Consider the following 71,604-nt stretch of genomic DNA (forward strand, 5'->3'; position numbering starts at 1 on the left):
TACGTGGGAGAAAACCCGAATAACCAAAGATCCACATGTATGTATGTATGTATGTATGTATGTATGGTATTCAGCTTTGTTCGGGTATTTTCCCACGTAATTATAGTTGTGCTTTTAAAGTTGTAGCAACGTTTCGGCAGAATCTCATCTGCCATCATCAGGCTTCTGTATTGTGTTCGTCTGTGAGTCAGACTTTCACAGCCGTTTCAGTTTGATATATTTCATATATATATATAGTCAGAAATGGCCACCTCAAAGAAGAATCCGACTGGATAAGATTGTGCAAAGAGGAAAGCAGGACAGACCGGGCTAATCAACAGAGAACATCTAAGCAAGGTACCCTGAATCTAAAAGTACCTAAAGGGATACTTCTGAAAGAAGTATCTTTAAGCGGCGAAGGAGAGAGAAAAGGAGGTTAAAATCCCTTTTTTAACCTTTATATTGACAATTACCAATGGTATGGAAAGAAATTTATATTAATCTATTTTGACACTAATAGGCAACCTTAAGCTAAAATCTAAGTGTCAAAAGGAGAATAAATATTTTTTCTTGGTCATTTTAAAGCCCTAAAAAGGAGAAGAGTGGAGGCAAAAGGGTGGGACTTGGAATAATGGAAAAATGGAGTGCCACCTGGAAAAATAAAGAGGATTAACAGTGAAATATTGAAAAGACTCCCAAGGATACATTGTAACTGAAATCTTATTAAAAGATACAGTAACCCACAGAAAGGAAAAGTAAAGGAAAGAAACAATCTGGGATCATTTGGTGATTTTAAAAAAAGTTTTTGGCATTGGTTTTTTCTTTCTATTTTTACTTAAAGTCAATCGGGTGGTTGTTCAAAAGTGTTTAAAATGCCACCACTCCTGGAGGAATTAAAGATGAGTCTTAAAAAAATAGAAAGAAGATGCAGAAAGGGGAGGAAGATCCTTTGGCTTTGTATTTGAATTTTTTGAAATGGAGATCCTGAACTATGAAAAGCAAAAGGAAAAGCTTCAAGACAAGAAGAAGGGTGGGACAAAGAAGAAGCCATTTTCAATGATCAAATATTGAAAAATGTGGTAACAAGGGGAAAAAGGGGGAAAGGAGTTAAAAGTTTGAGATCAAAGGGAACAGCCAAAAAGAAAAATAGTCTGAAAAAGAAGTATAACAGCAAGAAGCAGAAAAGAAAACTACAGAAATTAGAGAGAGAAGGGTATTAAAGAAGGGATGAGAAAAAAGGGGGAAAAGATAGAAAGCGAAAGAACTTATGAGGGACAAAAACAGGAAATAAAGAAAAAGGGGAAACATACTAGGATTAAAGGTATTTGCTCAGCTAGAAAACACAGAGACAATGGTTAAATTAAGTTAAAAGTGAGGATTCTGCAAAGGTACAAAAGATAGTGTTGTGACAGTAGAATGCTGTAATGAGTCAGAAATGAAATAAGTAAATAATCTATGAGATAAAACTGTATTGTTATGTAATGGTATGTTTATTTATAATTAATGCAATAATAAAGATGAGAGGGAAACATTGCAATTTTTTCTAAAGATTGATAAAATATTGAAAATAAATGTGAAAGATTTATAAGGAAATTTATACCAGTTATTAGAATGAATCTGAATAATTATTTTTCTTATTAATAGTAAATAATTTATAAATCTGTATGACTATCCAATGGTATGCTTATTAATAATTAAGTAATAAGAAGGGAGGGAAACATTTCAATTGTTCTCAAAGATTGATGGATATTGAAAAGAAATGTGAAAGATTTACAAGGTTCATACCAGTACTAGAATGATTTTGAATAACTATTTTGTTTACTAATGTTTATATATATAGATAGATAGATATAGATATACGTATCTATATCTATCTATCTATCTATCTATCTATCTATCTATCTATCTATCTATCTATCTATCTTTTCTTAAGTTTTCGCAGGTACTTACATGTATGGCATTCAGCTTCGTTCGGGTATTTTCCCACGTCATTGTAGTTGTGCTTTTAAAGTTGTAGCAACGTTTCGGCAGAATCTCATCTGCCATCATCAGGCTTCTGTATAGTGTTCATCTGTGAGTCCGGCTTTTATAGTGGTTTCAGATTTAAATTTGGGGCAGCCTATTGCTGTGCCAGAATGGTTTTTTCTTCACCCTGATTGGTTGGGAGTCTTGGTCTGTGTTTATTGGTCTTGGAGTTTGCTGTGTTCTGCTTGATTGGTGTTTCTAATATCTCCTGCCTGTTTTTTGGCTCTTTTTGTCTCTTGATTGGCTGGCAACATTGTGTTACTTTATTGGAGGCCTTTAGTGCATCTTGACTCCAGGTAAATGGACGGCTATCCTTAGTTAGGAAGCTAGATTTCATCTGGGTGCCTGGTTGGGGTGTGTTTGAGCTATTGTTTTTGCTATGTTTTTAGAATTTTTCTTTTTACATTTTCAAGGGGAAGTACCAAGCAGAGTCTGAATGATGAGATTTACATGATATAAAATAGATATTAGAAATTTGAATGTTATAATTTTAGAATGCACAAATTCAATGTTTAATTTCATATGATAGTAACAATAAGATTTAAAGGTGTTGCACTTCGATTGGCAATCACAGGGGGAATTTTTCTTCTTAAGAATGTTGGAAGAGAACCTATGAAATTGTAAAGAAGACAGACGAAAGTATAAGTATAATGAATAAAAAGATGTAGAAATTTAGGTAAAAGAAATACAGTTGAATAAGAAGAAAATGACATAACCATAAAAGAAAATTAAGAGAAGTAAAGCGAGAAATAGTAAGAAGTTGGAAAAAGAGTAATAAGATATGAAGTTGAATACATAAGATGAATATGCATATGAAATGTGATAACCCGGAACCATGCTGTACTCAAATAAGATGTTTTATTTGTTTTGTTAAAACTCAATAAAACTTTATTTAAAAAAAAACACACATTTTGAAGAGCTGTTAAGCTTTGCCCTCTATTCCTTATCAATATCCAATAGCATATTAATGAAGATTGACAGCCAAGAAGCATCAAATCAATCCTACAACATATGTAATATTTGTTGTATCTGGATTTATGACAAACTTTTCAGTGTTGCTCATTTGATGGCTCATTCTATTTTTCTATAGAATTAATACTATCAAGAGATTCAAATTGGTGAGACTCACAATCCTACATCAACCTATCAATAAACATTTCTGCTCCTAGAAAGATTATGAACACTTCAATTGCCATTATCTTAATTTATTGAGGTCTTTACCCAGAATGAATTAAAGTGAATCCATTGGCTGATTCGTATACTCCTTGGTAAAAGATGAAAGTTCGATTTAATATATAGGGAGTCTAACAGAAGCAGCAGTAACTGCATTATAAAGCAGATAGCCTTAACTGGAATGTTTTAATCCTAGCTTTATCGCAACTGTTGAAAGATTTACAACACAATACGATAAAGTGGCAAGTGATAAAAATGTAGCATCCTCCAATGACCTTATAACCACACAGCATTTTGGGGACTTAAATAACCAAACTTCTTTTAAAAAATTCTGGAGAAGTTGATGTGCTCTTGCTACAATCTGTTCAACCTTAGCTATTGCCTTGCAGTTGTTGCTCAGGGTCTGGGAGGCAATACAAATAAAGCCTTTATAGTTCAATGAAGTTCATTCGTTAAATGAAGTTGTGATTTTTTTCCCTAATGTTTCTGAATAAATGTGATGACAAGCTTATAGACAAATATGGCTGTCTCTATTATTGGTATCTGAAATGCACTAGGTGTTTTAATGTCCTGTGACAATTTCTTTAAGTAAGCAGAAAATCCTGAAAATATGTGTTACTTGCTATATGCTATACATAACACACTTGCCAGGATTAATTTAACTAGTTTGCTCAGTAATGTCAAGCTTCTAACACAATGATACATAACTAACCAGACTAAATGAATTCACTTAAAATGATAGATTAACTACTTCGTGGCCCACATAGCAAAGTACTGTCCATTCTAATCAAACAAGTACCAGATTTCACATCTCAAAGAAGTATGCATGCTCCCTATTTGAGGTTGTATTCTAAACATTCCATTTTAATGAATGTACTGCTTTCAGAATGTGCCTATAAATTGAATACTATCTTTAAGGAGCTCATCATCAAAATTGCTGACCTGTGATACCTTCTGATGCATAAACATTCGTAAGACATACAGCCAAATCGTAGGCTGAAAAATATAGTTCAAAATTCAAATGCCTGAAATGTAAGATACCACCCAAAAACATACTGTTATAGTTGAACAGTTTTTTTTAATGAAACTAGAGAGCAGCATACAAAAATCTGCACATCTCCCCCTCCCTTTCTTCATCCTCATCTCTGCCACTATCCCTACTAGAGAGTCAGCAGTGGATCGGTTCTGACTAAGTATTCTTACAGTTACAAATTTATATGAGAAACAAACACAGAGAGGAAAACAAATATATTTAAAACTGAGAGCAATTTTCCATGCTACAGAAAACTGACATCAACAGCTATAATGTACCCGATGTTCCATCAGTCCAACACCCCATGTTTACCCCATAGTTTTTCATTACAGCAAGGAATAGATCCAGCGGCTTTGCATCCTAGAAACAAGTTACAGGCTGTAGAATTTCAGGCTTCTGTCCATGCCTGTGGAAGCGAGGAACTTAGCATGGTGCCCGAAGGCTACTCCTGTTGTCAGCCCACTGTGCTCTGCAGAAAAAAGAAAGGGCAGTCAGACAAGGTATTTTTCATTCTATGATTATCATTCGAAGAAACAGAAGGCAGCAGAAAGAACCAAAGTACTGATGCTAGCCATCAATTCAAATGACAATATTGTACGGCACCTGTGGAGAGTGATACAAAGGCCAACAATCACATACCTGTGAAATGAAGAACTTCTGTCCATTGTTTACAGATGAATACTTGGACATCAGTACCACCCAGGGCCAGATAAGTACCACTCTGATCAAAGATGAGGGACTTCACCTAAAAAAGGGAAAGGCACAGAAAATAGGTTTCTAGAAGCAAAGCATGATTATATTCATATGATCTAGATTCCAGGACATTTCCGAGACAATTTACGTTGATTAAATCTACCCAGCCAATTCAAACAAGTAAAGAGAACGTGCCATAAATTGCCACTTTAGAGGATAAGGGATCCTTGAAATAACTGTCTCTGTTATAAATCCTACATTCTGAAATAGTTTGCCTTCCCAATGTCAGGAATGGTGCGCCTTCCCTATTGATGTTCAGGAAATACTGCTCTTCTGCAGATCCTTCCTGGAATAAATGTTAGTCTATGTCATGACTAAACTAGCCAGTGATAATTTGGGAACTAATGATTTTTTGTTACTGTTTTGATTGTTTTTGTATTGTATTACAATGTAAGCCACCTAGAAGTTGTAGTTTCAGGATGAACACATTTCAGAAGAAACCAAGCTTTCACATAGAGGCAACAGGTTTGTCCCATTCCAAGGAAGGGATTCCACAGCTTTAAAAGGAGCTAGCTGGAATCTGTCGGAAGTGGTATATTAAAATAAAGAGGATTCTAAAATACTGAACTGACAAACAAAATACAAGCAGGCAAACCTCAAAGTTATTATCCAACTGCAGCGTCTTGAAATTCTTCAGCTTGCGGAGATCCCAGAGTTTGACTGAGGAATCATCAGCAGCAGTGGCCAAGTAGTAGCCATTCTCAGAGAAGGCAATGCTAGTAATGGGACCAGAGTGTCCAGGGAAGTTTGCGACATTAGTCCGTTCCTGAGGAAAGCAAGTAATTAGTGGATATTAGAGTGATGTTGTATCCTCCAAAGAAATGCAACTCATGTCTCTTCTCTGCCTTCACCATGAACAGAGACGTGTTCATTCTCCATTCCATAATATTCTTGTATAATGTTTTGAGCTCAAGTTAACATTGACAGCAAAACCTAGGAGGATAGATATTTCAGACAGAACAGATTTCACGAGACTAAAAACTGTTTGAAGGAGAATGAAATGAGCCTTTAGATTTCATTATAGTTACTAATGTTTTCCTAGAATACTTTACATACCCATTTAGATACCTTAAAAAACCAATAAATATATAAACATAATTGTTGCACATATCTTTCAATTATTTGACACTTTAAGTCTTCTCCTCCAACAAAGAAGAGGCCAAGGAGAGTTCCATGCTCTTCAAGATTAGCATAATAACCTTCCCAATACTGGTATATAACAACAACCATATCTACTTATTCACAAAAGCATTAACCAACTAACTAAATCAGTAACGATCTAGCTCTAGTTAAGATACTGATGTACTAAATATTCCATTTCTCGTGCAAAACCTCTAAAAAGATAAGAATACTTTAGAATATGCACGGTCAATGTCAGCAAATCCTTAATAATCAGCCTTGCAAAGTAAAACATTCCAATACTGTCACATTAGAAGCTAATTCTCACCTTTAAGTCCCAGATTTTAATCTGGGAGTCCATTGTTCCTGTCCCAAAAATAAGCCCATCAGGATGGAACTGAGCACAGGTGAGAGCTGCAGGAAAGAATTTTGGATCACCGCCTAAGTGAGGAAGCTCCAACCAGCTTCTCCCCTCCCCCACGTCCAATACATTGAGACCACACTCATTCAAACCTGTCTCACAGCATACTCAATTTAGATTCTAAATGCAAAATCCATACCACAGCCAGAAGTTTCGTCTGTGACCTTGGTGAGAACACGGCCAGTCTGGATGTCAGAGAAAGCCCAATACTATAAAAAGTAAATATTGAGGTTGCATATAAATAGTTGGCTTCAGAAGATCATAACTTTATTATATTGAATTCTTGTTTTTCTTTTAAATCTAGCCTAAAAGATCCTCTGGATTCACTCTCACCTGGTCATCAGAAGAGCTCAAAAGATAATCGCCAGTTGCATGAAGACTCAGCCCTGTGACAGCACTTTCATGGGCTCGTACAACCTGCACACAGGAAGTGCCAGACACTGACCAAATCCGGATAGTAGCATCTGGAGATGCTGAGAACACCAGTTCCTGGAGGGCAAAAAGAAGTCCGACTCCTTAAATACCAATTCTGTAAGACTACATGTAAACCTGGTAAGCCTGATTCCTTCAACAAATGTATGAGAAAACCTCATAAGAGATTCTCTCACAGAAAGACTGCAGAAAATCAAGAACTTTTACCTGAGATGGATGGAACACTACGCTGGTGACCTTCTTTGTGTGACCTTTCAGGGTGGCCAGGATCTGTTCTGAACTCTTGTCAAAGACAACAACATTTTTATCAGCCCCACCTGCAAACAAGACAAAGATCAGAAACCAGAGCAGCTCAACAACAGAATTTACTAACAGAAAGCATTCTTCAGTGGTTCACTTAAAGTATGTATTAATGGCGTAATATTACAATAACATTATGACTGCAGCTTCATGGAAACTAATTTCAGCAATGTGAAATGTGGAATGTAAGCTACTGTCCTTTCCAAAATACACTTAGACCAAAAAATAGAATTTTGGGGAAAAAAGAAAACAGATATCTAAACATACCTGTGAGGATCTTGTTGCTGTCAGAAGGACACAGATCAAGAGCAAGGATGCCAGGAATACTGGCACTGTGCAATCCCTGTTTAAAAACACAAAGTATTGCAATTAGCATTACAAGCCTTCTCATTTTATTCAATGACCACCAAGCGACATGAGGAAACTTTTACAAAAGGTGGGTGTCTCTGTATATATGTGAGGTGTGGGGGTATGTTGGTGTGTGCGTAGTCCATATTTTGTTTGTTGTTGGATATTTGGTGGATAAAAATGTACTGGTAAACTGGAGATACAAAGGAAGCATGCACATACAAGAAATTCTGTATTTTCGAAAGACCCAAGAGTATATAATCTCTCAGACATTCCAGAGTACAGCAATATTTAAAATGTAAAAAACTATCATTAACTAAATGTGCTCCCATCAGGCAGCAATGAGGAAATTCAGCAGCATTGTTAAAGAAGTTTAAGAATCTTCAGAACTCTTAAGATAACTTTCTCAATTGACCATATATTTACCACATGTGAAGCCACCTGCCGGTATCTATTAAGTTCTTCTGGTTTCACCAGTTCCTCTGGCACAGTCTTCCCCCTCTGCAAAAAAGAAAACAAAATTCATCCACTAAGAACACAAACTACCTAAGACAAGCAATCAGATCTCTTGGTTCTGCTGCTAAGAGAATTGTTATGCACATCCCAGAATCACCCAATTCCACACCCATTTAATAAAAAGGGGCACTTGCCTTTTTGCGCTCTGTGGTCAGCACTGTGGCTTTGTCTTGAAGCTGCAAGGCAGAAAAACATTAGAAAAACTAGAAAAAACTATGCCATGATAGTGCCTGAAATTATATTACATACTCAAAGTGGTTCAAAGCACATGTTTTTGCACATCCCTACTACAGAAATGTCACAGTGATTTCTATATTTAACAGCTCAGGCCAATCTATTATAACTGTTTATCTGTAGTTCTGAACCCAAAACATTTCTTACTTTCTGGATAATTTCTGGGGTCATTCCTGCCAACTCTCCTAGATCCATTGGTTCACCAGCACCCTGGAAAAGGAACAAACAAATCGTTTTAGTTGAGAGAAAGATACAGCGTGAAGAAAATAATGTAATTATGTGAAACATACCATAGGATTTGGTTGTGAAGAGGGTATAGCTTGGGGAATAATGAGGCCAGCCTGGGGTTTCAGAGTTGCCAAAGCTGTGAAGAAGGAGATGATTTGGCATGTTTAACACACTTGGCATAATGGGGTCTCTTCTTGCACACCATTAAAATATATATATATATAAATTCTGTGCTGTACCTTCTCTTGCAGCAGTCACCTCTTTGGTGAGACGAGCAATGACACGGCACGCAGCATCATGTTGGTATAGTGCATGAGAAAGTTCCTGGCGTGTAGTCTGGAGCTGCTGGCGCAAAGTGAAACTGTGTAGCATGACAGCATCCTGAAGGAAGTAATTCAGTACATTAATATTGTATGTGAAGATACCTGGACATGCTGGCTTAGTGAATATCTCTGAACACATAGCATGACATCATATGCAGTCCATTAATTTCTGCCTTGCTTTTCCCACTCTCGTCAATAGGAAAAATAAAATGAAAATGGATAGCTTTCATGGCATCTGAAATCAGCGTACTGATTTTTCCGACTCCCTTGTTCTAAGAGCACAAAATCTGATTGTTGATGTTACATGAGTGGCAGAACTTACTCACAATAAAATAAGAATTCTGGATTACTGTATTAATATGTATATATATATATGTATATGTATATTTATATACCCATTCATCTTGTAGTGCCTTCAGGATAGCTGGAATACTGGTAGCAGAAGGAGGCTTAGGCCGAATTGGGTGGGCAACTGTGAATGAAACATATACAAGCATTAATTCTAGCCAACCCCCAATAGTTACCCTCACAAGTTTTTAAACCAGGAGTGTCAAACTCATGTCATCACAGTGGTGTCACGTGATGTATTACAACTTTTTTCCTTCGTTAAACCGGGTGTGGGCATGGCCACTGCGTGACTCATCTGGCCAACAGGCCGCAAGTTTGACAGCCCTGCTTTAAACCATGGCTAGGACAGTTTTGTCAGTTTTAATTTTACTGTATTGTTTAATTTTGCCTATTTTTGCGGGTGGGTTTTCAGTGTGATCCAGCTGAAGGTAGAATTGAAGACTATGGATAGCACTAGAAAAACAAAGAGGCTGCATGCATGCCTTGCGATTTTGAAACCCAAGAAGCTGGAAAAAGTTGTAGAAGGGACATGTTTTATAAAAAATCTGACCACACACATTGATATAATTGAAGTTGGAGACAAACGTTCAAACAAATCAGACAGAAAAAGCAACATGGAAACAATGGACAAAGTAAAAACTGAGAAAATGCAAACAGAAAGATAGGTGGGATTTCTGATTGAAATGCTGGATATAGTCAAGACTTTAGTTAGGGGATGGGCAGCATATAATTTAATAAATATGATTTATATATGTAGCACTTTTTTGAAATTGTTCTAAATGGATATGTTCAACAATCCTTTCCTTATACTTGGCCTTGATATTTTGGAATAATTTTATATCTCACTATAAATTAACAAATATTTTCAAGACTTCCCTACAAGATTGATTTCCAGTCAGGTTAGGTATTCCGTATTCAACAAACTAATTCTCCTGATCATCCTTACCTTTGATATCTAGCAGCTGTTCCTCAGACAGTGGCTGGTTATTCACTGGATCCGTCCCATTCTCTGCAATATATTTTTCAATTAGTCTTCGTTCATAAACATGGTTTGAGACTGGAGACAGACAAGGATGTTCTGGTACCTCATTAGAAACTGCAAGAAAAAAGGTGTAGAAAAAAGATCATTAAAACAAACATCTTCTGTAAACCAAGTTAAACTGTCTTTAAAGATAAATAGGAATAACAGCAGGACCCCCCACAATATGGACCTTCACAAAATGGTTACAAACAAGTAATATTCAATTAGAATATGAAGTCCCAAAAGAAGATGAACAAAATGTTGATTTAATAATATCTTTAAAAAATCAGTAGTCAGCAATGTTATTTATGCAAATCAGATTCACAGGCATTTCTCAAGGCCCATATTGTAATTTGCATTTTATACAATTATAAGTGTAATCCAACAAACTAAGAACATAACTGGAAGGAAAATTTAGAAATGTTCTATTAACAAGATAGAGAAAAAAAATAAAAATAAAATAGATGAAATGTGATAGCGACAAATGTAAATGTCTTCATTGGGGAAAAACAGTTATAGAATGTGGGATATCTAGTTGACAGCAGTATTTGTGAAAAAGATCTGTTAATCATAAGCTAAATACAGGTATGAGCAAGGAAAAATCATGTAGTTGTCAAAAACTGAATGCAAGTCTGTTTTGATGGTAATTTCAAATTAGGTCATTACATTGATTCAGGTAGCTCTAAAATATTGTGTTTGTAGACCCAAAAAAACAAAAAATTCAAAGTAAATGACATGGATAGAGAGAAGGACAAGAAGGATATCAGAGAAGCAGAAATGCTTAGGAGACACTAAAGGAACTGGATATATTTACATTTGGTGGGGGGGATGAATGAGTGGAATAAGATATTTTTCAAGTATTTGAAATGGTTTAATACAAGTCAAGAACTGATGCCTATCATTCCAAAATGCAGGACAAAGAAGCGGCAGAAAGGCAGATCCTAGCTGAGCAGATGAACACCTGAACTAATTACTTAAGAGAGGCACTGGCTCCTCTTTACTGGATGTATACTAACTAGAGCTCGGCGGGATTGAAATTTTCTGTGTGGGAGATGAATGGTTCAAAAAATGTGATGAATATAAAATTCCTGCACTGAGCAGATGGCTGGCCTTGACAGCTTCTTCCACTTCTATATGGATTAGGCAGTTGCACAGTTCATTATAACCAAACTCAGTTTCTGCTTCTAGCACATCCCGTTATTTATAAAAAAAATCTGATCAACTAAAAAAAGCTCCCCAAGATGTACAATCGAGCCGTATAAACTATCTTCCTCTAATAACTGTTCAGTGACCAGGTACCAAATTGTGAAGAAGGGTCCCCCCTCTAACGTTTTAACGGACTGTTGAATCCATTCTTTGGTGTCCTGCCTTCTGGAGAAGGAAAAGAGAGAGAAGGGCTTTTTTCCTCCTCTGACCACCTCTAGCCCCTACCGAGCTGCCTGCAGTTGGCTGGAAACATTACAACCCCTCAGACCTCTCAATATTGGAAACTGGCACAGTTAACCGCCAAACAGCTGCGGCTGTTAAAAGGGGAGCCCCTCTTCTCGAGCCTTCCCCCTCCATGTGAGGCCGCAGCTGTGCGGGAAGAACGAGAGCCGAGGAGAAAGCGGGTCACTCACTGGAGCATATGAGGGACATGGCGCGCAGGATAAGCCCCCTAGGGCTACTGTAATGGTGTAATCCCTCGGTTTAATCCTTGAGGCGGCTTCGGGGCCACGAAGGCCGAGGAGGAGAAGGAAGGTTCGGCTATCTGTAGTCCGCTTCAGCCTTCTTCTTTTTTTAAAAAAAAAAAAAAACGCCACCACGCCACAGGCCACGAAACGCGCGCAAACCTCCAGCAAGAGGCCGGAAACGGAATCTCTCCACTTGCTCACGCCCCGCTAGCGGCACAACCCCCGCAGCGTCACCTAACCGTCCGGAGAACACTATCTATTTCCGGATCCGGAGGACCCTGGGAAAAAAAAAACTACCATTCCCGTCATGCACTTGCTGGGCATAAGGCGAGTCTCGAAATATACTGTAGTAATTAAAAAGTAGATTTATTCAGCGAGTTGCCAACTTCCGGGAATAGGAAAGAATGGAATACAAAAACCGAAGTCCACCTATGTAATGTATCTAGTCAGCCTTGGAAAACAGCAGCATCCAAATTACTTTTCGTATTGAATTTAGATGACTTGATCCCCAGAAACTGCTGGAGAAGTCCCTGTAGTTTTCGTGGGAAAATTTCTTCCATATTCGACATGATTTTGAACAGCTTATTTAGTTTTAAAGTACTGCATTATAATTAGTATCTAATGGATGGAAAGCAAGTTACAAATTCCTACAACTTTCAAGTTGTAATATAAGCCATTTTCCAAATGTCAAGTCCAAATTGGACTTTGTAGGTGTAGGGAGTTGTATTTTCATCACCTGCCTCTTTGGTTAGAGTGCAATACTGCAGGCTACTTCTGCTGCCTGCCAACTGCCTGCAATCTAGCAGTTCAAATGTCACCAGGCTCCAGGTTGACTCAGCCTTCCATCCTTCCAAGGTGGGTAAAATGAGGACCCCGATTGTTGGGGGCAATCTGCTGACTCTGTAAACCACTTAGAGAGGGCTGTAAAAGCACTGTGAAGCTGTATATAAGTCTTAAGGGCTGTTGCTATTGTTGTGTTGTGAATCTTTCACCAATTGGGATAAGACAAGGATTAAAAGAGATCTAGTAAGACTGTCTACTTTATAATGCAGTTACTGCTTCTTCTGTTGGGCTGGATTCCCTAAACATAGCTTGGAACACAGAAGCTTACCATACACTTCCATTAAATTCAACATTTAGCTTTTGTACATGAAGTGATAACTACTACATGGACAAAGGGAAACCACTCCATTTTGCTGCCTTAATGTAGTTTGCACAGGCAGGAAAACTAAGATGTTTGTCCCTGGGTTTGTGGCATCCTCACATTTGCCATTTTGGTGCACGCAGAAAGATTTGCGAGCATAGTGAAAATGACATTACTTTTGTCCCTGCAGTCGGTCATCAGGGTGAATGACCACGGGGGCACTGCAGCAGCCATAACTTTGAAATGGGTTTATAAGTAGCTTGGAGAGGGAGCAGAGGTCTGTAGTAACTTTGAACAGCCATTAAGTGACCAGCTATATCTAAAGGAAAACCAGTAGGGATACAGTTTAGGCAGAGATTTAATATTGCAATCCTTCCTTTCCTTACTTGGAAGACAATCCCACAAAATTTGAAAGGGGAACTAAAGTGAGAATAGGACTGTGCCCCCTGATACTATTACACTGAGACATGCTTAACCTCTTCTGCTTACTTGCACCAGGAATATAAGAGGCAAGCTAACTAACAACTTCTGAGAGTTGTGAAAACTTTTTTAGGGAGTCTTCCAGTTCAGAACTGAAAATATGATATAGGTAAAAGTGAAACCCTTGCAGTTCCATGTTTTCAATGAAGAAGTTGTAAAAAAATTTCTAGCTAGTTTTTCTGAATAAATGTAATGACAAACTTACAGACAAATATGGCTATCTCTGATATTGATATCTAAAATGTACTAGATGTTTTAATGTTCTGTGACAGTTCCTATATGCAAGTTCCCAGGACATTTTTGAATTTTTGCTTGAAGAAAACAAGAGTGCTGGGATTGTGGTAATATAACACACTTCCCAAGATTAATTTGACCAGTTTGCTGAGTTATTTCAATCTTCTGGCCTAACACAAAGATCCATAAATTAATCACAGAGAATGGATTCATCTTAAATGTTAGATTAAAAAAATGATTAACTCCTTTATGGCCCTTGTTTTAACCCAATATAACCAAGTGATGCTTAAAACAATGTTTATACAGAATAAAATGTACACATTTATATATTTAGGAAAAATCAAATGAAACCAAATGAAAATGAAATGAAGGTTATTTGGAAATAAGAGGTCCAGAGAAAAAGGCTAATCAAAACCACACTGGTATCTAGACACAGAAAGGTGCTTTGTGCAAATCAGATCCTGGCCTACATAGCATACTACTGTCTATTCTAATCAAACAAGTACCAGATTTCACATCTCAAAGAAGTATGCATGCTCCCTATTTGAGGTTGTATTCTAAACATTCCATTTTAATGAATATACTGCCTTCAGAATGTGCCTATAAATTGAATACTATCTTTAAGGAACTCATCATCAAAATTGCTGAACTGTGATACCTTCTGATGCATAAACATTTGTAAGACATACAGCCAAATCGTAGGCTGAAAAATACACATTTTGAAGAGCTGTTAAGCTTTGCCCTCTATTCCTTATCAATATCCAATAGCATATTAATGAAGATTGACAGCCAAGAAGCATCAAATCAATCCTACAACATATGTAATATTTGTTGTATCTGGATTTATGACAAACTTTTCAGTGTTGCTCATTTGATGGCTCATTCTATTTTTCTATAGAATTAATACTATCAAGAGATTCAAATTGGTGAGACTCACAATCCTACATCAACCTATCAATAAACATTTCTGCTCCTAGAAAGATTATGAACACTTCAATTGCCATTATCTTAATTTATTGAGGTCTTTACCCAGAATGAATTAAAGTGAATCCATTGGCTGATTCGTATACTCCTTGGTAAAAGATGAAAGTTCGATTTAATATATAGGAGTCTAACAGAAGCAGCAGTAACTGCATTATAAAGCAGATAGCCTTAACTGGAATGTTTTAATCCTAGCTTTATCGCAACTGTTGAAAGATTTACAACACAATACGATAAAGTGGCAAGTGATAAAAATGTAGCATCCTCCAATGACCTTATAACCACACAGCATTTTGGGGACTTAAATAACCAAACTTCTTTTAAAAAATTCTGGAGAAGTTGATGTGCTCTTGCTACAATCTGTTCAACCTTAGCTATTGCCTTGCAGTTGTTGCTCAGGGTCTGGGAGGCAATACAAATAAAGCCTTTATAGTTCAATGAAGTTCATTCGTTAAATGAAGTTGTGATTTTTTTTCCCTAATGTTTCTGAATAAATGTGATGACAAGCTTATAGACAAATATGGCTGTCTCTATTATTGGTATCTGAAATGCACTAGGTGTTTTAATGTCCTGTGACAATTTCTTTAAGTAAGCAGAAAATCCTGAAAATATGTGTTACTTGCTATATGCTATACATAACACACTTGCCAGGATTAATTTAACTAGTTTGCTCAGTAATGTCAAGCTTCTAACACAATGATACATAACTAACCAGACTAAATGAATTCACTTAAAATGATAGATTAACTACTTCGTGGCCCACATAGCAAAGTACTGTCCATTCTAATCAAACAAGTACCAGATTTCACATCTCAAAGAAGTATGCATGCTCCCTATTTGAGGTTGTATTCTAAACATTCCATTTTAATGAATGTACTGCTTTCAGAATGTGCCTATAAATTGAATACTATCTTTAAGGAGCTCATCATCAAAATTGCTGACCTGTGATACCTTCTGATGCATAAACATTCGTAAGACATACAGCCAAATCGTAAGCTGAAAAATATAGTTCAAAATTCAAATGCCTGAAATGTAAGATACCACCCAAAAACATACTGTTATAGTTGAACAGTTTTTTTTAATGAAACTAGAGAGCAGCATACAAAAATCTGCACATCTCCCCCTCCCTTTCTTCATCCTCATCTCTGCCACTATCCCTACTAGAGAGTCAGCAGTGGATCGGTTCTGACTAAGTATTCTTACAGTTACAAATTTATATGAGAAACAAACACAGAGAGGAAAACAAATATATTTAAAACTGAGAGCAATTTTCCATGCTACAGAAAACTGACATCAACAGCTATAATGTACCCGATGTTCCATCAGTCCAACACCCCATGTTTACCCCATAGTTTTTCATTACAGCAAGGAATAGATCCAGCGGCTTTGCATCCTAGAAACAAGTTACAGGCTGTAGAATTTCAGGCTTCTGTCCATGCCTGTGGAAGCGAGGAACTTAGCATGGTGCCCGAAGGCTACTCCTGTTGTCAGCCCACTGTGCTCTGCAGAAAAAAGAAAGGGCAGTCAGACAAGGTATTTTTCATTCTATGATTATCATTCAAGAAACAGAAGGCAGCAGAAAGAACCAAAGTACTGATGCTAGCCATCAATTCAAATGACAATATTGTACGGCACCTGTGGAGAGTGATACAAAGGCCAACAATCACATACCTGTGAAATGAAGAACTTCTGTCCATTGTTTACAGATGAATACTTGGACATCAGTACCACCCAGGGCCAGATAAGTACCACTCTGATCAAAGATGAGGGACTTCACCTAAAAAGGGAAAGGCACAGAAAATAGGTTTCTAGAAGCAAAGCATGATTATATTCATATGATCTAGATTCCAGGACATTTCCGAGACAATTTACGTTGATTAAATCTACCCAGCCAATTCAAACAAGTAAAGAGAACGTGCCATAAATTGCCACTTTAGAGGATAAGGGATCCTTGAAATAACTGTCTCTGTTATAAATCCTACATTCTGAAATAGTTTGCCTTCCCAATGTCAGGAATGGTGCGCCTTCCCTATTGATGTTCAGGAAATACTGCTCTTCTGCAGATCCTTCCTGGAATAAATGTTAGTCTATGTCATGACTAAACTAGCCAGTGATAATTTGGGAACTAATGATTTTTTGTTACTGTTTTGATTGTTTTTGTATTGTATTACAATGTAAGCCACCTAGAAGTTGTAGTTTCAGGATGAACACATTTCAGAAGAAACCAAGCTTTCACATAGAGGCAACAGGTTTGTCCCATTCCAAGGAAGGGATTCCACAGCTTTAAAAGGAGCTAGCTGGAATCTGTCGGAAGTGGTATATTAAAATAAAGAGGATTCTAAAATACTGAACTGACAAACAAAATACAAGCAGGCAAACCTCAAAGTTATTATCCAACTGCAGCGTCTTGAAATTCTTCAGCTTGCGGAGATCCCAGAGTTTGACTGAGGAATCATCAGCAGCAGTGGCCAAGTAGTAGCCATTCTCAGAGAAGGCAATGCTAGTAATGGGACCAGAGTGTCCAGGGAAGTTTGCGACATTAGTCCGTTCCTGAGGAAAGCAAGTAATTAGTGGATATTAGAGTGATGTTGTATCCTCCAAAGAAATGCAACTCATGTCTCTTCTCTGCCTTCACCATGAACAGAGACGTGTTCATTCTCCATTCCATAATATTCTTGTATAATGTTTTGAGCTCAAGTTAACATTGACAGCAAAACCTAGGAGGATAGATATTTCAGACAGAACAGATTTCACGAGACTAAAAAACTGTTTGAAGGAGAATGAAATGAGCCTTTAGATTTCATTATAGTTACTAATGTTTTCCTAGAATACTTTACATACCCATTTAGATACCTTAAAAAAACCAATAAATATATAAACATAATTGTTGCACATATCTTTCAATTATTTGACACTTTAAGTCTTCTCCTCCAACAAAGAAGAGGCCAAGGAGAGTTCCATGCTCTTCAAGATTAGCATAATAACCTTCCCAATACTGGTATATAACAACAACCATATCTACTTATTCACAAAAGCATTAACCAACTAACTAAATCAGTAACGATCTAGCTCTAGTTAAGATACTGATGTACTAAATATTCCATTTCTCGTGCAAAACCTCTAAAAAGATAAGAATACTTTAGAATATGCACGGTCAATGTCAGCAAATCCTTAATAATCAGCCTTGCAAAGTAAAACATTCCAACACTGTCACATTAGAAGCTAATTCTCACCTTTAAGTCCCAGATTTTAATCTGGGAGTCCATTGTTCCTGTCCCAAAAATAAGCCCATCAGGATGGAACTGGGCACAGGTGAGAGCTGCAGGAAAGAATTTTGGATCACCGCCTAAGTGAGGAAGCTCCAACCAGCTTCTCCCCTCCCCCACGTCCAATACATTGAGACCACACTCATTCAAACCTGTCTCACAGCATACTCAATTTAGATTCTAAATGCAAAATCCATACCACAGCCAGAAGTTTCGTCTGTGACCTTGGTGAGAACACGGCCAGTCTGGATGTCAGAGAAAGCCCAATACTATAAAAAGTAAATATTGAGGTTGCATATAAATAGTTGGCTTCAGAAGATCATAACTTTATTATATTGAATTCTTGTTTTTCTTTTAAATCTAGCCTAAAAGATCCTCTGGATTCACTCTCACCTGGTCATCAGAAGAGCTCAAAAGATAATCGCCAGTTGCATGAAGACTCAGCCCTGTGACAGCACTTTCATGGGCTCGCATAAACCTGCACACAGGAAGTGCCAGACACTGACCAAACCGGATAGTAGCATCTGGAGATGCTGAGAACACCAGTTCCTGGAGGGCAAAAAGAAGTCCGACTCCTTAAATACCAATTCTGTAAGACTACATGTAAACCTGGTAAGCCTGATTCCTTCAACAAATGTATGAGAAAACCTCATAAGAGATTCTCTCACAGAAAGACTGCAGAAAATCAAGAACTTTTACCTGAGATGGATGGAACACTACGCTGGTGACCTTCTTTGTGTGACCTTTCAGGGTGGCCAGGATCTGTTCTGAACTCTTGTCAAAGACAACAACATTTTTATCAGCCCCACCTGCAAACAAGACAAAGATCAGAAACCAGAGCAGCTCAACAACAGAATTTACTAACAGAAAGCATTCTTCAGTGGTTCACTTAAAGTATGTATTAATGGCGTAATATTACAATAACATTATGACTGCAGCTTCATGGAAACTAATTTCAGCAATGTGAAATGTGGAATGTAAGCTACTGTCCTTTCCAAAATACACTTAGACCAAAAATAGAATTTTGGGGAAAAAGAAAACAGATATCTAAACATACCTGTGAGGATCTTGTTGCTGTCAGAAGGACACAGATCAAGAGCAAGGATGCCAGGAATACTGGCACTGTGCAATCCCTGTTTAAAAACACAAAGTATTGCAATTAGCATTACAAGCCTTCTCATTTTATTCAATGACCACCAAGCGACATGAGGAAACTTTTACAAAAGGTGGGTGTCTCTGTATATATGTGAGGTGTGGGGTATGTTGGTGTGTGCGTAGTCCATATTTTGTTTGTTGTTGGATATTTGGTGGATAAAAATGTACTGGTAAACTGGAGATACAAAGGAAGCATGCACATACAAGAAATTCTGTATTTTCGAAAGACCCAAGAGTATATAATCTCTCAGACATTCCAGAGTACAGCAATATTTAAAATGTAAAAACTATCATTAACTAAATGTGCTCCCATCAGGCAGCAATGAGGAAATTCAGCAGCATTGTTAAAGAAGTTTAAGAATCTTCAGAACTCTTAAGATAACTTTCTCAATTGACCATATATTTACCACATGTGAAGCCACCTGCCGTATCTATTAAGTTCTTCTGGTTTCACCAGTTCCTCTGGCACAGTCTTCCCCTCTGCAAAAAGAAAACAAAATTCATCCACTAAGAACACAAACTACCTAAGACAAGCAATCAGATCTCTTGGTTCTGCTGCTAAGAGAATTGTTATGCACATCCCAGAATCACCCAATTCCACACCCATTTAATAAAAAGGGGCACTTGCCTTTTGCGCTCTGTGGTCAGCACTGTGGCTTTGTCTTGAAGCTGCAAGGCAGAAAAACATTAGAAAAACTAGAAAAACTATGCCATGATAGTGCCTGAAATTATATTACATACTCAAAGTGGTTCAAAGCACATGTTTTTGCACATCCCTACTACAGAAATGTCACAGTGATTTCTATATTTAACAGCTCAGGCCAATCTATTATAACTGTTTATCTGTAGTTCTGAACCCAAAACATTTCTTACTTTCTGGATAATTTCTGGGGTCATTCCTGCCAACTCTCCTAGATCCATTGGTTCACCAGCACCCTGGAAAAGGAACAAACAAATCGCTTTTAGTTGAGAGAAAGATACAGCGTGAAGAAAATAATGTAATTATGTGAAACATACCATAGGATTTGGTTGTGAAGAGGGTATAGCTTGGGGAATAATGAGGCCAGCCTGGGGTTTCAGAGTTGCCAAAGCTGTGAAGAAGGAGATGATTTGGCATGTTTAACACACTTGGCATAATGGGGTCTCTTCTTGCACACCATTAAAATATATATATATATAAATTCTGTGCTGTACCTTCTCTTGCAGCAGTCACCTCTTTGGTGAGACGAGCAATGACACGGCACGCAGCATCATGTTGGTATAGTGCATGAGAAAGTTCCTGGCGTGTAGTCTGGAGCTGCTGGCGCAAAGTGAAACTGTGTAGCATGACAGCATCCTGAAGGAAGTAATTCAGTACATTAATATTGTATGTGAAGATACCTGGACATGCTGGCTTAGTGAATATCTCTGAACACATAGCATGACATCATATGCAGTCCATTAATTTCTGCCTTGCTTTTCCCACTCTCGTCAACAGGAAAAATAAAATGAAAATGGATAGCTTTCATGGCATCTGAAATCAGCGTACTGATTTTTCCGACTCCCTTGTTCTAAGAGCACAAAATCTGATTGTTGATGTTACATGAGTGGCAGAACTTACTCACAATAAAATAAGAATTCTGGATTACTGTATTAATATGTATATATATATATGTATATGTATATTTATATACCCATTCATCTTGTAGTGCCTTCAGGATAGCTGGAATACTGGTAGCAGAAGGAGGCTTAGGCCGAATTGGGTGGGCAACTGTGAATGAAACATATACAAGCATTAATTCTAGCCAACCCCCAATAGTTACCCTCACAAGTTTTTAAACCAGGAGTGTCAAACTCATGTCATCACAGTGGTGTCACGTGATGTATTACAACTTTTTTCCTTCGTTAAACCGGGTGTGGGCATGGCCACTGCGTGACTCATCTGGCCAACAGGCCAAAGTTTGACAGCCCTGCTTTAAACCATGGCTAGGACAGTTTTGTCAGTTTTAATTTTACTGTATTGTTTAATTTTGCCTATTTTTGCGGGTGGGTTTTCAGTGTGATCCAGCTGAAGGTAGAATTGAAGACTATGGATAGCACTAGAAAAACAAAGAGGCTGCATGCATGCCTTGCGATTTTGAAACCCAAGAAGCTGGAAAAAGTTGTAGAAGGGACATGTTTTATAAAAATCTGACCACACACATTGATATAATTGAAGTTGGAGACAAACGTTCAAACAAATCAGACAGAAAAAGCAACATGGAAACAATGGACAAAGTAAAAACTGAGAAAATGCAAACAGAAAGATAGGTGGGATTTCTGATTGAAATGCTGGATATAGTCAAGACTTTAGTTAGGGGATGGGCAGCATATAATTTAATAAATATGATTTATATATGTAGCACTTTTTTGAAATTGTTCTAAATGGATATGTTCAACAATCCTTTCCTTATACTTGGCCTTGATATTTTGGAATAATTTTATATCTCTCTATAAATTAACAAATATTTTCAAGACTTCCCTACAAGATTGATTTCCAGTCAGGTTAGGTATTCCGTATTCAACAAACTAATTCTCCTGATCATCCTTACCTTTGATATCTAGCAGCTGTTCCTCAGACAGTGGCTGGTTATTCACTGGATCCGTCCCATTCTCTGCAATATATTTTTCAATTAGTCTTCGTTCATAAACATGGTTTGAGACTGGAGACAGACAAGGATGTTCTGGTACCTCATTAGAAACTGCAAGAAAAAGGTGTAGAAAAAGATCATTAAAACAAACATCTTCTGTAAACCAAGTTAAACTGTCTTTAAAGATAAATAGGAATAACAGCAGGACCCCCACAATATGGACCTTCACAAAATGGTTACAAACAAGTAATATTCAATTAGAATATGAAGTCCCAAAAGAAGATGAACAAAATGTTGATTTAATAATATCTTTAAAAAATCAGTAGTCAGCAATGTTATTTATGCAAATCAGATTCACAGGCATTTCTCAAGGCCCATATTGTAATTTGCATTTTATACAATTATAAGTGTAATCCAACAAACTAAGAACATAACTGGAAGGAAAATTTAGAAATGTTCTATTAACAAGATAGAGAAAAAAATAAAAATAAAATAGATGAAATGTGATAGCGACAAATGTAAATGTCTTCATTGGGGAAAAACAGTTATAGAATGTGGGATATCTAGTTGACAGCAGTATTTGTGAAAAAGATCTGTTAATCATAAGCTAAATACAGGTATGAGCAAGGAAAAATCATGTAGTTGTCAAAAACTGAATGCAAGTCTGTTTTGATGGTAATTTCAAATTAGGTCATTACATTGATTCAGGTAGCTCTAAAATATTGTGTTTGTAGACCCCAAAAAACAAAAAATTCAAAGTAGATGACATGGATAGAGAGAAGGACAAGAAGGATATCAGAGAAGCAGAAATGCTTAGGAGACACTAAAGGAACTGGATATATTTACATTTGGTGGGGGGGGGGGATGAATGAGTGGAATAAGATATTTTTCAAGTATTTGAAATGGTTTAATACAAGTCAAGAACTGATGCCTATCATTCCAAAATGCAGGACAAAGAAGCGGCAGAAAGGCAGATCCTAGCTGAGCAGATGAACACCTGAACTAATTACTTAAGAGAGGCACTGGCTCCTCTTTACTGGATGTATACTAACTAGAGCTCGGCGGGATTGAAATTTTCTGTGTGGGAGATGAATGGTTCAAAAAATGTGATGAATATAAAATTCCTGCACTGAGCAGATGGCTGGCCTTGACAGCTTCTTCCACTTCTATATGGATTAGGCAGTTGCACAGTTCATTATAACCAAACTCAGTTTCTGCTTCTAGCACATCCCGTTATTTATAAAAAAATCTGATCAACTAAAAAAGCTCCCCAAGATGTACAATCGAGCCGTATAAACTATCTTCCTCTAATAACTGTTCAGTGACCAGGTACCAAATTGTGAAGAAGGGTCCCCCTCTAACGTTTTAACGGACTGTTGAATCCATTCTTTGGTGTCCTGCCTTCTGGAGAAGGAAAAGAGAGAGAAGGGCTTTTTTCCTCCTCTGACCACCTCTAGCCCCTACCGAGCTGCCTGCAGTTGGCTGGAAACATTACAACCCCTCAGACCTCTCAATATTGGAAACTGGCACAGTTAACTGCCAAACAGCTGCGGCTGTTAAAAGGGGAGCCCCTCTTCTCGAGCCTTCCCCTCCATGTGAGGCCGCAGCTGTGCGGGAAGAACGAGAGCCGAGGAGAAAGCGGGTCACTCACTGGAGCATATGAGGGACATGGCGCGCAGGATAAGCCCCCTAGGGCTACTGTAATGGTGTAATCCCTCGGTTTAATCCTTGAGGCGGCTTCGGGGCCACGAAGGCCGAGGAGGAGAAGGAAGGTTCGGCTATCTGTAGTCCGCTTCAGCCTTCTTCTTTTTAAAAAAAAAACAAAAAAACGCCACCACGCCACAGGCCACGAAACGCGCGCAAACCTCCAGCAAGAGGCCGGAAACGGAATCTCTCCACTTGCTCACGCCCCGCTAGCGGCACAACCCCCGCAGCGTCACCTAACCGTCCGGAGAACACTATCTATTTCCGGATCCGGAGGACCCTGGGAAAAAAAAACTACCATTCCCGTCATGCACTTGCTGGGCATAAGGCGGGTCTCGAAATATACTGTAGTAATTAAAAAGTAGATTTATTCAACGAGTTGCCAACTTCCGGGAATAGGAAAGAATGGAGAATACAAAAACCGAAGTCCACCTATGTAATGTACCTAGTCAGCCTTGGAAAATAGCAAAAGTAATCAAATTACTTTTCATATGAACATTAGATGACTTCGAATGACTTGGAATTATGGCCCTTCGCTGTGTTTAAGGAGGATTGTTGGTGATAGACCATAAACGCCCATAGTATTCCCAATTCGGAGGCAGAAATTGCCATAAACAGGTGAATAGTTAGGCGACAACAGCACTTTGGGGACTGATCATTTTCAACTTTCATCGCCTCCTTAGAAATATTTGGAAGCATTCCAAAGTTGTGAGTGCTTAGGGTGCGCAGATACTTTATTTTCCGTTGCTCTTTTTCATTTACTACAAATGCCTTACGTCACTTCACTCATTGCGGTACCATGCACCCATAATCATCGCAAATCAAATGCAAATAATAAAAAGAACCATCGTGTACCAGATACAACAATCAAAACCTATCAATCTCCGGCCACTTTCTCGCTATCCGCCCTTCGGGTAAGTTTTCACAAACTTTCCATAACGACAGGGTAGGCGCAGCTCTTATTGATGAAAGGAAAGCACTCCGTAGGAGGAGCGCTCCCCCAGGTAAATTTAAAAGAGATTGCGTGTATTATATCTTCCAAAATAAATAACTACTGGAATACAATTCTGAGCATGCTCCGGACTAGGATTTAAAGCGCCTTCCGATACTGCCAGGACTGCATTTCCCAGAAAGTAGCTGGACTTGGAGGCTGGGGCTATTTTTGAATTTCCCCCGAGGGAGAGAGAGAGAGAGAGAGAGAAATTGTCCATACAGCTGGAGCTGCCGGTCCACTCCTTTTCTTTAAACTCTGGACAAAGTAAGTACCCACCCAACTTTTCTCCTCAGCCGCGTCCCGAAGTTGCGGCTCGTCTCACCTTTCCCTCTCGCACGGGATCTTCCTTAGATGCAGCTCACCTGAAGTTTTTGGAAGGAGAAGCAGCTTTTCGCTTTCAGAACAAAGAGATGTGGAGGGAATCACCTTCTACAGCTCACGAAGGTTCTTGCGGGAAAATGTGTGGCTTTCCCGAAGGTTGTGATTGAGCCGAGAAATGAATTTAGAAAAAGAATCGGATCTTGTTCAACTTTCTGGGAAAAAATGTGGCGGTGGAAAACGGCGTGGATTTTACACACAGGTCCTGAGTTTGGTTATGTTTGTTCTTACGTTTCTGGAAACAGGCTATATGAGACAGAGACACCAAGAGTGCATAGAAGATGAATTTGGCTTGTAACTTTCTCTTTATTTGGAGTAGAGTTTTTAAAATAAGTCTATATTCGGTAAGTTTGCCTAGAGTAGGTAAAATCTAGTTGTAGAGTTGTAAGCTTTTCCAAAGCAGACTTCAGGCGTATGAAATCTGGTTGGTTTTCTGGATGAATCTGGAAATTCTGACTTACTGAGGCTTTGAAGCAAAGCAGCAGTTTGTGTAAGGGAACATTGGTTGCAGCGTGGAGTGCTTCTGAGTACAGTCTGAACAGTGGACTTGATTGTGAATGCCAACAGTTTCACATCCTTTGACTCCTCTTTTTTTTTTCCTAATGGGGAGAGGAGGTTTGCTGGGGAGATACCATAATTGTGGAGCAGTAGAAAATGATAATACAATCAGCATTTGCATTTATCACTGGCTGTGCAATTTCATCTTCTCTAAGCAATAAGTAATAATCTACATTGTTCATAGTAACACCATACTGGCTGTAAAGCACTCTGTGGAACTAATGTTTAAAATCATCTGAAATTTCCAATGAGCGTAAACAGTTGCAGCTTGGCAGCTCTCTAGTGTTATGACACCTAAGCAGACTGATTGCAGCTTAGTGGCCAATTGCTTATTGAGCACAGTTGAAGGTGTCAGTATTAACTGAGGGGGGAGGAGAGAGAGAGAGAGAGAGAGAGATGCAAATAATTACTGATATTCTATATTGCTTGTGATTTATTGATAAGAATGCAGCTAATTCCAGACAAGCACAGGAAGGGAATCCCATATTCTTCAGTCATGACTGATTTTTAGTGTGCCGCTAGGATGGCCAGTATGTCAAGGAAAATAGAAGTACCATAGTTGTTTAACATCCAAAGGAAGACAGGTTTGTCCCATGGAGAGAAATATTCTTGTATTCATGTATGGACTGCACCAGTAGAGGCTAAACCAATTTCGTTGTATACATGATGTACAATGACAATAAAGGCTTTGAACAGTTAAAAATATATACTTTATCTTAATGAATCTGCTCTTTATCATACTTGCAGAAAGACTGGGTGTGAAGACAAACACTGAAAAGATGGTTGGAAAGAAACTTAACTTATGGAATTGCCACAAGGTGATGCTTGCCTCATCTTTGGGCATCATTGTATTGCTGTCTCTCATGAACACCTGTTTCGCCCATGCCCAACACTACCAAACTTCATCTTGGGAAAAGAAGCGTGTGGAACCTGACTTTTTATCTGAAGTGACTCGTTCTGTAAGGAAGACACTGGAGAATTTGGTTGGTAAAGAGAACTTTCTGATGTTGAATGAGGTATGACAGCAATGCTATTCTTATTTTTATATATGTGTGGAAAATAAGTCACATACTAATGAATTGAGTGACACAATTTGGGAAAATATATAATTATATAGTTTTCCAGGAAATTATCTAGAGATAGAGCACTTAATCATGCTGTTAAACAAAAACTTTGTCTACCAATAGCTAGTATATAAGACATCCATAACCTTCAAGTTGATTTTCCAGTCTTTTCAGTTTTTCATATGGTAGGAAGTATTCCAATATATTATCTTCTGAGCACTATTCAGGATTGATTTGCATCCCACATTTGTTTTTTAAGTAGGATTCTTGGCTCAAAACAGCCCAGCTTTTCTTTACACAAATATACAAAAGGATCTAGGAAATGTCTTGTATTGCAGTTTTGGTTAGCTGATTGCAATCTATGAAAATTCTTGATGTTCTCCCCCCTCCCCCCACCAAGTGATGCTATGTAATAGCTTGCAAATAATATTCCATTCAATATTATATTTGCAAAGAGTTAACATAACCATAATCAGATTTAATATAAGTTAGTTTATAAATTAATCTTATTTCTGCAATCAGATTCTCCTTCTCCTGCAATTCTTTTCTCTCTCCCGCCCACCATCAAATCTTTTCCTTGAATCTTTACCCTCATATTTGCCCCACAATTGCCCATCCATTCTTTAGGACACATTTTGTAAGTGTAAGTGTACCCTAGATGTGGAAGAAAAATTACTCTCCATGTTATTCCTGGAAATATTTGTTTGTTTGTGTGTGTGTGTGTGTGTGTGTGTGTGTGTGTGTGTTTGAGTCAGTCTTGATCCCTGGAGCCTGCCTGGAAAAGTCCCTGCAGTTTTCTTGGGAAGATTTCAGAAGTGGTTTCTTCTCTATTCAAAGGGATTCTAAACAGCTTATTCGGTGTAATATAATGACAAACTAATGGATGGAAAGAAAATATAAATTGATTTGTTTCCTCACATGAATGACAATTACAAATTCCTACGCATTTCAGATATAAACCATTTTCTGAATGTCAAGTCTAAATCTTCTGTTTTTTTAAAAAGAACAGATTCGCAGCTAAGTTTTCAAACATCAGACTACTGATTATGCCAAAGTATGTTCCCAATTCAGTGTAAGCTATTCCAAAGTTCAGAAGTAATGCCATAGCTGGTGACTGTATTTTGTGCAAATTACATGAAAAGATTTCCCCATAACTTTAGAATAGTATCACAAAAATTTTCTGGCTTCTTTGACACCCCCACCCCACCCCCCCTTGTTGAGAATGAGTTTACAGGGGAATTTACAGGGGAAAAACCAATGTAGAGGGAGTTCTGTGGGAACAAGGTCTCCGTTTTGCAGAATCCTTTGAGTATAAAAGTTTGTACTGGTGATCATTCATCTTTCACAGATGGTGGGAAGATGAGACTGGTGGTGAAAGCATTGCCATGCCAATAACTTCGTAAAAGCAATTTATACCTTTTTAAAGTATGCTGGCCAGGATGGAAGTCTCATCCTGGAAAGGTTTCCATTGGAATTCAGCCTATCTCTATTTCATTCTCCAATGGCTCTGATATTTTTAGTCACTGGTATCTTTCAAATCTGATACTATATCAACCAAGCAGGCCCTTAGTTTTGCGTATGATTCCTAATTCTTTTTGCCATTGCACATGTACTTTTATGCTTTCCATTTGGTTTACAGTTTTAGTCATCTGTTAAATCTGTACCTGTATCTGTACAGTTCGATTTAATCCTAACTCATTTCAGCACTGGAGGGAGCTGCAGCCCTATCATTTGCTATGTGGCTCAGGTGAAAGACCATCCCCTTTATGGTAAATCGACACATATTTATAGAATGTTTGATAAGTGCTGTCGAAAAATTCTGTGTGTATTTGCTTTCCTTGCAGAATATGTCTGCCATGCTTTGGATAGTTTCCTCTGGAATCTCTTCAGCCTTCTGTGTTGTGGCTCGAATTACAGGGCAGTTTCTTACATCCTTTGGATGGGCTGGTAAGTGACCAGGTTATTGGCCCAATGAGGAAAAAAAGATGGAAGTTAACAGAAGAGGTTAAGCATGTTGCAATCTAACAGGATATGGGACACAGTCCTATTCTTACTTTAGTCTCCCTTTCAAATGTTGTGGGATTGTCTTCCAAGTAAGCAAAGGAAGGCTTGCTATATTAAATGTGTGCCTAAACTGGATCACTACTGAATAGGAATCAGCATGGAGGAATGGTCTGCTTTTTTGCAGCAAAGGCCAGTCTGTTTTTTTTTTTAACCTTAGATTAGTAATACAGCGTGAATATTGTTCATATTCATTCAGGAAGTTATCTCACTAGTTCCTTCAAAGAAGTAAAATGGAACTCCTGGTGATCAGAAAATACTTATGTGGTTTTCATAGTGACAAGGTGAAAGTTTTTCTTCATGAGCTTCTTTTGAGATACTATTCATCTTCCTGATAGCCCTTTCTTTAACAGTTCAATCCTGGGTCGGTTTTTTTTTGAGAGAAACACAAATTGAGCCATTTAAGTTTGCTGCTAAGTATTCCCAATCCTCTTTTGGGAGCTTTTGGGATGGCCTAGCATACCATTGGTAAATCCCTTGCTGCTCGCTTGGCTGCCAATTTTTTTATGACTTTCTGCTAAACTGGGAGAAGGAAAAGCCTTTTTTCCTCCTCCCTATAGGCTTCCTTACTGACATCATTAATGCTTTTCTTTTGGAAGATATATTGCTGATCAGTATGGTTGAGAATGCTACATTGGTGTCTTTTTGCCCTCATCCATAAATGCACTTTGTCCCGAGTTGGAGGTTTGTTTTTTTTCCAATATGAAAGGTCCACTGGATTTTGGTGGAGCCAGTTTCCAAATACAGGGTGCTCAGGATGAGTCTTATGTCTTTCCTGAACTGGTATATAATGTATCTAAGAATACATTTAAATGTGAACAGGTCTATTACATAAACAGTTATCCAGAACAATGAAATTAAAGCTGACATTTGTATATCTCAAAAAAGCTGGAGTTTTGGATTATTATAAACGAGCATGATTGCTAATAATTTGATGCATCTTGGCTTGTTCTCACCACAGGAATAATAAAGTGTGCCCAGGAATCTTCATCCCTGATTTGTTTAGCATTACAGTACATCATAATTAAGATCTGTGATTAGTTGTCCCATAACAAGACAGAGTCTGAAATTAAAAACAAACATTGGCTTCCTGTTCTCGTGTAATAGGAAACCTTAGTTTTATGTTACAGTTGAAGTTTTGTTATGGGATTAGGTTTATAATATACTTGTATACTATTGGATTTAGGTCAAATTAGACTTTGGGTTCATTAAGCCTTTTGGTTTAAGTTGTTGTTGTTGTAGTAGTGAAGTTGTGTCCAACGTATCGCAACCCCATGGACAACATTCCTGTCCTCTACCATCCCCTGGAGTTCATTTAAGCTCACGCCAACTGCTTCAGTGACTCCATCCAGCCACTTCATTCTCTGTTGTCCCCTTCTTCTATTGCCCTCAATTGTTCCCAGCATTAGGCTCTTCTCCAGTGAGTCCTTCCTTCTCATTAGATGGCCAAAGTATTTGAGTTTCATCTTTAGGATCTGGCCTTCTAAAGAGCAGGCAGGGTTGATCTCCTCTAGGACTAACCGGTTTGATCGTTTTGCAGTCCAAGGGACTTGTAGGAGTCTTCTCCAGTACCGTAGTTCAAAGGCCTCAATTCTTATGGTCCAACTTTCATAGTCATACATTCAGGGGTGGGCTGCTACCGGTTCTCCCTGGTTCGGGCAAGCCAGTAGCTAATTTTATGGCTGGTTCAGCGCACTGGCAAATCCCACCCCTGTCTCACCCTGCCTCTCCCAGGAGTCCCCATGCAATACGTTTTGGATCTCTGGTAAGTACAGGGCCTGCACAGAGGCTCAGAGAGGGCGAAAAATGGGCCTCCCGGAGGCTCTGGAATGCCGGAAACAGCCCCGTTTCCAGCCTCCGGAGAGCCTCCAAAGCCCGGGGAAGCCATTTTTGCCATCCTGATGAAAGCCTCCAGAGCCCAGGGAGGGCAAAAAACTTCTGGAAGTTCCAGAAGGCCAGAAACGGGCCAGTTTCCAGCCTCCAGAGGACCTCCGGAGTCCAGGGAGGCCATTTTTGCCCTCCTGGAGGCTCAAGAAAAGCCTCCAGAGCCCACACCGCTCCCCCCCACCCACCGTGGTACAGGAGGCTGACTAGGTCATGCCCACATGCCATGCCCACATAGCACCTGGGCAGAGAACAGGTTGCTAAAATTTTTGAAGCCCATCCCTGCATACATTGCAACTGGAAAAACCATGGCCTTGACTATACACACTTTTGTTGGCAGGATGAAGTCTCTGCTTTTTAGTGGATAAAATTAGCACTAAAGTAAGTGTCTGAGAGCACTGTTTTAATGTCTTAGATTTAGATTAGAGTTGAAGTTATTTTTAGAAACTCGGTTTACAGTATATATTTGCATTGGAACTATAGTGAACTTAAAGTTTGGAATATTTAAGGTTTAAGATTATAATGTAATGTCAGTGTTAATATAAGGGCCAGGGTTAGCATTTTTATGGGTAGGTGTAATTGTCATAGTCCTATTATGTAGCTCCTTTGTGGCAGTGGCAGGATGTTTCTGGCAGGGATGACTAAAAAATTCTGGAATGTACCAGGAATATTTTCTTCCAGGCAGGTCACCCAAGACATAGTGATCATGCTTGCTACCCAAGAGATAATATCAAAATCCTGAATGAGGGTCTGAAGGTTGGGACTGAATGAAGTGGAACAGACTCACCGTCATTCTTAACACAGGTCAATTAGTCTTGGTCTTAGATAGGATTGAACTTTCACAAGACGGTTGTGCTATCTAGGGGCTGCCCTGAACTTACAGCTGGGAATCGAGCAGCCTCTAAATAAATAAGTAGATAAAAATAAGCAGACACCTATATTGGAATGTGGATGACAGATGGAAACTTTAGGACAGCAACAAAGGCATCATTTCATATTAGAGTATGCAGGAGAAGGCAATAGTAAATCACTCCTGTATTTTTTTAACAAGAAAATCACATGGCTAGACAATACAAAGTGATTGATAATATAGTCCTGGAAGATGGCTTCTCAGGTCAGATGTTATTCAACATGCTACACAGTACAAAGAAATTGAATTGATTATATTTTTGAGTCAAAAAGGTGAAAGAGTTCAGTTATAACAGCAAAGATATGGCCAGAGAATGACTGAAACAGATTGTGAACTGCTCGTGCTTAAAATTCAAGTAAATAAAATGGAAGAACAAAGCCAACTGGTTTCTATGATATGTTCTTGAACATAAGCTCATCATTTTCAAGAATCCCAGGAATCTCTTTAATGTCCTGGATTTTCACTGATAGGGAACTAGAGAAGCTGTGGAATGAAATCAAGTAAGTTGCTGGGGTAAATGTGAAAAGAAGCTGCCAAAGATGGAAAACAGAAGAAACCAGTGTCAAAACAATAAAACTAACAAGATGCCAAAGCTAATAAAGACATTACTGTATCTCAGAACAAACTTAACAGCTGGTAGAAGATACAAAAAATAATCTTACAACATTTGTGAAGAGATTAAAGATTGAAATAGATAGGCAAAAACAAGGAAAGTCTTGATCTCTAAATGCAGGAGATTCCAACCATGAACTGGTATGATGTAGTACTTACTGTGCCTTTAATTTTTAACTATAGTCCTTGATGACTGGAACGCTAATCTTAACACTAGCTTAATCTTATCTCCCATGCAAATATATGCTGTAAAACCCAGAACAATACTGCTATTGTAGGCTTAACCTCAACCCCAATGAGACTGAGTTACTGTGGCCTTTTTGGAACACCCTCTCCCAGGGCAGGGGATGTTTTGTCTTTAATCTATATGGGATTACACTTTTTCTTTTGGGACTGGTATGCAAGTTGGGGGGTCTTGTGGGGCTCCTGCTCAATATTGTGTTTGTTGAGCAAGTAGAAATTATGGCTAAGAAGGCCTTTCAACAATTCCATCTTGTGTGCCAATTGTGACCTTACTTGGACCAGGAGACCCTTTAGACCCCACAATTTGGTTACCTCACATATGAACTACCACAATGTATATGGGGCTGCTCTTAGAAACTATTTGAAGTTGCAGCAGGTTTAGAATGTGGTGGCATAAGCAATTATGGGCATAACTTATAAATCTGTGTAACAGCTTTCCTCCTTGAGTTGTACTGATTGTCAGTAGGCTTCAGGATACATTTCAAGGTGCTGGTTATTACCTGTAAACCCTCCATGGCATAGAGGCTTGTTATCAAAAGACCATCTGCCTTTGGTGACCTCTGCCCAGCCTGTATGATTGGACAGAGTTGCCATGCTGAAGATCCCATCCACAAAGCAGTGTCATTTGATAAGACCCAGGAAGTGTATGTTGTCTGTTCCTGCACCATTTCCACCCACCCACCCAGGAGTTATCTGGCTCCCACCATGCCCATGTTCCAAAGAGTTCTGAAAACATGACTCTTTTCCAGGCTTTTGGTTAGAGTAAGAGGTTGGTCTTGTATGTTTGATTGCCTTTCAGTGGTCGTCTATCAGTGTTTAAAAATATATTGTATGATTATTTTTACCGTATGCCACCCAGATATGTGATAGTTCCCTAGTCCTTACACATTTCAAAAATGAACTCATATAAATCTTAAGACTTGTTCAAACATGAGGTTAATCATTCCATTGATTGAAATTTCCTTGAGTGTTTCTGTCAGTGCTGAGAGGAGAGCAAAAAGATGCCCCACCCTCCTTGTTCTCAGTGAACCAGAGAAGGAGCCCAAAGCTTAATAGACAAACAAAGATTTATGGCCATAAAACATGCCAAAGTGCCCACCTGCTGCTCTGTGTATGAGCTACACTGGGACTTCCGGTTTGCTCCTCGTCGGAGTCGGAGCGCAATCCACAATCATGCACAGTTTTGCCCAAGCTCACTTGTTGGAGGGTCCCGATCAGGACCAGAACCACCCTGGTGGGGTGGTGAAGAAGGGGGAAATTGCCTGGAGGGTCGAGGGGAATTGCAACTCCCCTCCCTGACAGGAAAATCCCTCCCAAAGGCAAGCTGCAGCAGTGGTCCTAAAATGGCCACCACGAAGACAACACTCCGGGAAACTAAGTTTTGTGCTGGAGCAGAGAAGTAGCGAGCAGAGTGTGAACCAGACAAAGGACATCACTTTTGAGGTACCCCGGTATTAAAATAAAGGGCTATCTTGGATTGAAGTGTGTGGAAGCAGCAACCAGAGAACGTGAGAAAGAAATTGGATCTTATAAAACTTGGATTGGATTAATTTGGAGGAGAAAATTTAAAGGAAAATACTTTAACACAACAAAGGTTTAGAAATTAAACAGGATAACTATTGAATTATGGACCCTTAAAGGCATAATTAAATGCTGAAATTGAGTGTGTTGAAAAGAAAAGAAATAATAGCTAATGATTGAAATTAGCGAACTTAATAAAAGTATTATATTCAATAGAGAAAGTTAAAGGTAAAAAGACTCGAGAGCGCCACCTGATGGTACAGGAAAACTTCAGTACGTTTTAAAAAGTGTCTGGTCTTCTCAAGAATTTGGAATTTGGAAGTTAAAGGAAAATAAAATAAACTTTATTATTGTTATAGAACCATCCAACCAAAAACTCAAGAGTATGGATTGTTGAAAATAAATTCAAAAGATATTGGCTGAAATAATATACTGGGCTCTGGGATTGAATATATCTATTAAAGAAGAGGATTTTAACTATTAAGGAAGAGGAAAGAAAAGGAAAAAAGGAGAAGATATAATGGGGAAACTATTTGTTGATATAAGATTGGACTTACAAGAGTCAAGATTGGATTTGCAAGATATAAGGGACATGATAAAAATTAAACTTGAAATGTGCATTTATGTACTACAGAAATTAGCAATGGTGACTCAGCATACACAAGAACAAAATAAACCAGAGCGGGAGTTCTATAAAGAAAAAGCCAACATTGAAGGACAAAATGAACAACAATTATTTAAGCAGGGGGGAAAGGAATTAGAATTAAAAATTTGTGGTCTGATGGGATGATAAAAGGGAGAATGGTTCGGAAAACGGACAAAGGGAGAGGGAAAAAGCAGGAAAAGGAAGGGCAAAAGAAAAATCAAAAGAGGGAGAGAGAAAAGTTTAATAACTGGAATGAGAAATGGAGGGGAATAAGAATGGGAAAAAAGGGAATTAAGAGAAAGGACCAGAAAACAAAGAGGAATAGGAAACAAACAAGGATGAAAAGGAAGTACATTGTCCAAAGAGTGAGAGATAATGGGTGAAAAAAGAAGAAGCACACCTTGCTTATCCCAAAAAACAGTCGCCATAATCTTCCTTGCAGAGAACATTTGCAAACATTTTCTTGGTTTTTGGGGGGAGTTTGTGTGCCCCCACTGCATAGACTGCAATTTGGTCTCGCTGCTCACATGTTTGACCCAAGTCTCATCTCCAGTTATGATTCGATCAAGAAATGAATCTCCATCTTTGTCGTAAGAGTACAGAAATGTCAATGATGCAGCCATACACTGATTCTTGTGGTTTTCTGACGGGATTTTTGGCACCCATCTTGCACAAAATTTGTGGTAGCCTAGCTTTTGTGTAACAATTTCATGCAACAAACTGCGTGAAATTTGTGGAAAACTAAGTGAAAGTTCCGTTACTGTGAAACGGCGGTTTTCACGAATCTTGTCATCGACTTTCGCGACCAGTTCATCAGTCACAATGCTCGGATATCCACTCCGCTGTTCATCATGAACTTTAGTTCGGCCATTTTTAAACTTAATGTACCACTGGCGCACTCCACCTTCAGTGATGATGTTGTCCCCGTACACTTCACACAGTTGCTGAAAAATTTCAATCGGTTTATGGGTTTCTGCCAACAAAAACCTTATCACTGATCGCACCTCACAACTCGCGGGATTTTCAATTGCAGCACACATTTCAAACGTTTGCTGTGAAATAATGGGCAACAATACGAACCTCCCACTAGCACGACTAGATGCAGACTGAGCAGCGGACACACAGACCAAAGATGGCCCTGCTAGCTCCGCCCCTTCTTGCTACAGACGAAAACGTAATCTATTTTGTGGATAGCCCTCGTATAAGAATATATTGAAAATAGTACGGTATTTTGTAATGTATAGATGATTTGTAAGGTGTTTGAGAAAATATAATGTGGAATCTGAGAAAAATATATATATTTGTGTTATATACTAGATAAGGAGATTGATATGAAGGTAGAATGAAGGTAGTTAGTTCAAATTGTTAACCAGAGGGGACAATTATATTTACAGATAAGGATTGATAAAATGACAAATGTGACAGAAAAAAGTAATATGAGAAATGACAACAGAAATGAGATGAGAATTTTAGATAACATTGTAAAATAAGATATGAGAATGTATTAATATAACATGAATTGGAATTGGATAAGATAAGGTTAATATTTAACAATAATAAGGATGATGCAATATGAAACTAAACAAATATAATGAACAGGTAACTATGGTCATGTTTGTATTGAGATGTGAAACTTGGAACCACACTGCTTGCCAAATGATAATTTTTTATTTTAAAAAATAAAATAAAAGCAGGGAGAAAATTGAATAATGGAATTACTAGGTATGTTTAACTGATATGGTGGTAGGCATTTGGAGAGAGTTTTGAAAGGTTGAATATAAGCATTGAAGGATTATGAATTAATGTGAAATATATGCATTGCGAGATATGATTGATATTATTAACTTTGCCTATACTAAAATGTATGATATATTGATGCCACGCTATTAATGTATTGTGCATATGCAGATTGAAATAAATTTTTTTTTGAAAAGGAATTAATGAGTTATACCATGAGGTAAAAAAGGAGGAGTTTGTTTGAGCTGTAATAATATTTAACACGTTGAGTGTAGTTGTTCTTTGTAAGTAGCTAGTGAGTTTCTTTCCTGTATGTGGTAACACTTCCTTCTAAACTACCATAGATGTAGATTTATCCTAGTTGAAAATTTGACTTAATTCACCTGGGGTACCATATGGGGAAGGCTGTTATAGTGATACATTGGACTGATTATATTGCTTTTTTTTTCTTTTGTGTTTCAGGAGATGGATTAACACAGTTTCTGAAGCTGAGCCCTGAGCAGGTTCAGGCGTTGCTGCTCTGGAGCCTGGCTGCCCTGATTAGCTATTGGGTGCTCTGGCTGCTGTTCAGCCTGTTGTTCATTATCTTAAGCCGCATCATGTGGGGCCTCAAGCTGGTTCTCTTTGGAGGCTGCTTTGCATTTATTGTGTTTACTGTGCCTGACCATTCAGTACAGATTTTACTTCTATTGGCCTTGCTAACTTTCTATGTTTTGCTGGGTTGGTTGAGTGGATCCTATCGCTCTGATGCACGGCTGGAGGCTAAAGTGCACAACTTGGAGCGCCTAGTGGAGGAACTGCAACAGCGGCAGAAGCGGTCTCCCAGATACCTGGATGAAGAATAAATTTCAGGCGGGGGGCTTTCCACATTTACCCATCTTGTCCAAGAAGCAACTACATTTCTCTCTTTCTTTATCACCTATTTTACTTCTTTTTCAGTCTGTACATATTCCTGGATGGTATCATTTCGCCCACCTCTATTTAGGACAGAAGTCCTCCCTAAAAAAATGATTGCACCTGACATACGATAGCTTCTCAGTTGGTAGTAACATTTAGAAAAGCTCTTTCCCTACTATTGTTTTGTTGTTTTCATCCCCCTTTTTAGGCCCCGTTTTTCCCACTCTGTTTTTCGTGGCAGCTGTTGGCTTCTTTAAAGACAACGGACCTGATAATGAAAAATGCTTATAACTTAAAAGAAAATAAAAAACAGAATTTCATGACTGGGGATATGAGAATGGGTCCTTGGATATGATTATTCTACACTATCATGCTCATATTTATAAAACTCAATGCCTCTGTGAAAGTTAAGGATGACTACTATGTTTGTGATGCTCCTCACAGCAATCAGAACATTGTGTGTGTTGAAGTTGTTTTAATGCGAGCCAAAGATGCCTTTTAAAAGCAGGTTTACATCATTTTCTTATGCATGCCAGTGCTGTGTGTGAGGTAATTTAAGGCGATTCTGACAAGTGGTGTTCACCTGCTGATCCAGAATAGACAAAACACAAGGGAATATACACAAGCCTTGCACAGTATACAGACTGAATTTACTGTATACTGCAAGTAAGCAAAACCATAAATTCAGGCTTGACTTGTTTGCCTATTGAAGAATGGGCCTGTTGTTTATACTACATATAAGAAAATGTACTGTTAGCAACATATTGTTTGCCAATATATATATATATATATATACATATTTTTAAAGCTCCAATTTTAGATTAATTGAATAGTTTGTTACTGTTTTCCAAATAAAGGCTATCTATCTAATCACATCCCATTGTCCTTGGCTGCTTTTTCAGGTTCTAAAAGGAGGAAATATACATGTATGTAAGCTGGATGCAAAAGGGTTGTGAATACACTATATACAAGCCGTGTTGGTATCTTTTTCCTGCAGAATCTTGAAGTGAACTTCTGATGGTGGGGGAAGACAGTGGTTTCTGGTTTGACTTGACAAAGCAACATTTTTTTTTCAACAATTAATGCTGAGCGTACCTGCGCACGCAGGCTGGTTGTTTTTGCAGGCTCATTCTATAAAATATTCAAGGAAGTTTATTTTTAAGAAGCTCTCCAAAGATTTTCTGTACTGGTGTGTAACTTTTCACTAAGCCTGCACCATTGTGTAATGCAGATTAAATGTTTATGGGCTGTCTGTACAGGTAGTCCTTGACTTATGACCACAATTGAGCCCAACATTTCTGTGGTTTAGTGAGACATTTGTTAAGTGAGTTTTGCCTCATTTTATGACCTTTCTTGCCACAGTTGAGTGAATCGCTGCAGTTGGTAAGTTATTACTTGGTTATTAAGTGAATATGATGTCCCCATTGACTTCGCTTGTCAGAAGGTTGCAAAAGAGGATCACAGGACCTTGGGACACAGCAACGATCATAAATACAAAACCAGTTGCCAAGCATCTGAATTTTGATCACATGATCATGGGTATGCTGCAAAGGTAACTGTCAAAAAATGGTCATAAAGCACATTTTTCAGTGCTGTTTGTAACCTCTAATGGTCACTAAATGAACTGTTGTAAGTCAAGGACTACCTGTAATCAGTGGTGGAATTCAAATTGGTTTACCACCAGTTTGGTGGGCGTGCTTTGCACATGGCAAACACGTGCTTTGCGTGCGCGTAGAGGCTTTCCTACTAACTTTCTCCTGCACTCCCCGTTTCTTCAACAGCTGGCATGCAGCAATCTGCTGTGCCACGTGATGTAGCTGAGTGTCAAAAGCAGGAAATAAAGGTCCGTATGGACCCCGGGCAGGTGAGCCCAGCAACTGATCACCAGAGTGAACCGGTTTGCTCCCAGATGATCTTCGGCCGAACCAGTAGAATCCCACCCCTGCCTGTAATAAAGAAATCTTATCTCTTCAACATACCCCCAAACATGTTTACCATAATTTTCACTGCATGGGGAAAAAATGCATTTTCTTTGGAAAAGGTTTTGGACGAGAAGATATGGAAGTGGTAAAAGATTCTACCATCTTTTGATTTTACAATGCAAGGTGATGTAGCCCAGGCAAATGAACAAATCTCAGTAGCCTATTTATCCTTCGTGTCTTTGACTTCTATTTTTGCTTACAGATCATTGAAGTGTGCGCTTGGATCTTCTGCCTGACCCATTTATTTATTTATTTGGCAATCTAATCCCTCCAAATGTGTTGCATTGAGATACTCACAATCTCCAGCCAACATTGCTGATGGCAACTGGTATATAGCCCAAATGGAAGTCTCCAGCTTAGGAAAGGCATATATCAAGTTCTCCAAATGTATTGATAAAAGCCATGTCGCCACTTACACTGAACCGCAGCATAAATATGCCTTGGCCATACTGCTTTATTACTAGGTGAAGAGCTGTGGTGGTGCAGTGATTAGAATTAGTACTGCAGGCTAACTCTGCCCATAACCTGGAGTTTGATCCTAACAGGGTTCAAGGTTGATTTCAGCCTTGCATCCTTATGAGGTCGGTAAAATGAGGACCCAGGTTGTTGGAGACAATATTTTGACTCTGTTAACTGCTTAGAGCCATGATGGCAAACCTATGGCATGCCATTTGTGAGGGCACATGAGCCCCAGCCAAACTTACCTGCACTGTGCATGCGTGCACCACCCATCTGATTTTCGGCCTGTTTGAGGCTGTTTTCACTCTCCCGGAGGCTCGAGGGAAGCCTCTGTTGCCTCGGGAGGCCGAAAAATAGGCCTTCCAGAAATACCAAAAGTGCCAAAACAGGTCCATTTTCAGCCTCCAGAGGCTTCCCTTGAACTTCTGGAGGGTGAAAACGGCCTCCCCCAGGCTCCAGAGGGCCTCCAGAGGCTGAAAATGGGCACTTCTGGTATTTCCGGAAGGACCGTTTTTCGGCCTCCCGAGGCTGCAGAGGCTTCCCTCAAGCCTCCAGGAGGGCAAAAACGGCCTCAATTGGGCTGAAAATCAGCTGGGAGGCACGCACATACACAGTGCAGATAAAGGAGTGGGGCGGGGGTGTTGCATGCGCATACACGCGGGGGGTGCATTGCATTGTGGATGCTGGCACATGCGCACTATTGGCACATCACAACAAAAAGGTTTGCCATCACTGGCTTAGAGAGTGCATATACCAGTATGTGCTATTGCTGTATAGTGTTGTATTGTGATAGCATGCTTACAGGGGTGGGATTTAAATTTTTTAACAACCAGTTGTGTGGGCGTGGCTTAGTTGGTGGGCATGGCTTGGTGGTCATGTGACTGTCTGGGCATGGCCAACTCAACATCACTCACATCGTGGCACACATCTCGCGTGGTCTCTCATGACTATGGGGATGCTGCAAAAGTCATAAGTGTGAAAAACAGTCAAAAGTCACTTTTTTCAGTGCCATTGTAACTTTAAATAATCATTCCACACAAGCAAAGTACCAACAAAGGAGGGGGAAAAAACTCCAAAGAAGTTCCTGAGACAGGAAGTCTAGTTCTGCCAAGAATGTAATAAGGGTTAATGGAGAGGCAGTTTCTGTAAGCAACACCAGAATGTTTCCTTCCTGCCTTCCTTACAGGATTAGCCCAGTAATTTCTTCTAACAACCGGTTCTCTGAACTGCTTAGAATGTTAACAACCGGTTCTAGCGAATAGGTGCGAACTGGTAGAATCCCACCCCTGTATGCTTATATCCCCACTCATATGTGAGACATATACTCTGTATGTGAAACTGAAAGGTGATCCCACCCCATTCCAATTCCATGTAATCTCATGGTGTGCAAAATGTATGTATGGCTGTATCATCCATTAGCTGGGCTAGAAGGACTTAAATGATAGTAAACAGACTTGGTAGAGACAAGATAAAAAGAAGGAATGGGTACAGCAAATTTCAAGCCTATAACTAGCTAGACAGCATATCATTTTCTACCAGCTCAAGGCTAGATGGAAAACCCTTCTACTCAGCAGTGGGGATATGCTGTACAGCTAGTTATAGTTAATGGGAATTGGCATAGTTAGTTAGGAATTGAGAGCTGTCCCCTTAAGGGAATGCATCATGGTAAATGTAGTTTAATGCATCTTGGGAAATGTAGTCCATGTCATGTGGCCACATCTGTAATCCTGATTGGTCACTGAATTGACCCTTTGTTGGGTTGATGGGAGGTCTCTTCACTCTCACCTGGACCTCAGTAGCACACCTGCATCTCTACCCCTTGCTCATTCCATATGGAATGAAAGGGATGAAAGATTACCATCATTTTACACCATAAAGTAAGATATGCAAAGATTTGGACATTGAGATGAATCTTGATGTAACCATGAGTTATATTGAGGATGCCTGATGAACCAATAAAAATACTTTGTATGGATGCTTTGTGGAGTTATCTGTCTGCCTGATATTCAGCTAGTAATTGCAGCGCAGAACAGTAAAATGATGATCTGGATTCCCTCAGTATAAAGACAGTTAATTTGGATGCTTAGAAGTAAAGAATTACTGCTATATCGGATTCCCTATGAAGATTAAGAGCAATTTGAATTCTTGTGACAAAGCAAAGGAGTATTGAAGCCAGGAGTGAATGTGCAATGCTAATCTATTTGTATCTCTCTCTCTCTCCCTCCCTCCCTCCCCCCCCCCTCTCTCTCCAAGCCACACACTTTAAAGCCTGTTTGGATTGCAGGAAGGGGCCAAAATTCCCCCCCTCTATTCAGCAAGAGAAGCTTCTCTATCTCAGGTTACATCTCTGCTAGCGCAAAAAGAACTGATTTGCAAAACAAAGGGAGGGGCCAGGTATTCCCCATCTATCCCTGTCTCCCTCCAGTTACTACCTACAAACTCTTTTTCAAATGCAGATGAAAAGAGTCAAGGTAATCTCTTCTTGTGGTTTAAAAAACAAGAAACTGAAGCTACATTTTTCAATGGCTGGAGAGGGTTTGCTTTTTTCTTTTTCTTCCCTTTCTGATCCTTCTTGCAACAGGAAGTAAGCAATCTAAGAGGCCTCTCACCAATTTATTGGGGTTTATAAGTCATTAGTGAAGAGCAATTTCCACAGCAACAGAGCACATTTCCCCCTCCCCCTGAAGACACTAGTCTGATCCATGCAGGCTATTTGAACAAAGGAATTGCAATTTGGTTTCCTGTCTGCTTACAAGCCGAGAAGTTTTCTTTCTCTTCTCCTTTATTTAATGAAAATTAAAGGATATCAGTTTGCATTGCCAGCAAAGAGAACTTACTTAATCATAACTGCCCTTGCATTGCCTCAGCATAGGTACCTACCAGGCAGTTCCCCTATCAGACTAATTGGCTACCATCAAGTAATAGCCTACAGCACCATCTGGTGGTCAAGTAGAAAATCCCCCCCCAATTTTTTTTAAGCTTCTAACAACCCTGCCATCCAACTCAAGGGTCTAGCTCCACCTCGTGGCAAGTAATGAATTTACAGGAAGTTTCCTAATTTTAACCACTATTCAAACAATGAATTTCATAGGAAAATTCTATTTTATCTACTAGCTTGTGGCAACCCCTGGTAACTTAATCCAAGGGTCCAGCACCACCTGCAGGCCAACCTGTGCTTAGCAACAGTGTCTTCCAGGTCTAGCAAGTATCACAAACAGGCAAATTTGTGCTCTGCACCAACATCTTCCCGACTTCGCAACGCACCCTATACCAGCCAACTTGTGTAGCAAGCAACACTAACAGGAAAATTTGTGCTCTGCGCCAACATCTCCCAGACTTCGCAACGCACCCTATAGCAGCCAAATTGTGTATTGTGCTAGCGTTGCCCAGTTTGGCAATGCACATCTCTAGTGGTCAACCATTGAAATTTACTGAAATTTCTCAATTTAGCCACAAGGTTGCAGTGCCAACTACGTGGTCAAGTACTGAAATTCACAGAAGTGTCTACATTCAGATACCTGCTTGCAGCGCACCCTAGTGGACAAAATGGAAAACCACTACATTTTCCAAATTCTCCTTTTGCCAATTTGAAACATGGCAAGTTCTTCAGCCATGACAGATGTCTCTGATGTACCAGAGTACTCGAACCCTCCACCCACCCTCGAAGTAAACGTGGAGCCTGGTTCCCAAAACCCTCATTCAGATATCCAAACCTCTGAAGAAATGGCAATACCTCAGAAAGCCTATGACCTCAGATGGCACAGGAAGCTTACCCCACCCATGGTGGCACACTTCAGAGAGGATAGGGACAGTATTGCTATCATGCAGACTCATAGAAAGAGCTGGTAAGGATCTGCGATACTCCCAAAAGCAAGTTGCCACTCGAGAGCCTCCTCCTAATGCAGAAGAAGATAGAGGAGCATCTCGCAGGGTGGAGAGACAGTGAAAGTAAGCTTAAATACATACAGTAGAGCCTGGAAGACCCAGAGCTCCAAGAACACATTCATTGCTTCGAGGGGGCGAACAAAGAACACGAAGACTGCATTCAGGAAGGAAAAAACTCCCTCCAGGCTGTGCTCTAAAATGCGCTACAGAGGGAACACGTATCAAGGGAGAGGGCAACATCTGACATAGGTGTTCAATCACAAGCAGCTTCTTCCTACCATTCGAAGAAAGCCTCCTCCCTCCACCCCAAGCCTGCTAGATCTCAAGCAGGCTCCAGCATCTCACAGCAAATCTCTATTGCTGGCTCTCACCATCCTTCCAGAGCATCCTCCCATCACAGTGTCACATCTAAAGCCTCCAAAGCAGCAAGTTACACCAACCGAGCTGCAGAAGCTGAGATAGAAGTGGTGGTAGCAGAGGCAGATTTATGTATCACGATGGAGGTGACATGGCAGAAGGCAGAAATGGCCAACCAACAGGCAGAAATAGCCGAAACTCAGGCCCAAGTGGAGTTGCTCAAACGACAAAGAGACACAGCAGCAAAAATAGCGGGGGTCACAGCATTGCGGAAGGTGGCCAACAATGCCTCCTTCAACTTCGACCTCGAAGAGTTGGGAGAAGAGAGCCCAGACACACGGGTCAAGGCCTACATGGATGAGCAGCACTCACTACGAAATGAGCAGGTGGAACCGGCAAGGTTAGTTAGCAGTCTACCAAAACCAGGGGATCGAAGGGGAGAATCTCAACCACAGCCTCCAGATGCCAGTCACAAGACTGACGTTGTAAGACCTAAAATACGAGATTCACTTCACACCAACAGCAAACCTTCCCCAACTGATGTTGTACAACCTAAAGTCTGAGATTCTCTTTCCAGAATCAGCAAACCTACCCCAACGTCTCATGGCCTGCTGGGCAAGCAACTTAGCTCACCAGTGATTACAACGACTTCTCAACAATTAGACATGCAACCAACCACAATTGCCACACTCAATCCACAGGCAAAAGAGTTCTTGCCACAACCACAAGACAACTCTAATGCACAGCATGGAACCTACACCCGACTTCAAGAGGTACTACCTGCGTATGTGGGGACAGATAACGACCTCCTCATAAAGTACTCTGAAGAGAGCCACGAACCATCCACAGCACATGCCCTCGAGCCAGAATGCTATGCCTATATCATTTTCTACCAGCTCAAGGCTAGATGGAAAACCTTTCTACTTAGCAGTGGGGAAGACTCTTGAGCCTGAGTGTTTTTATTCTTTGTCTGGATGAAAGAAAATGTGTTTTGTGGCAAGAAATATAACTAGTCGCTCTGCCATTCTTTGATGAGCAAGAGAAGACAATCTCTTATGTGAACTGATTTCACATCCAAACATGGAGCAGTTGGTTTGCTGAAAACTTCAAATGATTAAAAACTGCCAGCCCATAAACAGAGCTCATTTATCTTGATGGTACTTTATTCCTAGAAGCTAATGTATGATTCATTCTAGCCATTCATAATTTTGCCTTGGCAAGCCAAAGACGTTAATTGTTCTATTGTGTTCATTTCTCAAGCCGGCCTCATTCATTGTTAAGTAATAGCTTCTTTGTCATGGCTGTTATTTTATTAATATAAATTTTATTTACAGGCTACTTTAAAAAGTCTATTACTAGTCATGCCAATGCAAATAGGTCATAGGGATGGGTCAAGCCACTTTCTTAATCTTGTTACAGTAAAGCAATAAATTTTTCTGCAATTCATATTAGATAATGTACTGTAACCTGTTTATATAGCTGCACCAGCTAATACCTCTGAGCCTTGAAAGCTTAATTTGTCATACAAGCTCCCACAGAAATGATGTCAAGGAGCATAGGCTGCTTTTCCCTGCCTGTATCAGAGCTGGTAGCCCCGGGCCAGGCAGCTCAGGTTTTGCTGTTGGGGAGCAGAGATCCCTCTGTAGCAAGAAATTGTTTATTCCCTCATCCAAATTCAATCTCTGCTTCTCATTATTCTCCTGACTCTAATGGGACCAGATCTATCTCCAACTGTAGTGAAGTAATCACCAACTGCTGAAGGAATGATTTCAGAATCAATTAACTAGAGGTCAGAGAAAAATTCCAGAAGGTCTTCTTCAAACTTTGAACTAACAAACGAAATAGGCATGCTTTTTTGAAATGGCATCTAGCACTGTTGTAAACCTTCTAAATACACCATGTGTATACTTCCTTATAGCCTTTACAAAAACCCTGTAAACAAAATAAATCAGGAATTATCCTTCCTATATTTTAGGGGAAGATAGGTTGAAAATGAAAATTATACTCTGGATGCCATATAGTGAGATCATGGCAGATAGGAATTATTAACTGGGGACTTCCAGATTTGTACCTCAGCCTCTAGACTACTAAACTTTCACACATTAATTTTTCTACCAAGAAGAACATGATCAGAAACATGGGATATTTATCTCCCTTTTCTAAGTATAGGGACTTAGGTTCATGCCATTCATAATTCAATTTCATAATCAGCCAGCAAGAAGTGTTATGATCTCCCTATTTATTAGATACAGTGGTATCTAGTAAATAAGAGAAGTGAAATCATACCTAAATGATCCATTATATAATTTCACTAATTCCATATAGTATTGGTCACTTTAAATAACAATAATGTAGATAATGAAAAAAAATGTTTGGCTTATATTATTGTAAGAATGGAGTAGGACTGGATTCATGTCATAAAAGGCAACAGTTTGGCCAACCTAATCATATTTAACTGTAATCCCAATCTTATGAAAACTGTTTCTCTTTAAAATTGGAGTTGTGAGTGAGTGGTAGTCACCAGATGGACGTTGAGTTTATTCTGCTTGGCAATTATAAGTAGATAATCTATTTCCACATATGGATTGAGTTTTGAAGAACATCTTCCAGTCATAAATCTCATATATTAAACATTCATGTGATTTTTATGGATTCTTGGAAGCATGCACTGATGAGGCAATGAAATGTTTGCAAGCAAACAACCAAGCTCAGAGGACCAAGAACTCTAGAGTTCAATCCTGTGGGGTGTGTGTGTGTGTGTGTTTAATTAATATATAACCTTAAGTTTTCGCGGGTACTTACATGTATGGTATTCAGCTTTGTTCGAGTATTTTCCCACGTCATTATAGTTGTGCTTTTAAAGTTGTAGCAACGTTTCAGCAGAATCTCATCTGCCATCATCAGGCTTCTGTATAGTGTTCGTCTGTGAGTCAAACTTTCACAGCCGTTTCTGTTTTAAATTTGGTGCTAGCCTACACTGTGCCAGAATGGTTTTTTCTTCATCCTGATTGGTTGGGAGTCTTGGTCTGTGTTTATTGGTCTTGGAGTTTGCTGTGTTCTGCTTGGTTGATGTTTCTAATATCTTCTGTCTGTTTTGTAGCTTTTTTTGTTAGAAACACCAGACAAACACCAGACAAACACAATACAGAAGCCTGATGATGGCAGATGAAATTCTGCCGAAACGTTGCTACAACTTTAAAAGCACAACTACAATGACATGGGAAAATCCTGAGCAAAGCTGAATACCACACACACACACACACACACACACACACACTTAAAAAACCTGTTTTTATTAGGGGTGATGGCAAATTTTTACCACAAGTCTTTGTTGTATAAAAATGTATAAAAATAGTCAGGATGTTCATTTGCTGAATGCTGCAATTTCTTATTTGTGTCAACATTAAGCATAATCCATTTACATTTGTTCTTTTCTGTCATTTTTGAACTTCATTCCTTTCAGTCAGCTTTCAGCTTTTAGCTTTTAACCTTGAAATTTCTCTGCATTTAACAGACATTTTATCTTCCCCAGCACTAAATTATTCACTTCACTCCTCTTTTCTGACTTCTCTCTAATTATTTATCTTTGTTAATGATTTCTTGTGTCTTGTAGATGCAGACTTTATTTATTGCTTTTATAACCTCATTTCTTTTCTCCTCCATTCTCTTTCTTCTCCTAGAGCAACATTCTTTGCTTTTTCAGCCAATTCAATTGGCTGAATCTGGGTTTGAAGTTGTTCTCACAATTGACTATCTTATTGTGGGTCATAGGCTCACCAAGGATATTCTGTTAAAAGCAATATAATATGATGCAATAAATGCTCTTCTCTACATCAATCCAAAATTAATTTGCAATTAGTAAAGCATGTTGGCTGCAAACGCAAACTTAGCAACTGGCTTGTATTATCTTCATGTCTTTGTTTGCAAGAAGGAGATTTACATGAAATTAATCTGGTCATTGGGGAATAACTTAATGAAGTATGTTACTACCCGTCTCTCTATAGAAGCTACAACAGTGTATAGCAACACAGGGGTCAGTGATTCAATATTCCCAGACTGACAGAGACAAGTTCCTTCTGAACAGAGGGGTTTCTAAAACTTGCCCTCCAGGACAGCTGAGGGCAGATATCAAAAGCCTTACTACAGCCTAACTGTGGTTATAAAACTGAACCAATTTAAGAAGAACTCATTGTATTTTGCATGGTACGATGCTGTTTCTGTTTGCAATTCTGCATCTAGGCTCTCTTAGTCTAAGAATTGCCATCGCTTGATCTTGTTCTATTGTCAATTTCTGAACCCCATCTCCAATTTGCTAATTCCAGGTGGGTTGGAATTGTGTAACAAAATAATAAAGGTCATGGCGGGAGATGGGGTAGGTTCATTTTGTGGAATTTCTTCTGTCTGGAACCTACAAAGGTGTCTCCACAAAGTCCACCTGGAGCTCAATTCAGTCTGAGGGAGACTTCATCTGCAAAAAATGTGTACAAATGATTTGATCTTAGTAGAACACTCTATCATACTGAGCAGATGGCCTGAGGAAGCATTCTGAAGATCTTAACAGTTTGCACATCTTTAAGTTAGGATCACCTGGTGGCAATTAAGAGACAGAGAAAACTCTATGGCACTTCCTAGTGGTTCTCCAGATTTTGCAAACAAGACCAAACATTTTGGTTGGACCTAAGAAACTATGATTCATCTATGGATTCCCTTATTATTATTTTTCTCCCTTGCAGAACAACACTGCTGCCTGGTTTCCTCTGATTTTGAAATGCTTCAACTTATAGTATGAAAGGCTAACATCCCACAGTGCCTCTTCTCCAACTGGCAGAGTGGGATTGATGCCTTAGGTCAGGGGTGTCAAACTCAAGGCCCGCAGGCTGGATCCGGCCCATGGGGTGCTTAGATCTGACCTGTGGGGCTGGTCTGGAAATAGCAAAAGACACCCCCCCACACACACACAACTGCTTTTGGCCTCCAGAATGCTCCAGGAGGCTGTCCTTTACTCAGAAGGTTACAAATGGAGGAAAAGTAAAATATTTTATCTTGCAGGATTCTGCTACTATAGCCTATATCAACAATGTATAGTTCTAGTCTTCCTATGGAGTCAGTTTCTTGATCTGGTCTCTCTCTCTCATAAGGTGATCAAGTAGATCAAGTAAGTGTTAAAAAAAACAAAATCACAGAAATGTACGCCACCCTATTCTTATAAGTTTATAAAACCATGTCTGCACAGGTCTGTGTCACGCCCACCTTGGCCATGCCCATGCCCCCCACCGCCCTCCAAGTCAAACCCAATCCTGATGTGCCCCTCAATGAAATTGAGTTTGCCATCCCTGCCTCTGGTGGAGAAGGGTAGATGAACAAGGTGGGTGGGTGCCAGAGGGTCTACTCAGTCCCTCCCCTCCAGGTTACAAAAGGCTGGCAGAGTAGAACTTCTCGTGGCTAGTCCTGTCGTCTTGATGTTTTTATTGTATTTAAGACAGTAGGATTAATGTTGTCAGTCAATATTTATGCTGTGTCACCTGTAAAGTAATGGAATCAATTATTAACCAATCCATTATCCTCCACTTAGAGACAAACAACCTACTCTCTAATAAACAATTTGGTTTCAGGAAAAAACTGTTCTGTAATCTGCAACTCTTACATTGTAAAAACATATGGACTACACAACTCAATCAGGGCAAAGCAAAAGACGCAATCTACATAGACTTCTGTAAAGCCTTTGATTCAGTGGTACATGACAAACTACTCCTAAAACTAAAATCTTATGGCATCTCTGGACACCTTCATAACTGGGTAGAAGCATTCCTGTCAAACAGACAACAAATGGTCAAAATTGGGAGCGTCCTATCAAATTCTGCACCTATCAACAGTGGTGTCCCCCAAGGCAGTGTTCTAGGACCAACTCTCTTCATACTTTACATAAATGGCCTGTGTGATCACATTAAGAGCAACTGTGTTCTCTTCGCTGATGATGTAAAGCTATTCAACACCACCAACAATACTGCAACCCTTTAAAAGGACCTCAACTATTTATCAGAATGGTCAAACAAATGGCAACTTCAAATCTCAACAAATAAATGCTCTGTCTTACATATTGGCAAAAAAAATCAGAAAATAAAATACAAGCTGAATAGTCAAGACCTTGTTGATGATCCAAACTCTGTCAAGGACCTTGGAGTACTCATCTCTAATGATCTAAGTGCTAAAGCCCATTGTAAGTACATAGCCAAAAAGAGTTGTTAACCTACTCTTAATGTTTAAGCATTAAGAGTTGTTAACCTAATCCTACGTAGCTTTTTCTCTGGTAATATCACACTACTAACTAGAGCATACAAAATATTTGCTAGACCAATACTTGAATACAGCTCAACAGTCTGGAACCCGCATTACATATCTGATATTAATACAGTTGAGAAAGCCCAGAAATATTGCACAAGAAGAGTTCTCCACTCCTCTACTCATTGCAGAATACCTTATGCCACCAGACTTGAAATTCTAGACCTAGAAAACCTTGAATTATGCTGTCTTTGGTCCGATCTAAGTATGGTATATAAAATCATACATTGCAATGACTTACCTGTCAATGAATACTTCAGCTTCAACCATAACAACACAAGAGCACACAACAGATACAAACTCAAGGTTAACCGCACCAAATTTGATTGCAGTAAATACGACTTCAGAAACAGAGTGGTCAATGTCTGGAATACTCTACCTGACTCTGTGGTTTCTTCCCCAAACCCCCAAAACTTTAACCTTAGACTGTCTATTATTGACCTCACCCCTTTCCTAAGAGATCTGTAGGGGGTGTGCATAAGCGCACCAACGTGCCTACTGTCCCTGTCCTATTGTTTCTTTTTATTTTTCTTATATGTATCCATTTCATGTATTCATAACTTTGTTGTACTTATACCTGTTATCTTATAATCGCTTGACTAAATAAATAAATAAATAAATAAATAAATAAATAAATAAAATTGGGGGGTGGGAACACCGAGAAATAGCAGAGAAATACATCTTATTGCTATGCTATAAGAGAGAGGGTGAATATGAGATTTGAACCGACCTTAGGTTGGAAAATATGCAGATAAGCCTGCTACTATTGCTCTGCTCTCTTGTTGGTTGGTTCAGGAAAAAAGCATCTGCTAGAAACAGCAGAAACGAGGTATGCTAATTTGGTTTGTGTGCTGGGCACTTCCTTAATTTAAGTATTCAGAAATAAATCGCAGCCTGGACAAATGAAGCTGAAGCTACCTGGATGTGTGAGCCCTTGATATGGTAACAGTATTCATTAAGTGAGCATATAGTGCATAGCTAGAAGTCCAGGAGCCAGCAAGGAGATTGTACCAAGCAACAATCACTGTCAAGGTTGTTGCTGTCACTGCTGTCATTCTGGATGGTTTGATAAGCAAACGGGAAAGGATGCAGCTTTTTACAAAACAGAAAACGTTCTAAATTTCTTCACTTGGTTTTTCAATATATTTGCTAACTCAGGATTTTGGACAGAAGCCTACCAAAGTTAGAAATAATGCTTTCAAAACTAATATTAACACAGATTAAAAAACAAGTCAGATAGTATTATTGGCTGGGTTTGTCTATTATGCCAAATATACATGCATGTACATTCACACAAGGATACTTTTTGGCTGAGAATAATTTTGTGAACCCAGCCACCGTGGTTACGAAAAAGTGGTTTTAGTCTGGTTTATAAATCAGGTTACAATGCACAATTAGACGGCATCTCCTTTGAGTCAAGCTGGATTTCTAGTAGCTTCATAAACATGTCCTGTTTCCTTGGTAAACAATGTTATATTGGGTCCGGATCACAATCAGTTTGGTCTTTATTGGGGCTCTTCAGGCATAGACATCCTCCATACTAGATATCTACATTCAACCCTTACATTCAAGCCTTTAATGAGGATTTGAATGCATAGGTCTTGTATTTGATGACTTTATAGGGCACTTAGCTTTAGAGCTATCTTGCCCTGGCTGTCTATAGCTTGAGGGTAGGAGGTCTTATAGAAACTGTGCATGTACACTTTCCTTTTTTCCCCTATATCGCTAGGCTCTCTTTCTAGAGAAATTTGGGGTTTTTCTTGGTATTAGTATAGAAATTATTTGCCATTGTTTTTTTTTCTGGGATGTGTGGGAATCAAACGTAGGACCCAAAGCAAATATTCAAGGCTTACTGCAGTGTTTATTAGAGAACACATGCTGGTGGGACTCTCTTTGAAGAACATTGAACAAAGGGATGCAGTCCTATTCATACATTTCAAAAAGGCGTGAGAGACTAATGTATAAGCAATAAATGATGTAAGCATATATGTTCGTAGGTAGAGGATCTCAAGTTACTATAAGTAATGGACTGTTGGTCACTTCCTGTGCTGTTTCCCTTCAGAAACCAAAAGGGAGGAATAAAAACATTAAAATAGAGGAAAACATCTTCATAAATCAAGAGCATAGGGCAGTTTGGGAATTCCAGAAACACACACACACACACACAAAGTTCTCATTGCAAATATGGGATTGTTCTAATGAGGCTGTGGCCTTTTATCTGTATATATCAATTTGATTTAATTAATTTCATCCATCTAAGAATTGATTTTCTCCATAAGTGTTTTACTGATTTCTAAGTCTGACTCCTGATATTTCCTAGTGGTCTTTCATTCGGGTACTAAGGTTAGTTTATCCTTATCATCAGCAGACAATGAAAGTTTATGATTGAGGTAATGCTGAACAAGGGGCTTCCCAACTCACCTTAACTGTATCAACTCTCAGTTGAACCAACTGAAAGGAATCCCATCTATTGTTAGCTTAAGTGGATGAGCAGCTTTCCCCTATCTGCTGACTCCTAGAATTAAAGTGAGTTAAAATAACAGGTTATTGAAGAATTTCCTGCCTTTCATGGTATGACGTTTTAGTGGACCATTTTTAATCCCTCCAGATCTATCTTGATTAACATAAGTTTATCATGAAGCCAGCCTATTGTCTTCAGTTTAACAAACCATAATTTAGGACAATACTTGAAACATTGTCACTATGTTAAATATGCAATTTCTTTTAATGAATATTTTGTAAAAAAGAAAAGAAACACAGCAATGTAGAGGTCAGTTGTGGACTGGCATGTTAACTCCCCCATAAGCTCTGATGTTGATGAAAGTACATCCAAATCATACAAGGGAAACTTCCTACAACAAGCTGCTGCACCAAAACCAGATTAACACACATTATTATGTAGTGTCTTGTGCAAAACCAATGAATTATTGGGAATTGCTAGGATGTTACAGACCAATCTTATCTAATTTAATGCCCTCCAGATGTATGGAGGTTCATAATACATAATCCATGTCAGTGAAGAATTCCAGGAACGGCAGTCTCAGCCCATCTAAAAGACATCACTTTGAGAAAGACTGGAGACAATGGGGACATCCCATCAGCTGGCTGATCTTTCTCGATTTGGGAACACAGCGGTTTTGCAAAGGAGAGCTTGGGGTCCATTGTTGTTATTGTCATTCCGTCATTCCTCACTTCTGATTCTTTGTGACAGACGGGCATCATCACTTCGTTGGAACTGTTATTGTCAGTCATTTCAATTCTTGCAAGCTCCTGTTTAGGACATAAGAGAGAGTATCCAGACGTCTGTTGGGTCTTTTATCACAAGTCATTTTCCATAGACTCGGCTCTCCTTTTTTTTTTTTTTTTAACTTTCTCCTTTTCTGCCACCGTTCCGCCTGGCTCCGATCGCGATCAATTTCTGCCCAAGCCGACGGCTTCGTCCCGGGGAGGCGCGGCTAGCTAGCGGGACGGTTGCGTCGCCTCGGCTGTCGACAGAAGAGTTCTAGGACCCAGCAGGCATCCAGGCAGGAGCGGAGCCCATGTGCTCCGCTCCCCTCCTCCGCTCGCCTATCTCTATTGTCTGAGTAGCCTGGCGGCGGCAGCAACACCTACAGCTTCAGCAACTATCCGGCCGGACTGCGTTGTGCGACTGGGTCAGCTAGGGGCGGACGCGCACGGACCACAGCTCCGACTGGCGCTTGCCCGAAGCCGAGTTCTGCAGCCGCGCCGGGCACTCAGGCCCGGCGGGGATGGACTTGCGTCCTGCAGCGGCGCGAGTGGGCATCTGAGCGGAGGGAGAGAAGCGGATCGGGTCCGGCAGAATGGGCTCCAGCCGCGCCGCCCCCGAGCTCTGGCTGGTCTTCGCGGTTCTTTTCCTGAGCGCTCCCAGAGGTGAGTCCTGGTTGTTCGTCTGGCTGCTGGCGGCGGAAAAGTTCCCCAGCTCGGTCCTAACCTTAAGGGAACTGATCCTTCCCCGGGAGGGTCTCTGAGTTCGGGTTCCGGCAGGAGAAGTGTGTATGTGTCTGGGGGGCGGGGAGTCTGTTGTTCCGACGGGAATCGGCCAATTCGGGTCTTCGGATTTCGGCCACCTCTGAGACTTGTTGGGTAAGGGAATCTCTTGGTTTTGGCTTCGGAAAACTATCCTGCGTTCCCGGGTGATCACCATGGAAACACTGAACCTTTCTACCCGGCCGCTGTGTGTGTGTGTGTGTGTATTTAAACCGAGCAGCTGGGGCTCGCCGCCGTGGGCTCCCCCTCTCGGACTCCAAGGAACGAATCGTTAAGAAGGTGCCCTCCGACTGTTTGCCAAAGCCCAGAGGTTTCCCCCACGGCGTCCCTCCCGCCCAGGTTGGACCTCCCCCTCTCGCAACCTGGACATCCCCAAATGCTACGGGATTTTAAATTCTTTCCGCCACCTTCTTTACCTGCAGTCGCGGGTTTTCCTGAGAGGGCTGTTGAGATCTTGGAGATGCAACCCCCTCCCCCCCCACACCTGCAGGACAGGATTAAATTTACCTTGAAAGGCAAAGGAGCCGTTTGGGAGCTCTATGATTCAATTAGCTTCCGTAGTCCACGCCTTCTCCCCTTCCAGCAGGGCAGGGTCAATCCCTGAGGAGAGACTCCCTCCTCCCAGTCTCGATGAATGGAAACGGACGCGGCTTCCCCCGGGAAATAAAATTCCCTAGAAAAGCAAATACAGCTGTGCCTTACTGCTCCCTGATAATACTCCGTCCGACTCTCCAACTGGCTGGAAAGCTCATGAAATATGGCTAGAAAAACTCTTCAAATATTATCATTGACCTACTTGCTGCTCTCTGACTTCACTCCCTGCATTCTTTCAAAGCAATCCAGAAAAAAAAATTCAGATCCTCCTTATTTATATTTAGAGCTTTTCTAGTGAGGATAAATAGTTATCAATGTTTATGTTTGAAGAATTAAGACAAGACCCTTCGGTTTGGGCAAAGCAGCCTTCCTTCCCTGCCAGATACCCTCCAGAGATACTAGACTACAACCTGAATCTTCCCTGGCTAACATGATTATCAGCATTAAAGTTCACACATAGGGGAGATACAAAGGCTCAAGAAAAGCTTATATACTTGCTACCCCTGATTTGTTTCTCTTGTGGTATAAATTGTTATAAGAGCCTAAAGACAACAAGCCACATTCCTGGGTTCTCACGACAGTTTTAATTTATTTCTGAGCCCTCTCTGAAGTCATATAAACAAAAGATATATAGCCAGCCTGGATCCCTTAATACGAATGATTGGGATTACATCAAAATATAGTTTGCCTCAATAATACTGAAGAATTAAATATATGGAAATGCTTCCCAGTAATATTCTCAGCGTCATTTTGCACATGTGAGATCATTGTTCCAAGCCATAGATTATACCCTATGTTGGTTTGAATTAAAGACATTTTGGGGCTGAGAGGTATTGGGTTCATTTTATAGTACTGAATCAATCCTTCTGGTTCTCTTCTTAAAAGCAAGCTTATAAGGTAAGCAGGAAAGTTATATTATTGCCTGAAACCTTGAAGGATATATTTTCCAGTAATACCTGACTTTGCTGTGACTGTGAAATGGAGAGCTATTTCAACCAAAGGAAATTGTGTTGTGCAAGATGACATCTGAAAGGTTTTTTCTTATGGCCAACAGAGGAGAGAAAAACGGGCATGTTGTGAGAAATGGACCCAAAATCTATTGCAGAGGAGCTACTCTATTCTTAACATGGAGTGGAAGCCTGTGGTTGGATCACCATGTCAAGTTGATGAGGGGAAAATAGATGAAGAAACACCTATTAGCATAGAAGGGAGGAGAGGTGTCAGAGGTCACAGCCCAGGGGAGGAAGAAACCAGATTGGTAAGGAGTCCCTTGCTCCTACCCTGTCACCCCCCTTTCTGGAACCTAACAGGGCAGGGAGTGATGTCATGGTATCTCTCAACCATCTGCTGCTTCTTCAGAAGGAAATCCTGTAACATAGAATCTGAGGGAGCTTTGATAAAGGGTACCCATGGGGTTCAGCATCTTTTAATGGACTGATTGTTCTCCAGTTCAGAGAAGGGGAAGGGGGTATTTGTTTGCTGCTCTGGCCTCACATTAGACAGAGGAGCAGGTGGAGATAGCAAAATATGTTGTTTTATGGAGCTTGCATTATAACCGTTGATACAGATTTATGTGTGTGCATGTGTGCGAGAAAAATTCATTGTTGGACTAAGCAATTTCCCATTGTGCCTCTGGCCACTAACCTCAATGTACAGTGTATATTGTATACAATATACAATGTACAGTGAAATCTGGATTCTTTCTTATCCTTGCATATCTGGCATACATTGAGGATAGGATCATATAGACAGACAGTTTAACTCATGGTTTTCTATGGTCAAAAATGTAGTGATGTAATTTATATTAATAGCCACACAATTTTAGTGAATAGATCTCCTGCAACAGTTTAGAAAGCTGAAAATGCTCTATAGGAGTGTATCTATAATGTAATGTTTCCAGTTTTCAGAAAATAAAGGCATAAAAATGTTTGGATATGCCTCATCTTTCAAAATTGGGGTGGGGATGAGGGTGGGGTTCTTCCTATTTTTTGAGCTGAGATGTCACATCTATAGCAGTGCTGGATGCTAGAAGAGAGGGATTGTCAGCTTTCATTCAGGAATACGAAACCCTCAAGATGATCTATTATTTGGTAATCTGGCACTTTGTTTCTAACATGGATTAACCAAATGACTTGGGATTCCCATAAGCATCACCAATGCCCAGGCTCTAGCATTAAGACATACGGAGCATCTGATTCAAAGCTAATGCATAGATATCAAGGCTACAGTAGTCACCAATGATAATCTCAGCCTTAATGACTTTTTAATCAGGCTAATAATCAGTTCCTTGGAAGAAGCCTCTTATTCTCAGGTTGGCTTTTCAATTTGATTTTTAACACTGGTGTCCAGTTGAGGTGATGCTAACCCACACCTGCTTTACCTGAGTTTCTGTATATGTCAATGACCTTCATGCAGACGTTCTTATTTCTCCTGAAAGCAGTAGGGAACCTAATAGTTGGAAATTGTAGGGAGGGTAGTCTTTGACTAACTGTCAGGAAAACGTTTATGAAAATATAAAATGTTCAACAATAGAACAAACTGCTTGAGGAGATGGCAAGATCACTTATGTGGAAGGCATTTTAAAAAGGCTAAATGACCAAGTATCATGGATGGTGCAGCTATATCTTCCATTATAGGTCCTGTGTCAAGCAGTGGGTAGGAATACATCTCCAGTCTTGTTCCAGCACTATGATTCTATTTTATTTGTCAACCCTGAAGCTGACCAAACCAAGGCCATTTTGAGGCTTAAGTGTTGCCACGCTGGAGCTGAGGGACAGGGAGGGGAGAATAGAGATAGCTGGGTTTTTTTAGCCAAAACAAAATACTTTCTCCTGGGAACCAAGGACATTCCCACAGGTGGCCGGAGAGAGGAGTAAAGTTTACTAGGCAACTGGATGTCACCTTGATTGGACTATGTGACTGATTGTTTGGGGAAGGGGAAAAACCTAATTAGGTGAAAACTATGGGAACATTCAGAGTCAGTTTTCACCAGCTTGAGCCAATATAATATGTCCAATAAACCTATTCTTTGAGGAACCTATGTCAACTAAAAAGATTCTCCTTTGGTCTTTCTAGCTGCCAGAAAAGGGGAGTGGGGGAAAAACAAGGCATTCCTTAAATGCCTAGATAATCACCCCAGCAGCCCAAAGTTGTCGGAGCATAAGAAGGTTATTGGAGAGCATGATGGATGATTCTTGGAGATGGATGTGTCCCATTGGAGAAGTCATATCCAGGTGGTGGTGGGAAGACCAGGGTTAAGAAGGAAATGTATGATGTAATTTAGTATTGGCTGCACCCAGCTAAATGCCAACATGGCCACTTCTAATAAATCAATTTTCTTTTCTTTGATTTGAATGAGGGTGGATTTGTTGGAGCCCTGACAACCTACTTGCCTCAGAGTTCTGTTTGCTATGGGTGCATTATTTGGAACCCTGACACTACTCCTAAACTGGGCAAACAGAAAAACACCAATTTAGTGGTTTGGAAGGTACAGTAAAACCTCAGGTAATGACCGTAATCTGTTCCGAGAATTCAGTCGTCACCCAATTTGGACGTCACCTGAATTACATGCGCGTAAAAAATGGCACAGCATGGAAGGGGAAATTGGCACAGACAAGCAAATGGCCACAGCTGTGTTTGGTTACCACCCGAGCACCCGTTCGTGACCAGAGATAAAAAATGTTGGTCATCACCGAATTTGGTTGTGAACTGAAGCGCTTACAACCAGAGGTTTTACTGTAGTTTTAAATAAATGTAAGTCTACATTTCATTGGTCTGTATCTTTCCCTTTCAAGGGATGGTAGCTGCAGTGGGTCAATAGGCATAAAGCTCATTTGAACACGGAGGTGATGTGGTGTAATGAGAATAACCCATTTGTGGACTACAATTTTGTACTTGGACTTGCATCATATCTGAAGTTTAGCATAAATATTTCACATATTATAACCTGCCTGATTCTTAATAATAAGGATGGATTTTTCCTGGTTAGAAATGCCTTTTAATTGTTCTTGTCCATGGACACAACCAGGGGTGGGATTCTACCAGTTTGCACCTATTCACTAGAACCGGTTGTTAACATTCTAAGCAGTTCAGAGAACCGGTTGTTAGAAGAAATTACTGGCATAATCCTGTAAGGAAGGCAGGAAGGAAACATTCTGGTGTTGCTTACAGAAACTGCCTCTCCATTAACCCTTATTACATTCTTGGCAGAACTAGACTTCCTGTCTCAGGAACTTCTTTGGAGTTTTTTCCCCCTCCTTTGCTGGTACTTTGCTTGTGTGGAATGACCATTCAAAGTTACAATGGCACTGAAAAAAGTGACTTTTGACCATTTTTCCCATGACTGTTGCAGCATCCCCACAGTCATGAGAGGCCAGGCAAGGAGATGCATGCCTCGATGTGAGTGATGTTGAGTTGGCCACACCCAGCCAATAACATGACCACCAAGCCATGTCCACCAACTAAGCCACGCCCACAGAACCGGTTGTTAAAAATTTTGAATCCCACCCCTGGACACAACTGTCATGGTTATGCATTATTCTGTGCTTAAATCCAAGAAGTGACAGTAGATTTTATATGATGGGATATGTAATAATACCACATTTATTTTGTATGGCATTTAGTTTTATATATTTTTTTAATTAACACACATGGAATAACAGAGTTGGAAGGGACCTTTGACGTCTTCTAATCCAACACCCTGCTCAAGCTGGAGATCCTATTCCATTTCAAACAAACAGTTGTTCAATCTCTTCTTAAAAATCTTCAGTGAAGGAGCACCCATAATTTCTGAAGGCAACCAGTTCCACTGATTAATTGTTGAATTTGCAAGAGGATGAGTGAAGCAGTGCATTCTTTGTTCTGCCCATTTCAATTCCCAGGTCCTGGATTCTGCTAATACATTGTTCGTGCTTGCAGTTAGTGTTGCAATGTGACCTTTGAAGGATGTTGTAATTTCATTCTTACAGTGGAGGACCAAGTGGGATGCTGGATTTGAATCAGGGAAGGTCAGGTCCACATCTCCACCCAACAATGGAGCTCAGTACTTTTTTGGGCAGAGAATTATCTTTTGGATGACCCCATTTTACAGTTGTATTTTGGGAATGAATTAGAAAGATCTTGTGTATTTTTGCAAAAGGAAAGAAACATCAGTGATAAAGAAGTGCAATTTTGGCAGAGCAATTTGGCTTCCTAGAATGCGACATTTGGGCTAGAGTTGAATATCAATTGCCTTTCGAAATTCTCCGATGAATTTGTGGACAGAGAATTGGGCCTAATGATTATCTCCACATATTATCCCTTAGTGGTGATAGCAGTACCGCTCCACAAAAGCCCTGTTTTAGGAATTTCTTTCTAATGTCTTCTCGTTGTATGTAATGGAAGCATCGGAAGCCCAGCAAACTGCAGATTGCTGAAGAGAAGATAGTGCAGCGAAGGTAGTTATTCTCACACAACCTAGGGCCAAATTGTAATTAAATATGTCAAGCACATCATACTCCACCCATTAGAATTTATCCAAAATCTTTCCCAGCCTAATGCTTTATAGAATCATAGATTTCAACAAACCCCAAATTATCAGCATGCTTTGGGACTTCAGGGAGGAGATGATCATGCTGTTCTGCAAATATCAATCACTTTGTAACTATCCCTGTCCAGGCAGCAGCTTTGAACTAGAGAGAAGTGATCATATCAAGTATTTTAGGTAGGATCCAGATGATTTTATTTGGTTTGATATTTGAGCTTCAACATTCCAGAGATCACTAGGTCAGCGATTCCTAAACTTTTTGCTTCCTTAAAAATCCAGACACCCAAATAAAATGGACAACAAAGACAATATTTTTCCATGGGCCATCTACAGTACCTATATATACATACTAGTAGGATATTCGTCAGTGGTGGGATTCAAACATTTTTACTACCAGTTCTGTGGGCATGGCCTGGCTTGGTGGGCATAACTTGGTGGGTGTGGCAGAGGAAGAATACTGCAAAATCTCCATGCCCACCCCACTCCAGGGGAAAGATATACTGCAAAATCCCCATTCCCTCCCCACCCCACTAACCTGCTTTCCAGCTCCATTCTTTTGTGCAGAGCAACAAAAGAAGACCCAGCCAATCAACTGGGACTTGGGAGGCTGAGAATAAATGGGGTGGGGCCAGTCAGAGGTAGTATTTGCTGGTTCTCCGAACTACTCAAAATTTCTGCTACTGGTTCTCCAGAACTGGTCAGAACCTGCCGAATACAACTTCTGATACCCGTGCTTTGCTACAAAACTATGTGATTGGGCTTAGTTTTGGAGGAGAAAAATAAGGGGAAAAAATTCTGCCTTTCCCTACCAGTATCCATCAGTATTCATCTGGCTAGCATCCTGTCAGTGTGTGAGAGCGCTGAGAGCTATTTGGAAACTGAAACAGTATTTTCTGAGTGAGCAAGAAGGAGACAGCAAGGAGCCTGGGTGTAGCTTAGCTCAACTGTTCTGCTAAAGCTGGTTGCAGCTCTGAAACTGAAACTCTTCTCCTCTGCTTGTGTTTTGCATTGGAACAGATTTCAGATGGGGAGGGGGAGTAGAACTCGTTAGCATCAGAGCGTGTTAATAATAATATATGAAATACTAATGCTCTGATGGTCATTTTGTAAAATCCTTTCTTAGTGAGCATCTAGAAGCCAAGAGGAACATACATGCCAAATTTCAAGTTTGTAGGCTTTATGGTTCTGGAGATTTTGTGGTGATGCGTGAGTAGTATTTTGCTTTTATATATATAGATTCTCCACATGTGGCTGCTTCACTGTTAGGAAAATGCTACCTTTTGCCAGACAAGTAATTTGCAGAGCACTTCATTAGATTTCAGTTAATTAAAACAATGTTTTTATCAGTTTCAACATTGTTGGAAGCTGGAAACATGCCAAAACTCAAAACTCAAATCTAGTTGTATATTACTGTTTCAAATGATTGAGGGGAAGGAGTAGAAACCCTCCAAAAAACTCTTATTAGTCCTTTGCACATTCCGAAGAAATAAAATGGCTGCTTTGAACAGAAAAGCCAAATGAAACTGAAGTGTTGGTCAGAAAATGAGGAAAAGGGATAAAGTACATTATCATGCTGATAGACAGGAAAGCCAGGGCTAGCAGCTTTGAACTGCAAATATTTGGAAGATCATTTGATAAACTCATTGTTATCAAGTGTCATACTCTGAGGCTTGTCTGCTCAGATCTGGGGGTTTTAAGTAGAGACAGCTAATCATTGTTGATAAAACTGAATTTACTCTGGCAGAGTCATCTTCAGAAAGTCTTTAACCTGATCAATAATCATATTTTGACTGGCACTTAATTTTTCCCCAATTCATTTGATTTTGATTATACAAGTTACAAAGTAAAACGGTTCAATATGACACAAACTCAGTGCTACAGTAGTTTTCTTTTATTTTTGTCTTTATCATCTATTATTTAGTAATGAGTCAAGGTCAATTTTCTATTTGTATAAAATATTTTAAGCCATCTTGTCTTCTCAAAGCAATTTAGATAACTACAAAGCATCCATTGAGGGCAAAGAATTTGGATGAAAAATTAATTAAGAATTCCAATTAAAAAATGAAAAAGCAGAATAAAAATATATCAACATTTAAAAAACTAAACAGGATTAACTGTGTCTTCAGAATTTTGCATTGTTTTGTTTTTAAAGAGGACATTCAGGAGACCTTTCCCTATATCCATGAGTGTGATAGTACTTATTAATGAGTCAGAGATAATCTTGATTGGTAGTCTTTTGTGGTAGTCAGAATAGTGGCAAAAGGCTATCATCAAAGTGGGCACAACAACATTTCTAATGGTAATGCCTTTTTTTTCAGGAGTTAAGTTTTGTATGTAAGCTATTCATGAAACCTAAACATGCTTAAAACTTCATTGACAGTCATTTTGTTTGGAACAAAGTGAGAGACCATACCTCTACTTGCTATCAAAATTCAGTTAATAACAATTTTGGGGAACTCTGTGGGTTACAAAAAAAAGGGGGTGGGAGATGCTAATCGTTTCCATGGAAAACTATCTCAAGATATCAGGAAATTACTAGAGATGGAGGTGAAGGTGTGAAGGGCACTGTTGAAATTGGTCTTGGGGAGAGTGCTCTGTTCTGCTCTGGGAGAGGGATCAAGGAGTCCTAGTGGACACTTACTTAAATATGAGCCAGCAATGTACCACACAAAAAAATGCCAATGAAGTCCTGGGTTGCATTAACAAATGCTGTGAAGTGTTAGTACCGCTTTATAATGCGGTATAAGACCACACTTGGAATACTGCAACCAGTTTTCTGCAATCAGTTTTCAAGTCACCACAATATACAAAAGATGTTGAGATTCTAGAAAGAGTACAGAGAAGAGCAACAAAGATGACAAGGGAACTGGAGGCTAAAAGATATGAAGAACAGTTGCAGGAACTGGCATGTCTAGTCTAATAAAGAGAAAGACTAGGGATGACATGACAGCAATTTTTCAATATCTAAGGGGCTGCCACAAAATAGAGGGAGTCGACCTGTTCTCCAAAGCACTTGAAGGCAGGACAAGAAGCAATGCCTACTAGACTGTAGGAGACAGTCTACTATTGACCTCATCCCTTTTCTAAGAGGTCTGTAGGGGGCGTGCATAAGTGCACCAACCCTGTCCTATTGGGTTTTTTTTCTTATATGTATCCATTTCATGTATTCATAACTATGTTTATACTTATACCTGTTATCTTATAATTGCTTGACAAATAAATAAAAAAACAAAACAAACAATGGATGGAAACTTATCAAAGAGAGATCAAACCTAGACCTAAGGAGAAATTTTCTGACAGTGAGAACAATTAACCAGTGGAACAGAAGTTGCCTTCAGAAGTTGTGAGTGCTTCATCATTGGAGTTTTTAAAGAAGAGATTGGACAGCCATTTGTCTGACATGGTAGGGTCTCCTGATCGAGGAGGGATTAGGTCCCTTCTAATTCTGTTATTCTGTTACTCTGTTCTCATGTCATACGGAATATCCATGAATAACCTCTACCTCTAAATCTCAAGATATAATTGTTGCTGTACCCAGGGTTATCTAAAGGATGGACTAAAAGATTCAATAAATTGCGGTGGTCAAGATCACCTGCCCTTTTGAAATCTAAATTGCCATAATAGTTTTATTATTTAAGTAATAAAAGAATTTGTAATAGAGCCTTTCTCCTTAACACCCTCTTCAGACATTCCCACTTCCCCTCAAAAGTATACTGGGTTCCACAATGACTGAAAATATTGTAAAAATGCAGTTCTTCATCTATGTTTTCCCAGCCTCCTGTACTACTGCTTTAGTTGGCTGTAGTCCAGGCTGTGGGCTACTGGGCATGTTTGGGTCCTGGCTGTTTCAAAGGTTTCTTTCTCACCTCCAACAGACTCACACATCTGTCTCTTATGGAACAGCTTCTAAAATCTGGAAAAGATTGTTTGGAAATATACAGTCTTGATGTTCCTCATCTATTCGGCTTTCATCCCCTTCCCTTATCAGACGTTGCCTGCATTGACTTTTTATCAAGCTGTGGGCATCCAGAGAATTATGAGAAGGATGAGAATTGAATTTATATTAGGAAGTGGGAAAAGCAAAATGCAAACACCTGAAATAGAGACAGGATGTTCGTACTGTGCCTTTCTGTGTATCACAAAGGCAGATTTGTTGGCCCTAGGTAGTGCAAATAACTCTACTTATAGCAGGATTTGATTTTTCTTGTACTATTGGGTTGCTTAATCTTTTAAAACCCTTCATTCTGAAAACATGTCAACTTCCCTATAAGCAACTTTTGACAAAATAGCACACCATTATAAAAGAGCTAAGGATTTAAAATAGCTTGTAGCACAATTCAGGGGCAGTTCCTTTGTTGGATTCAGACTTGGCCATTTTTAGATGGAACTCATGGAAATCAGTTGGACTTAAATCAGCCCATTGACCCAAATTTCATTTAGTTCAGTAGGCCTGATCCAAGTGTGACTTAATCTGGCCTCAGTTCAATCATCATGTCACAAGAACATAGGAAGCATGTTCTATAGCCTACTTTCACTTATAAGTGGAATATGTACGAGACACCTAACATCTAGTGTGATTGAAGGGCTAGTATTGGTAAAACTCAGGTTGTATTCTAATCTTAGCCATGTAAAGTTACTGGGTGACTTTGAGCCAGTTATTCTCTCCCTGCACAGCATACCTTGCAGGATTGTTGTTTTTGAAATAAAATGAAAGGAAATCTCCATGTCAGTTACCTTGAATTCCTGATTATTGACACCTGAGTAATTTTTGTTTTTAAAAAGCTGCATGTGTAGTGTTATCATTTGGTTCATTCAATGTGCCTCCAAAAAAAACTGATCACAGTAATCTTCAAGCCATTTTCCAAAAAAGTCCATAGTGAAATTGTGCTACAGATTCTTGTAGAATACAACAGTAGTTCATTTCATAATACAATCGTGAGGATACTTTCTGTGAAATAGGTTAAACTGAATTCATTATACCCTGAGTAATGTGCACTTAATTGAGAAATGTCCGATTGAACTCAGGACACATGTTCATATAAAATTTTAATAGGTATATTACCAACTTCAATATTCAGAAGGAAAATCCTTTAGTTAATCAAAATAATGCAATTCCTAAGAGTTAGTGAAAAATTTGAGGGAACTTCAAAATTTGCAGAACTACAGACCTATGTTAAAAGAACAAGAAAAGCTCACTAAAAAGTCAACATGAGACCACTCTCAATATATTTTGCTTCTATGAAAGTTTGAGATAATATATAGGAAATAAAATAGAGTAAATATATCTTAAAATATTATATGAAATCTCAACAGTAACAATAATTTCATTCATTTTTATTTTTCTTATTAATTTAAGTATATATTTATTCACAAAATATTTAACCTATTTTTCACTGATAGCAGAATCCAAAGCATGGATAAACCATTTTTAAATATAACAAAATATTATCTAGTTTTTTAAAATCATGAAGGTATTAAAACATAGGATAGAAATTCTAATACAAAGATCATCAATAGCAAAACATGATGATGATGACGACGACACAATACAGTTACAACATTGTACTCTCCATGGTACTGAATTAAGCCAATAGGAGAAGTCATCAGTCATTTGTCAGATTCACCAACTGAATTAAAAGTACTCAATTGTTCAGAATATTTTGTCTTCAGTGTACTAAGTCTTACATACCAGGAAATATTTATTTCTATATATGTATATCAGAATAAGGTAGATATACACACGTTTACACATACACATACACATCATTTTGGTATATACCAGAATCAATCTATCGATCTTCTGTCTGTCTGTCTGTCTAATCTATCATTCTGGATTTATAAGCAGAGTGTAATGGATGCAACTATTTACTTGTAAGAACTGATCACTAGGCAGAAATCTCAGAAAATCTGGACTTCATATTTAATGGATGTTCTGCTTAGATTGATTATGAAGTAGAAGAGGTTGTCCATTAAAATGTAACTCTCATCTCCAAGATTGAGATCAGATTGAGGCCACACTCTACATCAAGAGTTGAATGTCCATGGTTATAGAGGTTACATGTGTGATGTATATAAAACACTTGTTGGTCACAATCACAATTTATTCTGATAAGGTCACCAGTTATGGGAGATTAATTGCATTGAATTATTATGTGTCACTGACCCAGGGTTGACTCTTAACAACCATATAAATAACTTTTTATGATGAGGGATTAATCTACACCTTTAGATGGTTGTTTACAGAAGAGTATTGTATTTGGGCTGCAAGAATCCAGCCTGTACTAAATTGCAGAAAACAGAGTGGTCCACATTTCTTTGTCAGATTACTGCAGCGAGATATGGTAGTCCTATCCTTGAAGCCCTACTTTGTTGTTTGAAAGTGCTCTGAACAATACCAATAGAAATTGTTATACAGGTGAATTATTATTTTTAGCATAATAACTTTAGAATAATTGGAGCCAGAGATGGTTCATCTGGGGACCAACTGATTATCTCTGATCCAAGTCGTGAGTTCCTAGTTTTGTCAAAATTACTTGAACACAATACATTCCATTCTTTTACTTAGGGTTTCCCTCCATCTCATAGAAGGATCGGGAATGGGAATGGGGTCTCAAATGTAAGTGTCTATGGAGTGAGGAAGTTACCTCTCTGATGTTGATGGACATAGTTCTCCTGTTTGCAGCGGATTGTGAATCGGATCCTCCTGACATGGTGTATTTGCCAGCTGAATTAAAAGTACTCAATGGCTCAGAGTATTTCCGTCTTCAGCGTACTGACCGTTACTCACCAGGAAATGCTTCCTTCAGCTCTCACTCAGAGACATTCCTCTTCCTTCATCATCGACTTGCAGGAAAACCCAGTATCCAGGCTACCTACCTTCCTTTCACTGCCCAGCAGGTAAATTTGCCTTATAATTGTTTACAAAGATGTTTCAATGTAAAACGGAAACCACAATCCTTAAGTCATATTTGGAACTTTAAGAATGTATAATGGAAACTCATATAAAAGTCTGTTGTGTGAACCAAACCATTGACTTCGTGTTTTGTTACACCCTCTCTCAGGATCCCACCCACAGGAGGAGGTAGAGGTAAGGGGGGAAATGTCAAAATGTGATTTACAACAGAAGTATATATTTGGTGGGGCTTATGTGATGTCACAATGTAATATTTTGACATTTTGATGCCCCCGTGGTTAGGAATAGACACCTATAGTATGTTCCCAATGGTGGCGTAGTGGTTAGAATGCAGTATTTCAGGCTAACTCTTTCCACAGTCTGGAGTTCAATCCAGATAGGGCTTAGGGGTTAAGGTGAACTCAGCCTTCCATCCTCCCCAGGTCAGTAAAATGGGGACCCAGATGGGAGCAATATGCTGACAGATTACTTAGAGAGTGCTGTAAAGCACTATGGGGTGGTATAAAGATCAAACTGCTATTGCTAATTACTTCTGTTCAGTTTTATATTTTCTAAAATAAACTTTTCTTTTAACAACATAAAGTTTTCCAGTCACCTATTGTATTTCTTTTCTAAAAATGCTTATAGTATCCACATGGGATCCAGAATCATGCTTGTAAATTAGAATGATGCTAGCGGCTGCCACTTTGCTCTGTAACTAGTTTACTATTTATATGGTTTGTTTTTTTGTTTTAAAATGGGGCAGGAAACATGATAGGTACCAGGTTTGCTATCTATGGGTACCACACTGAAGATTCCCAGTGTAAGAAATGGCACATTGCCAAGTTCCGTTCTTCCCTGGGATTGTTTAGTGAGATTTTATCCTGAATTCAGATTCTTTTTTCCTTCCAGGAAGTTCCAGCAGATAATTCCCAGTCCACAGATGTTTCTACTACCTGGGACATCCGTGCTGTATCCATTGAAGGCACAGTATCTCCTTATGAGCCTTATGCTCGTGTTCTTTTCCACCTCCAAGGGCAGGATTGGATGTCAAAACGACAACCCCTGCCTTGTGTCAGCCTGCATGTCTTCCATCAGGCCCAGGTTGTGCATCGGGCCTGCCACCTTCAGGTACAGTGGTGGGATTCAAATATTTTTACTACCGGTTCTGTGGGCGTGGCAGGGAAAGGATACTGTAAAATCTCCAGTCAGAGGTAGCATTTTCCGGTTCTCCAAACTACTCAAAATTTTCGCTATTGGTTCTCCAAAATTGGTCAGAACTTGTTGAATACCACATCTGTGCAGTAGGCGCAGTATATATGTTTATATTTTAAAAAATTGTGGATTTTGTATACTTAATTTGTATATGGCTCTTGTATGGCTTGGAAAGTAAAGTTCTGCGGTGGCTGTTTGGCTGCATTCTGTTGGAGACTGTAGAAGTGAATATATGGAAGTGAGGTGAAGTTATGTGGTGCAAGTTGCTTGGAGGTTCTAAGAGATCATGGACAATATATGATGATATATGGATCATCGTGGATCATCTATATAATGATTGAATTCAACAAGCCTCTGGTATGATCTAAGAGCCATGCAATTAATCCCCGGAATCCATGATTCCAGAGTAGAAAAGGTTGATATTTAAGTATTAAATATTAAAAAGTATATAAATATTAAATAATAGCATTCTTCTTGTAAACATTTCTTAAAGCAGAAGTAGGATGCAAAGCATCTGATTGGTCTGGAGCATTGCTTTCTCTTCTCAAATATAAATGCTCCCACCCCTCACCAACAAATGCCATGAAGCTTTTGGCACCTGGCATTTATGTTGCAGCATCCTGAGATCATGTGGTCACTATCTGCAATTTTCTCAGGAAGTTTCCAACAAACAAAGTCAGTGGGAGATGCTGGCATCACTTAACTGCAGCAAAGAAAGATCATAAAATCAGGCATACCTTATTTAACAACTACATTGCTTAATTATAGAAGTTGTGGTCAGAATTGAGGTTGTAAGTTGAGGATTACTTGTACTCCAAAATGTGGAAGTGATCCCTCTGAAGGATCACCTGATTCCCTAGAAAGATAGGAGAAGAGAGAGAGAGAATTGTCACTAAAGTATAAGATAAGTGCTTTCAGAAAAGTATCTAAAAGTAGCAGATAATTGGGGCAGGGACCATAACTAAGTGGTAGGGCACATATATCATGTATTTGCAATGAAATCTTAGTACTCATTGTTAATTGGTTTGGGGAGGCATGATGAGTACCAAACAAACAATGAGTACCAAACAAATTTTCCCCATAAGAAATAATGTAGTGAGTCACAAGGCAGCCAACAGTGACAAGTTCTATCTTGTGGGTTAAGTGCTAAACAAATGATGAGTTCCGGGACAAAATTTTTGCATCAAAATATGTTGAGGACCAAATTCAGTGAGTTTCAAAGCAGTTGAGTACTAAGGTACCAACACTATAAGGTTTCAAGTTTGATCCAGCTATTGCACTCATTAGTGTAAATGTGAGAAGGATATGTGTGTGTGAGAGAGAGGGACATTGGCTCTAGTTTCTCAGGGACCTGTTGCTTATTAGAGTAGGTGGAATTAGGCAAAATAAACCAGGTCATTGCACAGTATAAGGTTTGCATAGCTTGAGGGTGGGCTTTACAATGAGTCAATGGCATGCGAGTTTCTCTCTTTTCCTATCTAGGCCCCACTGGGCATGTGTGTGGTGGAACTAGAACTCCCTCCTCGCTGGTTCTCTCCTCCACTTGGCACTCTTCATCGCAAATCAGAGGATTCAGTCACCCCAACTCTAAGGGCAGAGTTGTATTATAGGCTGGAGGCCACTCTCCCTGGAAAGGTGCAGAGAGATTGTCCCCATGTGCGAACCCAGCAGAGGCCGCATCTGGGTACAGAAAGCTCCAAGGAGCAGCTTCATTATGTGGGCCCTGTGGATATCAGAGTGATGAGCCCTCCACGGCGGCAGGAAGTGTGGCTGGATAACAATGTGATGGTCCGAGTTCCTGACACAGCCCTGCGCCCAGGACAGCTTTTCACTGCCACTCTCCTTCTGCAACAGAACTTCACAGCTGATCTGCTAACTCTCCGGTGAGTGAGGGTTGCTATGCACTTACCTGAATGACAGACAAAGGATTTTGAATTCGAGAACTTTTCAGTCAAAGTAAACACAGTCTTGATAAATAATCATAATTGTGAACAATTAAATATCAGATTGTTTTTAACTGTTTCAAGTTCATTGCAGACATTTCTTAGTTGGGAAATAGACAGTCACTCTGGGCTTCTCTATTATTCAGCAAACTCCTGTAGATGAGATTGAAGATGTGAGAGAGTGGATTGCCTAATTAGTTGATGACAGAGCTGAGATTTACCACAGCCTATGGATTTCTTGATGCCAATTTACTCTCTGGGTTCTCTGATGCAGGCTTTCATCTCTTCCAAAGGTCCTTATCCTTCAAAGACTTCTCTTTGCTCACCCTAACCTTACCACTGAGGCTGTCTTTGCTTCTCTGTCTATGCATCTTTTTTTAAAATTTGTGCTTCCTTTCAGAATCAAGGTAAAGAAAGGATTACAGGTTCTGGCTGCTCGCCCCACCAAACCAGAGGCTTGGATGGCCAAGCTGGACAAGTTCAAGAGTGCCAAACACCACACTGCTTTGATCACTTGTCGTCGTTCTTCTGGCAGTGGGTTAGACTGGAAGTAGGTAGCCTTTCAGGCTCATATTTTCTTCTACAGAATTGCTTGGTTCGCCTTGGGATGAGGCATCAGGTAGCACCTCTGAACGGTTTGTACTGTAATGCATTGGGTGTTTTTCTTTTGAAAGGAAAACCTTGCCCTTATCTACATATACTGTACCTATGAAGAAAGTACTGAACTAGGACTCCATCTACTCTTGTCTCTCCCCATTCTTTGTAAAAGAACAATTCATTTTTTGAATACTGCATCATTTAGTCTGGGCAAAGTTCATTGTTTCCTTAATTTATATAATAACATAACTGTTTCAGTTTGCATAAAATTCCATGTTAGTGATAGAAGGGACAGGTTCTCCTTCCAGCAAATGTTTGTCTGCTGTTTCCTTCTTCACCATCACAAGGACTAAACTCTTGTTGAGCAGACATTGTTAACAGAACTGAGATGCCCTAGAAATAAAGGCCTACACCTAGTATGCTGTGCTATGTCTTTAAGAGCTATTCAGATTGTTTGCATAGTTCTGTAAGTGCCTCAGCGTATTAATTTTCTCTGCTAAATTAGACTTACCTTACTCCTTGTATTATTCAGGCAAGTCTGATTTTCAGATACTGAATAGTCTGGCTGGCCAAGAATCCAAAAAGAGCTAAGGAAGCTTAGACAGAAATCCAAGGAGTGCGTATAGTTGAGATATTCATTCCTTGGATCTCAACAAAAGAACCCTTGCCTGTTGTTCCCCTCTACAGTATTGATTCCAGCTGGATAGCCTCAAAGTTCTTCCCCTCTGATTTTTTTCTGGATAAGCATAATCATGAAGGGAGGGGGAATGAGGAGATAGTTCTTCCTCCAAATCCAGCCAATCAT

The 71,604-nt window shown here is 39.5% G+C and overlaps 4 protein-coding genes and 1 long non-coding RNA gene across 7 annotated transcripts in view; 2 read left to right on the forward strand and 3 right to left on the reverse strand.

Moving 5' to 3' along the window:
* Positions 1–4,235: 4,235 nt before the first annotated feature.
* Positions 4,236–12,190, reverse strand: PRPF19 (pre-mRNA processing factor 19). The gene is made up of 16 exons (XM_087920808.1): positions 11,873–12,190; positions 10,179–10,328; positions 9,280–9,356; positions 8,801–8,942; positions 8,624–8,697; positions 8,481–8,543; positions 8,234–8,275; positions 8,010–8,084; positions 7,503–7,578; positions 7,143–7,252; positions 6,837–6,992; positions 6,643–6,712; positions 6,411–6,496; positions 5,559–5,729; positions 4,850–4,955; positions 4,236–4,679 (listed from the first exon to the last, which is right to left on the reverse strand). The coding sequence occupies exons 1-16, from the start codon at positions 11,889–11,891 to the stop codon at positions 4,582–4,584; spliced, it is 1,515 nt and encodes a 504-aa protein (XP_087776934.1). The 5' UTR covers positions 11,892–12,190; the 3' UTR covers positions 4,236–4,581.
* A 3,633-nt stretch (positions 12,191–15,823) lies between these two features.
* Positions 15,824–23,730, reverse strand: LOC113449135 (pre-mRNA-processing factor 19). The gene is given in 19 exon segments (XM_087920809.1): positions 15,824–16,267; positions 16,437–16,542; positions 17,145–17,315; positions 17,999–18,084; positions 18,231–18,300; positions 18,425–18,505; positions 18,507–18,541; positions 18,544–18,580; positions 18,731–18,840; positions 19,089–19,164; positions 19,594–19,613; positions 19,616–19,664; positions 19,811–19,855; positions 20,060–20,122; positions 20,204–20,277; positions 20,381–20,522; positions 20,860–20,936; positions 21,757–21,906; positions 23,447–23,730. Coding segments are annotated over 19 exon segments (1,509 nt in total). The 5' UTR covers positions 23,466–23,730; the 3' UTR covers positions 15,824–16,169.
* Positions 23,731–23,873: 143 nt separating this feature from the next.
* Positions 23,874–37,977, forward strand: TMEM109 (transmembrane protein 109). 3 transcript variants are annotated; one of them, XM_026720133.2, is made up of 4 exons: positions 23,874–24,757; positions 26,177–26,445; positions 28,338–28,440; positions 36,570–37,977. In XM_026720133.2, exons 2-4 carry the CDS (start codon positions 26,209–26,211, stop codon positions 36,950–36,952), a joined length of 723 nt encoding a protein of 240 aa, XP_026575918.1. In that variant the 5' UTR covers positions 23,874–24,757; positions 26,177–26,208; the 3' UTR covers positions 36,953–37,977. The 3 variants fall into 3 exon arrangements, with proteins under 3 accessions (XP_026575918.1, XP_026575921.1, XP_087776936.1); XM_026720136.2 differs by lacking the exon at positions 23,874–24,757 and adding an exon at positions 24,827–25,215; XM_087920810.1 differs by lacking the exon at positions 23,874–24,757 and adding an exon at positions 24,827–25,073.
* On the reverse strand, positions 24,795–25,019 carry LOC148128068 (uncharacterized). Its single transcript, XR_015740869.1, has 2 exons — positions 24,934–25,019; positions 24,795–24,855 (listed from the first exon to the last, which is right to left on the reverse strand). It is a non-coding gene; the product is annotated as an uncharacterized LOC148128068 (long non-coding RNA).
* A 15,618-nt stretch (positions 37,978–53,595) lies between the features above and the next one.
* The window catches only part of TMEM132A (transmembrane protein 132A), a 25,045-nt gene continuing 7,036 nt past the window's right edge, over positions 53,596–71,604 (forward strand). Inside the window, exons 1-5 of the mRNA XM_026720130.2 lie at positions 53,596–53,917; positions 66,835–67,049; positions 67,957–68,175; positions 69,742–70,142; positions 70,603–70,752. Coding sequence (XP_026575915.1) covers positions 53,848–53,917; positions 66,835–67,049; positions 67,957–68,175; positions 69,742–70,142; positions 70,603–70,752 — 1,055 coding nt within the window. The 5' untranslated portion in view covers positions 53,596–53,847. The remainder of the gene's footprint in view (positions 53,918–66,834; positions 67,050–67,956; positions 68,176–69,741; positions 70,143–70,602; positions 70,753–71,604) is intronic.

The sequence above is a fragment of the Pseudonaja textilis genome, chromosome 1 (assembly GCF_049901715.1).
Source record: "Pseudonaja textilis isolate UNSWEBS1 chromosome 1, rPseTex1.2, whole genome shotgun sequence".
NCBI classification, from domain to species: domain Eukaryota; kingdom Metazoa; phylum Chordata; class Lepidosauria; order Squamata; family Elapidae; genus Pseudonaja; species Pseudonaja textilis.

Coding starts and splice junctions, on each gene's coding strand:
- PRPF19 (XM_087920808.1), bottom strand. Junction 6,713..6,836: donor TGAGCTCTTCTGATGACCAG/GTGAGAGTGAAT, acceptor TACTTTTTATAG/TATTGGGCTTTCTCTGACAT. Junction 4,956..5,558: donor AGTTGGATAATAACTTTGAG/GTTTGCCTGCTT, acceptor TCCCTTTTTTAG/GTGAAGTCCCTCATCTTTGA.
- TMEM109 (XM_087920810.1), top strand. CDS start 25,037: ATGTGGCGGTGGAAAACGGCGTGGATTTTACACACAG. Junction 25,074..26,176: donor GGCGTGGATTTTACACACAG/GTCCTGAGTTTG, acceptor TCATACTTGCAG/AAAGACTGGGTGTGAAGACA. Junction 28,441..36,569: donor TACATCCTTTGGATGGGCTG/GTAAGTGACCAG, acceptor TTTGTGTTTCAG/GAGATGGATTAACACAGTTT.